The sequence below is a fragment of the Pocillopora damicornis genome, chromosome 10, assembly GCF_964200805.1.
Source record: "Pocillopora damicornis chromosome 10, jaPocDami1.2, whole genome shotgun sequence".
Taxonomy (NCBI): Eukaryota; Metazoa; Cnidaria; class Anthozoa; order Scleractinia; family Pocilloporidae; genus Pocillopora; species Pocillopora damicornis.
This window is the reverse complement of record NC_142679.1, coordinates 549869-617500: the sequence shown is the minus strand read 5'-3', so window position 1 is coordinate 617500 and position 67632 is coordinate 549869. Positions and strand designations below refer to the sequence as shown.

Genomic DNA, 67632 nt, shown 5'->3' with positions numbered 1-67632 from the left:
TGGTTTTGTAAAAGATATAGGCTAAGATCGACGCGATACGAAGCGTGTGACGACTAGAATAAAGATAGGAAAAGAAAACTACGCGAGTGACTAGTGTTGCTATACTGGGATTTCCAACAATATTTTCTCGTTTTGGCCGAACCTAACGTAGATCGAAAGTACTTCACTAATCTTGAATTAATCCTGATGTACAGGTATTTTAGTTATTTAGTGAATGAGTTAAATGTGTTAAATACAGATAAATAATAACAGGTTAGCACTCATTCATGAGTAAATTGACGGTTTCATCGGACATGGATAGTTTTTTTGCCGTTCATGCCTGTTTTGATATAGTCACATAATTTGCTTGTTTGTTTATTTAATCATTGTTATTGTGACATGCTTTTTTTGCACAATGCATTTGTAGACAGAAAGTACCTTTTTCGGCGTTTTTAATGTTATGGCTCGGATTTTTATGTCATTGTCGAGCGTTGCATCTGAACGAAGATCCACGAAGTCTTTAAAGTCCTCATGGAACTCTTGAAAAGTGACATGCTCAGGAGCAATATCACCCGATAACACATCAGAGAAGGCCGGGATGAAATGAGGGCGCAATTTATAAACTTCTCCTCCCTTCGGAAAGGAAATAATCCGCTTGATTTCGTCATAAGTCACATGGATTCTTATCATCTTATCATGTGATTTCTTAGACGTCTCGTGATTTCTGTAGAAGAGAAGAGTTTGAAAAGGGTTTTAAACTCTCAATTTACTCATGTTTTCATCTTTGCTGGATCCTTTGGGTGTGGATAGCATTGTAGTTTTATTTAGTAGCGTTGTTGTTGCACTTACGTTGTACATCTGCTAGCAATGGATTTGGTTCCTGTAACTGTCATATCGAGTTGCTAATACCAATAGATATTAATTAATCAATAGCTATCAGTCGATATCGATTAATTGTCCCTTATCGATATAGGGTAAAATATGGACTAGACAATTGGACTCTTGGACTATTTTTTGGAACATTTTTTGGACCTGTTTTTAGACCAATTTTTGGACCATTTTTAACTCGTGAATTGCGCGCATGCGCAAGAGCGAGTTATAGATACGATGTGGGGAATGGCATTCGCTCGCTCGCTCGATTGGTCGATTCCTGTAAACCTTTTTTAGATTTTAGGCTTTTGAGTGCATTTGATAGTTTTTGGCGAGCAATAAACAGACGAAATGGCGACCTTTGTTGCTAAGAATAGTGGTGGGGTGAAAAAGAAGCCAATGATAATCTTAAAAGAGTTTTTTTTTTCGTTTTAGTTTCAACAAGCGGCGCCACTGAGCGACTGGCAGGCATGCAAGGATTCACACTGAAATAACAGAACAACCTTCGTTTTTCATAAAATTGTAATTTTTAATCCTTGAACTTGAAAAAAATCCGAAGATTCATTGAAAATATCACTTACTGCGGAGCGCTCGGAGTTTACAGATGTTCAAAAGCTTTTTCTGTTATAGCGTGAGATTGAGGACAAAATTGATCATTACGTTTCGTCGCTTGTGTTTTTCCTGTGTGAAGCAACAGAAGATGCCGGCGACTGACGAAATAACAAGTTAACACGAAAATCAAATAACACCTAAACAAACAATTTTAGCTACCGATTTTCAGTGAATTTTTAACCCTACTTCTGCTGGTTAAAAAACGCACAAATTTGTCCACATTCAGTTTTTAATTCATATCTCAACAAATATTTACAGGAATAACACCTACAATATGTCATTTTAAAGTGTATAGAATGGGCTTCTCAGGGAAAAAAAATTCATCATTGAAACCCTGGACTTTCCTAAAAAGTAAAATTTAAAACACAAAATAAGTAAGACATAGTGTAAAACTTGAGGTCAAAGTCACTTTTCCTCATAGGTATAGGTTACTTAAGATTAATTGATAGCAGAAGTTAATTATTAACATCTCAGCAACATTTCCTGAAAATCTGAGAGAAAAAGAATAAATAATGAATTTTTTATGAATTTTTATGTGCACCCATGTCATTCCAAAAAAATTAGCAAAAATTTGTCCACATTCAGTTTTAATTCATATCTCAACAAACATTTACAGGAATAACACCTACAATATGTCATTTTAAAGTGTATAAAATGGGCTTCTCAGGAAAAAAAAGAATTCATCATTGAAACCCTGGACTTTCCTAAAAAGTAAAATTTAAAACACAAAATAAGTAAGACAGTGTAAAACTTGAGGTCAAAGTCACTTTTCCTCACAGGTATAGGTTACTTAAGATTAATTGATAGCAGAAGTTAATTAAAGAACAATTTTCTTTTAAGTTTCAAGACAATTTGAAGATTCAACATACATACAACGTACTAAAATGCGAAAGTTACACACCACAAAATTGATAAATAGGCCTGAAATGAAATTCTATCTTGTTATTGATTATACGTTGCCTAGCACGTGACTTAAATCTACCCAGGCGGAGATCCAAAATGACGGTGGCAGGCTTGGCTTAGTTATATCACTCAAAACTCGTTCCCGTTTGTCTCATTTGACAAAGAGGGAATCGTTAATGTTTTCATTAAGACAGTATTGCCTTGATTTTCTAATATTTACAACGAAAGAAAGTAAATTTCACTTTTCACCCACATTTACTTTCAACCTTTTCTTTTGAACCAGAAACAAAAATGATAGACGTTTAAAACACATGACATCATCCACCTTGTCAAATGTAATAGCATGATCATTTCAATTGTAATGCCTTCTTATCCCAACGTTACTTTGTTTCTTTGCTACATTAGCGAACACTGAACTACTGCTCGTACTCTAGATATGACAATCAATTCCCAAAACCAGATAAACATAGTCTAAAAAATCATGTGTCAATTCACGAGTTTGCTCACAGAGCACTTTGATTTGGAGTGGTTTTTCGACTGACTATTTTTTGTCAGACCTTTTTTCGCTGGGAAGCTGCGTTTCTTAATTTTTTGTCATGCGAATGCGAAACTGGCACCTAAATACTGGACTAAAATTGTTATTGAAAATATCGCCAATTCCCGTTTTGGATCCATAACTGTTGGGTCACACGTGTGCCTTTTAAGTTGACTTGTGCCAGTGCTTCATGACACTCACTGGTTAGCATGAATAATCCACTAGCTGCATCACGTTTGCCTTTGTGAATACAGTACATCATTACTAAATTTATCTACCTTCTTTTTGTCATTGATCTTATCACACCACAGAGGTCACGGAATTTCCGTTCTTTAGCATAGTATTCACAAGCGCTACTGCAAATTTAACGTTTACACCTTTGCCATAGAAACACTGTTGGTAGTTTCGTACAAAGCAATCTTCCCTCTTTTCAGATATACAGTTTTCCCCTATTAGATTCACCAATTAGAAACCCTAGATTCCATCGCATAAAAACTGTATTGTGTTCAACTATTTTTAACACACCTTTTCAAATTACAATCGTGCGATCGTATCAAGCCGCCGTGTTGGTTATGCATGAAGACACTTTTAACACTCGCGCTATGTTCGCACCCAGATCTCGCGCGGTCAAAAAACCCTATCGAGCTTCCTTAGCCTTCAGAATAAGCGTCATTTTCTGCTTTTTTATGCGAGCGGAGAGAAACACGAGAAGAAAGGCGTGTGTCTCACACTTCGTGCGCGTATTGCTCCTCGTGTCTCACCCTTCGTGCGCGTATCGCTCCTCGTGCCCGCCGTTTCATGTTTTCAACGCAAGGGTTGATTATTAATGCGAGAAGGATAGATTCTTCACGCATATACCTCAGAAACCCTCTGTAACAAAACGTTTCTCAAAAAGCTTCAAAGTACAGAATCTGACGGAATTGATTCAGCAGGTTGGATTATCAAACAAGCTGTATGTGTGTGCATTAAACAGACTTTTATAAATTATGCTTGTATTTCCGCATGGTCATCCCTTAAAAAAATCCTCTTGCTTTCTCTCGCTTTGCATTGATATAAGGTAATTCAGATGTTTTCGTTTCATGTCTATGACTAATTCACTCAAGAGATACTCTCTAAGTCATTGAATGTTTGTATAACTTACCTGGGACTCTGGAACTCAAGACTTGTAACCCTCTCAGCGACTGCTTTTAGTCAAAATAACAAAATGTTAATTACTTTAACACAATATCTTAAGACCCCTGTAGTGACTGATGTATCCGGCTCATGCACCACAATCCACTCCACATTACGCCATTAACACAGACAGGCCTAATGTTATGCGTCTACTCCTGTTGAGATTTATTTCATTTCAAAACCATTGGATGGAATATTTATTCCAATGCATCAGTTCACGCAAATTTATCTATTTCTAGGTTTACTACGTTCTTATGTAATCCTATTTCGCACGATGATCATCTCACAGCTAGAGCTTGGTTCGCCTATGGCTGAACATGCTGAAATCGGGACTTGTTGATTATCGCAGAAACCAATTTTGCAAGAGACGTTTAAATGTCACACAGCAAGAAAAATCGATATTTGAGGTTCATTTAAAAAGCGGTTTACGCTAATAGCAGTAAAACTTATTACTGAAAACTAAAATCTCACGAAACACTTTCCGATCGCGAAATAATAATAATAATAAAGACTTTATTTTACGAGGGTAACACATAATAGCATAGCTAATAAACTTGTGGCCCTCACTCAGAAATAATTACAATATAAAAACTAGTATAATACAATATAAAAATAGAAACTAATATAATATAATATAATTACAAGATAAGTAAAGAAACTAAAAAGGAAACTATACACAAAAATGACTTAAAAATTGTTGCTGCGAAAAAATATTAGTCCACATGTTGTGCTTAAAGCACCTTATGCTGTCCGCCATTCGTATGCGTAGTGGTATCTCGTTCCAAATTTTGGTTCCGGTGACGAGAAAAGTGCGCCCACCTTCAGTTTCCCTGTTATATCTGGGGCACAGTACATTAAAGTTTGAATAGCGCGTAGTTCTTGAATGTCTTGAGTTGTTGATCGGAATATGCTCGTTTAAATAGCTAGGTAGTGCACCGTGGATTCGTTTAAACATTATCGACGCTTTGTCAATCTTACACTTCTCGTAAAAAGGAATCCATTTCAGTCTATTAAAGAGTTCTACGGATGGAGCCATCCGCTCTGCGTAAAGGATGACTCTAGCAGCGCGTTTCTGCAGCTTAAAAACTCTATATAACAATTCTTTATCACAATTAGACCAGATGGCGCTGACATAACTCATAACCGGACTAATAATAGAGTTGTAATACTGAATATTATAAAATCTCTTGAGTGAATTAGTCATAGACATGAAAGAAAGGAAACACTCTCTATATCATATTCAACTCACAATTATAACACTAAAATTTAAGTAGAAATTTTCTCATTTTACAATATGCTTCAATACTTGAAAAAATTGATGATACACACAACAGATCTAGAGACAGAAGATAAAAGTATGTAAGGGTTAACAAGGCCAGGGCTCTCCATTAACTAGTGTGAATAACTAATGTGGAACGGATGACTATACAAAACTAGTTTCCACGATAATTGTCTATCCTTGTTCATCTTAGCATTGAAATACATCCCTACACACTCGTTTATACTTTGGCCAATTCTGAGCAGGAATTCGGAAGGAAGATTTTGAACTTCCGGTTATGCTACATTTAATTTGTCCCACAATAATGTATTTTTGTCGGGAATGATGAAAGGAAACCGCTCTTCTGAAGAGAAATATGATGGGGTTACCATGGTTCCTGAGTAGGCTGAATAAAATATTGTAATCTTTTCTACTAGTTATAAAACGAACCATTACAACAAGGCGTGAAAATTTTACGATATTCATACAGTTTTGCTGCATGATGTAAATTTTTGGTGCGATAGTCATGCTGTGAGCGAGGTAAACGAGAGACGCCCCCGCTGAAAATCCAGCCTAAACGAATACTTTCGTGGATGCACCCTCTTAGTTTCAAACAAAGGAGGAGAGAACAAAGGAGGACCGGAGGCTTTAAAGCTTCAATAACAAGATTGACACAGGAAGTTTGTGCAGGTTGTCCATTGTGATATTTGCGTCAATGAAACAAGAGTGTATGAGTAATTCTATCCAGTTATTCTTTATATCTCCATATTCGATGCACAATACTTTTCCTTGAATTTAGGCTTTATGGTGAGAAACTATTTTTTATGGCTATTCCAAAATCTCATTTTACATGCCATAGGAGGTCTCCACCTTTTTTTAGAAGTAACAATAAAATCCGCATAGCTGACCCTGCAAAATGATTAAATTTTCAAATAATAATATTGACAGTTCAAAATTATTTTACACCTCCAAGAGACGAAGTGGATAACATGGGTAACAGTGATAGCAAAGCAAGCTTAAAAACAGCAGAAATCGCCAGAAACTACGACGGATACACAGGGCATGAGTAATTTTTATTGATTTTACGTGTAAAATATTCATATTTCGAAATATTTATCGTTGTAAATCGACCATATTTCGTTCCCCATACTATTCCTTATAACGTGTTCAAATTTTCAACGGTTCCTCCCGTAACTTAACACCGAGTCACACAACGCGTGACGCGTTCATGAATTCAGCGTTGGCTTTTTCTCGAGACGTGAGCTTGGGCTGCCTGTGTTCTCGTTTGTCTCATTTGATAGAGAGGGAAACATTAATGTTTTCATCAAGACAGTATTGCCTTGATTTTCCAATATTTACAATGAAAGACAGTAAATTTCACTTTTTACCCACATTTACTTCCAACCTTTTTAGTTGAACCAGAAACAAAAATGATAGACGTTTAAAACACATGACATCATCCACCCTTGTCAAATGTAATAGCATGATCATTTCAATTGTAATGCCTTCTTATCCCAACGTTACTTTGTTTCTTTGCTACATTAGCGAATACTGAACTACTGCTCGTACTCTAAATATGACAATCAACCACAAAATTCCCTGTACCAGATAACATTAAATATAATCCAAAAATAATGTAAGTCATCTGTCAATTCAGGAGTTTGCTCACAGAGCACTTTGATTTACCTATCAGTTTCCATACCTGTAAGCTAATGGAAAATAAAATCGGTTATAGACGAGAGTTGTGGTCGGTGATTGACTTTAAATCTCAATACATGCTATTCTTAAGTTCAGTTCCCTCACAACAAGTCACAGAGTTTTGTTCTTGGATTTCATCGTCAAGACCTTTCTGTTGCTTTGAGTTTTTAAAAGTTGTGATATCATAAACAATTGACAGGAGACCAACAGTCTGGCTGGAATGGTAAGATAAAAAAATAACTATCAGTATGGGTGGCTTGTGTCGAACTTTCGCTATCTAGAGTCATGCAACTTTTATGATCCATTTTTAGAATCTTTGACAATTCCATTTAGCCAGGCTGGCTAAATGGAATTGTCAATTGAAAACAGGAACTTTAAAGTTAAATGGGGAAGGGCGGAATTGTTATCGCACTAGCGTCCGTCTTAATCATGATGTAGGCTGATAAAACTTAAAATTCAATCGTAAGAGACATATATCACGTTCATCGAATTGTCATGGTTTCTTTAAGGAAGGAAGAGGACAAGGCTGACAATGATTGCAACGAACTTCCGCATTGAACTTCGGTTTTGAACATTTCATTTAGTTATTTAAAGAGCACAAGCTGTGACGCCCCTTCCCTTTAAAACATTTCGCTTTTACGCCAGCCAGTTGGTGCAGCTCGTAAGCCCAATATCATCATAGGCTTAAGGTCTTAATTGTTGTTAAAATTTCATTTCTGGACGTAGGTTAAATTTACATGAGTAAGAAGGCTAATGTTAGGTATTCTCTGCAGATAAGCTAAGCTCGCTGGTTTTTCCTTGTCAAAAACAAATAAACTGGAACTAGAAACCAATTATGGGCTAAACGATAATCGCATTGACTTCATCTCAACCATAAAACGACCGGAAATGACTACCCAAGTTGAAATGTTTTTGTAAGATTGTTTTCGTGACAAAGGATCCTCTTAGTTTTCAGACCTGTGAGAACAAAGGAGGACCGGAGGCCTTAAAGCTTCAATAACAAGATTGACACAGGAAGTTTGTGCAGGTTGTCCATTGTGATATTTACGTCAATAAAACATGAGTGTATGAATAATTCTATCCAGTTGACGTAAATAAAAAAAATATTCTTTATATCTCCATATTCAATGCACAATACTTTTACTTGAATTTATGTTAGATGGTGAGAAATAGTCTAAGTCTAATTTTACATGCTACAGGAAGTCTTGACCTTTTTTTAGAAGCAGTAATGAAATCCGCATAGCTGACCCTGCATAATGATTAAATTTTCAAATAATAATATTGACAGTAACAAAATTAAGTGCATATGCTCAAAGAAAAATTAACAGAGGGTGTTGTTCACAAGCAGTGAGAGGCGCAGGAAGCCAGTAAAACGAGTGAAAGAACTGAAAGGTATTCCACACAAAACTCATCAATTTACACTCCTAACAGCTTTAACAGATAGACAGGGGATGTAACCTAGTAGTTTGTATTTTAGTCCATTTGTGTTTTAGCAATTATAGTGCTGGCATTCACGAACTCGCTTTTTTAATAGTGAACAATAGCCCCAAACAATTTGACGAGAAAGCCTTCACAGACAAGAATATTGGGAATGTATGCAGAAAATTTTGTACTTGGAAATTTATGTCGCTCTCAAGAGCTAAAACATTCCATGTCCAACCAAGGCACAAAACATAAGTTTAATACGAACTTACAGAGAAGTCAAACTCAATCCAAAACCGCATGTACCATGTGGCCAGTTGTGGTCCGCTTAACATTTATCTCTGCGCAGCTGCTTCTCTTCGATAGAAAATGACGTGTTTCCTTCCTTCAAAACCAAAGGAATAGAGAAGCTCTGAGTTTTAGACATGTGAATTAAGAGCACGATACCTCAGGCCATGCCGTGCATGAATCAATAAATGTTATCTTTGAGAATCTCTTGCTAGAAAACAAAAAACTTCTTACGCTCTCCAAGGGGAGATAAAACGCAGCTGAAACCGAAAGGAGGCATTTACCTGGGACCCTAGCGAGCCGTGTATGGGTTACTGACAAGGCTAGGATCAAGTGATTTAATTTTTTTGTGTTTATTTAGCAGTTCACCTGTTTGTTGGATCGTTTGTTGTCCTATTTATTTGTTGTTTTGCGTTCTCCCGGAGAAACAAAAAGAACAAGGGAGCATTGGAGAAACATCATGGCTTTCTTTAGTTTGTCATAGTAAATTTTTAATCCATTATTTAGAAATTTCTGTTCTCGAGGAAGTTATTGAATTGCCCCATCAGGATAAGCATTTTTCGACAGGTGCATCTTTTCATTAACATTTCAATCGTATTTTAACGTATACAGTTCTCACTTTGAATTTGTTCGGTGTTAATAAATATACTTTTTCCGATTCCAGGCAAGTAAAATGAAACAAGGAAGCATAAGTCATCTTTTGCTTATAGGATTTGGCTCACTGCTTCTTTCTTTAAATCTTACACAAGCAAGCTGTGTCTCTATGCAAATGCAGCATCAGTGTAAGTAACTGCTTTTTTTTTTTAACATGATTATAGTAATATTCAGACAGAATTTTGAATATACCTCTAGTGACCAACGACTTCCGATTCTTTCTTGTGGCAGATCCTTACTCCCCATCACTAACGATCGAAACCTCGCAAGCACCAGATGAAGGGATGTTACCGACAGGCTATAATCACTCAATTATTTGCATCAGTAATATTTCCGAAAAATTCTATGGAAACCCATACTATGGTCAGCCATATTGGATGCAGATTTTCTTTAATGATGCCTACGTAAGAAGTTGCGGTGGTAGAAGCAGCGACAGCGAAGACTCAAAAATATGTACGTACCCCATTGTGAATTCCGTAGAGGCTGATTCTGGAAATTATACCTGTGTGGCACGCAACCAGCTGTCGTGCATTATTGGGACATTACCCGTCAAGTTTGAAAGTAAGTCTGCTGTTATTTGTCAATTTTGTCCTTTTAGCCCTTGATTTGCTTTAGTTGTGCACAAGGGGCCGAAAAGTTAAATTAAAACTAGCAAAATGATTTTGAAACTAAGACTTACACAGCGAGTTTTTTTCCCTTTTCACTGCTTAGAGCCGACACTTCCAACCGTAACTTTAAACCCACCTCAGGATTTCAACGTTTCCTATGGAAGTACAGTCAACTTTACATGTGAGGCAAGAGGATCTCCCAAACCTAAAATCACTTGGTATAAAGATGGCAGGCCCCTCTTTGGAAGGAACATCCAGAACGTACAGGGAATTTCGCAACTAACCTTGGAATCCGTTACATCATATGACGGGGGCGAGTACTGGTGTGAGGCAAAGAACTCAGAAGGAGGGAGAACATCCATCAATACGACTATTAAGGGTTAGTTATTTCTAGCTCAGACACCGTTTAATCATCGTGTTTATTTCATTGCTTTCTCAAGCGGTCAGGTGTTGGTTGCATGCTTCATTTACATTTTTCTATCAGCTGAAGTGTTTTCTTGGTATCTTCACTGTAACCCAATGAATATCAACTTTCCTTTCACTGCAGTTCTCTCAATGCCAGTCATACTGGTTCACCCAAGCAACGTCTCCTTAAACCTGGAGGAAACAAATATAAAGGTGATCTTCTTCTGCAAGGTCATTGGTTTCCCTCGTCCTTCTATAACTTGGCTAAAGAACGACTCTTCCTTGACTGGTGGCATGGTGGTTCAGAATGGCAGCAGCTCATTTCTTGTGCTTCAAAGTGTGACAAAAGAGGAAACCTTCGCAAGATATAAATGCATTGCCAAGAACTCTCTCGGAGAAGTGTCATCAAAAGAGGGAGTGCTGGTAGTCCGTGAACAGATTCAACATTCAGGTGCCTGCTTGGGTTGTATTTTATCCTGTTATGTATAAAGATGAACGCTTAACGACTAATATACTGCTGGAATAATTTCGCTGTTATCTTCTTCTGTTATTCCGGTTGCATCAACCCTAACATAGGCTAAGGGTCTTAATTTTTGATACTAGGTATTACAAAGGGACAACGCCCTTTCTATTTCCAGCCAAGAAGCATCAAGGCTATCACAGGAGACCACGTGGTTTTCGTGTGTGCCGTGGAGGGTAGTCCTGTCCCACAAATCGTGTGGTTAAAAGATGGTTCAGCAAATGTGGACGGTAACATTGATTACTACTCAGGAGAGCAAAGTGCCACTTCTGTGCTCAAGATCTACCCCGTGAGTGAGAGCCACGTTGGTCGTTATTCATGCGAAGCAACAAGATTCGCGGGAAATGCAATCTCACAGGAGGCAGTACTCGTCATAACAGGCAAGGATAAAAAGAGGCTGAGTCGTTCAAACTTTTTGTGTACCTGAGGCCATTATAAAATAGGTAATCCTGCATTATAATGACATCGCGCTCTTAACTTTATTATTTTTCATTTTAGATGAAGAATCCTCTCATTCCACATTGTGCATTTCCAAAGCTGTGTGGGTCCCAGTTGCTACAGGAGCTTTTGTACTACTTCTTATTGTCATTTCAATATTTTTGGTTCACGTCAGAAATAAAAATGCCAAATTCAACATCGCGAAAAAGGTAAGATGGTACAAATGTTACTTTCCTGTCGTTGTTGTTTTTTTTTTTGTGAAAAACTTATTGACAGAGACTGATTTATTAGATATACACTATAGTGCAGTCTAAAACGGTGATATCTGTTTATATTGGTCTTCCAGATGAGAGAAGATAACTAATTCCCACATCTTCACACCCAAGACGATATGATAAGTCAACAAATAGGGAACAGCAAAGCCCCGCGATATCAGATGACAAACTTGGCATTTACAAATCTGTGAAATTTTATCCTTTGCACTGTCACATAGTTTGTATCTAACAAAAGTGGAATTGAAGTACTTCGACTCGCCTCCACGATGCCTTCATGTTTTTTTTTTTTTTTTTTACTTATTTAGCAGACAATTGTTCAGGTAAAGGGACAATGCCTATAACATGTAGAAAACTTCTAGGCAGCTCAGAATCATCAAAATGGACTGTCCTTCAAAAATTGCTTATGGTGAAATTTTCCCAATTTAGGAAATTCACGATCACACGAGGCCGGAGAAAACATCATTAAGAAAATTATTTTCTACTAAGAGTAGATTGATGTGTTTACCAGTTTAACGTCTCTAAAGACGCCAAACATTCCATTCAGCTTTAATTGGGATGCGGCCAAGAGTTCTTAATGAATAATAGGTCATCGGCATCCCTTTCTTAGACTGCCCTAAAAATAGGCGATTTCAGGTTTTTATTTAGCATGGAGCTTTCAGGAAATGTAAAGAGGTTTTAAGAACAGGTGTTGAGCTATTGTTTTGTTCATTAAATCCTTTGTTTCGCCACCTCCACCTTACAGTCTGCATTGTGGTTTTCTACAGGCCCCTAATTTCTCTACCTGTACATACATTGTAACAAACAAATGTCTTCGCCACCTTATTAGTTGTTCGCTGTATGATATTATACCCTTTTTTATTACTCGATCGTTTAGCTGTTTTTGTTTTGCCTTTATCCATGTTCTTTCCGCATGTTTTGCATGATGCCCTATTTTGTATCAATCAACTTCCTCACCTGTAAGCAAATGGTAAATAAAATCGGTTATGGAAGAGAGTTGTAGTTGGTGATTGACTTTAAATCTCAATGCATGTTATACTTAGGTTCAATTCCCTTATAACAAGTCACAGAGTTTTGTTCTTGGATTTTATTATCAAGAACTTTCTGATGCTTTGAGTTTTTAAAAGTTGTGATATCCTAAACAATTAACAGGAGACCAACAGTCTGGCTGGAATGGTAAGATAAAAAGATAACTATCAGTAAGGGTGGCTTGTGATGAACTTTCGCTATCTAGAGTCGTGCAACTTTTGTGATCCATTTTTAGCATCTTTGATGTATCCCAGTGGGTTACACAGCCAGGCTGGCTAAATGGAATGGTCCATTGAAAACAGGAACTTAAAAGTTAAACGGGGAAGGGGGGAATTGTAATCGCACTAGCGTCTGTCTTAATTATGATGTAGGCTGTTAAAAATTTGAAATCCAATTTCACGTTCATCGAATTGTCATGGTTTCTTTAAGGGATAAAGAGGACAAGGCTGCCGATGATTGCAACGAACTTCCGCATTGAACTTCGGCTTTGAACATTTTATTGAGTTATTTTGAAGAGCACAAGCTGTGGTGCTCTTCCCTTTAAAACATTTCGCTTTCACGCCAGCCAGTTATATCAGCCCGTAATGGACTCGTAATAAAGCTTGTAAGCCCAATATGAAGTGGTCATTGTTGTTAAAAATTTCATTTATGGACGTAGTTTAAATTTGCAATGAGCAAGAAGGCTAATGTTAGAGATTCTCTGCAGAAAAGCCACGCTCGCTGGTATATATATTTCCTCAGTGCTGAAGTTTGTTATGTCTATCACATATCATCGTTTTCCGCAATCCCAGTCTTTACGTAACGAAACCGGATGTATATAAGCACATGTTTTAAAAGTTAGTTTTTTTCTATTTTTAAATGAAATTATCGGGGTTGGTCTCTTATTCAATTCCAGTTTAATTGGTTTATTCCAGTTCATTTAGCCCGGCTCGCTACAGGTAACTCTAGACTAAACATCACGCAAACCAGTTAGATAATTGGTGGCTGTGTCAGTGGATTGACAGCATCAGTTCATCTAGGTAGCCATTTGCGTCATAAGAAAGATGAAACTCGCGTCAGAAAAATATATATACTGCTTGGTCAATGGAAGAAGAGTGCAAGGTAGGACGTTTCACAACTTCATCGTTTTTTCCACCTTATTGAAGTTTGTTTACAGAAATTTTGACTTCCGCTGTCGCACCCAAAGGTATGAAAGGCATAGATTTCATGACAGTAATTTGCTGTAGATTTCCCGATTACCCTTTTCTATTACTTTAAACCGATTTTTTTTAGATCATGCATTCGAGATTATTAGGTATTTAGAGAAGGGTTTATGAAACATATGCATATCATCTCACCGACGCATCAGCAATCATCGTGGGATGACGTTCAACAAATACATAACCCTGTGTTTTCCGACACGCTGCAACGGGTGATATACCACTTAGTCTATATAATATCGTGAATTTTTCATTGCCTGGAATATTACTTACAATTGTGAATTATATGTATTGCTCCCATGAAAAGCAAAGTGTTGTTTTGATCAATTTCATCGTAAAATTAAATGGATGAGTTAACCAAGGATAATGGCCGACATGCAACTGAACCGGAACTCGTGGGCACGTAGTGAAGCGTGACGCACGTGAACCACTTTCAAAACTTGCACGTCATGTATATTTATAAAAGGTGAGAGTAAGCCGCTAACTCCAATTCTGGAAAGCATAGACGGAACGACTTTTTTTTCTCTAATGGAATGAGATAATTCCAATGATATTTCAAGAATGGTAAATTTCGGTTGGTAAAAAGCCTCACATGTTTACCTCTGCGGTAGTGAAAATCTTCGAGGAAATAAAGAGCAATAATAAGGACAAATATTAGAAAAAATAAAATTTAGTTATTACGGTGTAATATTCCCTTGGACGCTTCGGTACCTCTCCAAGGGCAATATAGTTGCGAGGACCTTTGCGACAATTATGCATTGAATTTGCTTTATATGCTTACTTTGTTTAAGTCGAGAGTGTTGGATAAAAGGTTTGCTGAAAAACAAATAACAGCAACGAGTAGCACAACTACAAGATGATTTGCATGTGTAGTCACGGTGGTTGCAGTGATGCATGGTATTTTGTCTTTGGAAATCTCCAAAGTGATGGGTATATTTTCGCAATTTTTCCAATGTCTAAAAGCACCTTCAAAACTTAAAGGTAATACATAATTTTCTTTATGATCCTTTTTTATTTATTTTTTTCAATTTTTGATGTCTTAATAGGGGCCCCAATAAACTAAAATTATTGGATCCTAGAATCTATTAAACTTGAGACTTGACCGAATCTCAAGGATTCGTAACATTCTACCCAGTAAACTTAATTTTGATCTAAGGGCAAATAATTCAATATATCTATGGAAATATACATCAGTTTAGAATGTCAGCTTATTTTCAAATCCGGCAGCACATTTCTTTTAGAATTTGCCAAAATTAATAACCCACCATTCTCTTTAAGATAACAACGTTATTGTTTTACTTTTCGCTCATTTTAGATTTAAATTAGGTCCTCCAAAATGTTTGTCGCATGTCTTTCGAAACTTTTAATCGTTAATCTGACTCATTGATCATAGAAAAGACAAAATCACAGATTCTGAAAGTGTAAGTTGACCACAAAGGTAGCCTTAGCAGTTATGCGCAAGATACCTTGCCAAAATTGTCACTTCAAAACAAACGGACACACCAAAAAGTTTGATGTGGCTGGCGGGAAAAAAAACTGTCCTGCCCGCGATCAAGAGAATATAAACGCTTTGTATTCTCTTGCTACAGCATTAAGACGCAGATACTTGTGGAAATCTGACGAAAGCATATCAAAGACAACAAAGCTTTAAGATGCCAATGAGCCAAAAGGTAAGTCAAATCGTAGTCATTGCGATGCGGTCAACTGCAGTGGATTAGCAATGAGTGAAGGCTATCGTGGGGACTACATTGATTCGATTCGCTCCTTTTGGTTTACTTTTGCATATTAAACTGACCGCCTTTGCCTTAGCGACGTAAGAAGCTCAGCTTTTAATCTACATGAAACATTAAATTGATGGACCCTATAAGAATTTGTATCTTTCTTACTGTCCTCACTCTCTTTCTCAATCTCTCTCAAACCTGGTTAGATTCCCTCGGTTTTTTTGCAAGAATCTTATCAGTAAGGACTGAGTTCTCCTCTAACCCCCTTACATCAACAACCTTTTGGTGTGACAGGTCAAGATAGAGAAGTATTTCATTTGCTTTTTAGCGAAATGATCTTGACAGGTGTACCCAGGATTTCGCGCCTCAGATACAATTATCAACCTTAAGAATTTATTACTTCGGGGCTTTTCACAAAAAAAATTAGACTGATACTTGACAGCTCATTTCCTATCCACTACTTTTTGCCTCAGTGATGAGTCTGAAATGCGATATGAGTTTCTAAATATAAGTTATGGGTTAAAAATTCACTTCGCTTTTTATAGAGGCGAGGTATCTCGGTTGCAAAGAAGCAAGATATAGAAAATATGCTTAGTAATACCCCAACTTGTACACTACTTTTAACTTGTCGTCGACCACAATCGGTACAACTTTCGTGCTTATGTCTTTAAACAACTAAATACAGAATGAATTGTATGTCATATCCATAGTTTGTGATTTTCAGGATTTGACTAAAATCGGCTGTAAAATGCCATTGGTTATCTGTGTAGTTTTATTCTTACTTGAGAAACGACTTGGGGCTTTGGGAAACAGATGTTCATCAGCTGAAGAAGCGACTAAACGTAAGTTCCTACAGTTTAAAACATACGTCAATTTTTTCAACAGTTCTGAGCTTACTTCAAATATCTTTGAATTCTCCTCGTTTTGATAAAATACAGCTATTACTTGGAAGAGACATGATTTGAAATTTTAATGATTGATGTCTAGGTCAGTACTTTGCCTGGCTAAAACGGTAATAGAAAGAAATCAAAGAAATCTTAGTCCCAGTAATTGCTGACTTTATGGCTGGACATTTACAAAACTGCAGATCATATCAATCTTATTCCATGTTCTTTTATTTCTGATAAGTTTGTCTTGGCATGGAATCTTGACATTCTTGTTTTACCTACTTTTATTTTAGCATTCTCAATGGTGCCGACCGTGGACATGAACAACTTGGAATTCCCGAATGAGCATGTTCTTCCAACTGGCTATAATATAACAGTCGTTTGTACAAGCAATCATCCACCTTTCTCGAATCATAAATATTACTTACCCTACTGGATACAGTATTTTTTCAACGATGACTACAAGAGAGAATTTAGTTGTGGTGGTGGCAATAGTGACTCACATTACGAACGTTCAAAAGTGTGCAAATACTTTATTCAAAACGCCACCGAGGAGAACTCTGGGAATTATACCTGCATTTCAACCAGTCACGCTGGATGCACAATGGGAACGATGGCGTTGATGTTTAAAAGTAATATTTTGTATTATTTGTTTCTAGTTATACAATATAGCAAATGAAGTAGCTCACATTTAGTTTGGTATCTACATGACATTTCATTTCGGGTAAGACTTACATTATATAATTTTTCGTGAAAAGACCACGAAGATGCATCAATTTGAATTGACGGGTAAACAACAATTTCATATCATATTGGTCATAAAGGAAAGTGTGTAATTCGACGTGTTTTCTCTAATTTTAAATTTCGTTTTTCTTGTTTAATCGTAGAGCCATCACCTCCGCTTTTTACTCATCACCAGCCTCGTGAAGTCGACTTTCTAAAATCTAGTAAAGCCAAACTCAGCTGTAATGCATCAGGTGTTCCCCGTCCCTCCATCACCTGGCTCAAAGACGGTAATAGCCTTTCAAGTACTTCTGTGATGGGGTCACAAAGTTATTCGATATTGAATTTTGAATCTGTACACCCTCACGACCAAGGACAGTATTGGTGCGAGGCAAACAGCACAGAGGGGCAGAGCAGATCAGCTCCTGTAAATCTAAGAGGTGTTGAAACATTTCAATTTTTTGAAAGAGCATAATAATGTTCAAATGATGAGATGTGTTTAAAGGTGATGATCATATCCCGTATGCAGGAAACTCACCACACGTGCACGTATGTACATAATTTTGCGTTTTTCGACTTTCTTCATATATTCATAAAATTGACAATTACAATATTCCATCTACCACATCGAGTCCCTGATGGATTCCATGGACCGCCGAATGCTTGAAAACAATTTTTTTTCCTGTTGATTACGGCGGTTGTTAAAAACCATTATAGAATGATAATGCTTCTGAAAGACCACATGCAACAGTTGCTGGAGAGTGTTCATGTTTCAATCTCGAGCTTTAGGGACTGGTCATAAGCCATTGCCTAAAGGGGAGGGGGTGGGGATGGGGTTGAGGGGTCGGAAAATTTTAGTTGTGTTACAATGAAATTTACTCTATTCCCCCATAAGGCTCCGTTTCACAAATTGACCATAATTTTTCCATTTTCCTTTTTTTTTTGTCTATAACCTCAATGATCAAAGAAATGACGTCGATAATGCACAAAATTAAAGTGAAACTACGAGGAACAGCCGAGTGGCTTCACTGCAACCTTTGAACATTTCTATGATCGATAAGGATATCGACGATGAAAAATGGTGGTCGATTTACTTCTTTACAATAACGATGAATTTCCATGCAAGTTGAATTTTTTTTTTGTAAAATTACGTGCACAGGACATGATCGATCGTGGCTTTGTTGTTTGTTTTCATTTGTGTTATTGAATGACTTCTACAGTGAAACACCAGTAAGAGATGGATGGCAATAGACACTGTTACCCTGTATCGTTTTTTATTGCCCACTCAGTTTTGATTTTAGTGCCGTTTGATTCGGCATCGGCAAGTATTTGTACACTGAAAACCGGATTTCTATTTCTGAAGATTTACCTCCACTTTTTCTTCTATCTCGACAAGTTGTTCTTCTGAAAATTTCTCTAAGTATACCGATCTGGAAATTTTTGAAGTGTGTTTCTGTCTATATCTCAAAACTTTGCAATTGTTTTTGGCGATAAATACCTTATCCGACATGGCGAGGATTACCGACCGTTGCGTTACATGATACGTCATTATTATCGTCTATAACTTTATTAATAGCAGTTCTCGACCAATAGCGCACAAGAATTTCCACAGTTATGGTAAAAATATTCTTATGTTCCCCCTCCTCCTCATTGGCAGGTGGCCTTAAGTGAATTCTTTATAGTCACCCCTCTCAAACTCTGTTGGTGGCAACTGATCCCCCTTCGTGTCAACTAAAATAATGTGATCCTCGGGTGTCTGGACTATTCAGTACAATGTTTGTGTAACCGTTGTTGTTACTTTTAGTGGTGTGGAAGCCAGTGTTCTCCATTCATCCCCAAGACACAACTGTGTATGTTGACGATGATGCCACCACTGTGACTGTTAATCTCTCGTGTGCAGCAAATGGCTCCCCACTTCCAGTGATCAGTTGGTTAAAAAACAACTCCAAAGTTGAAGATGCAGTGATTCGAAGTCAAAACATCTCCATCCTCACTGTTGTAATCAACGAGGGGAGAGAAAAGCACTTAAGATATCGTTGCGTTGCTAAAAACTCGTTGGGAAACATATCTTCCCAGGAAGCCACACTGATGATCGCAAAACGCGATGAGGAACGTTCACCTATGAAGGGTAAGCTTACAGCTCTGATTCACAAATAAGATATCGGACCATAGCGGAAAGTTACCGAAAAGATAAAATTTCCTCTGTTTTAGTTACAAAGAATGTTTTCCAAAACTTCTTCGAAGCCTTAGGTTGGAAGATCGGCTAGAATTAAGTTTAAAAATCTTTTTTTGCAAAAGCAATGATGCAAATTAAGAAACATGATTATGTCAAAATCAATGCGATCCAAAGCCTGGAGTTTGGATTTTATTTCTTGGCAGGAGACATCCTTGTTTTCAGTTTTTTCATCCAAGGGCTACTTCAGTGCCTTTGGGCATTTTTTTTTTTTTTTCGAAAGGAAATTCACCACCCTTTTAATTAACCGTGTGCTCTACTGGTGCTTTATCTCTAGCAGAGTATTTTTTATACAATTGAATATTTTTGCTAAATCTCGCAATTTCAGCTGATAACGGAACGATCACCAACGAAAATGGGTCTGAAATCATTTTTTCCACCGTGATAACTGGGACTTCAATTCTTATTATCATCTTTATTCTATCTGTTATCAAGTGGAGAATGGAAAAGAGATCAGTCTACCTACTAGACCAGGAGGTAGGTGCTTAAATCGCTTAATCATCGCCTTTTCCCATTTTCCCAATAATTATCCCGAAACTGTACAGGTTTTTCCTCACTAACTAAGAGCTGGTCCTGCCATTGATTCGCAAATTTTCAATGAAATTCAAAACTGAGTTGACTAATCTGGACTTGTTCAGCTTTATTTTCTCGCATTAAGTTTGCATACATTTATTTTGATCTCTAATAGCCTTCTTTTGATTTACCTTTGTTGTGAACTTTGTTATTAATTTAGTTTCGGTTTTAATGAGGTCAACAGATATGGGCACGATAAAAAAATCCGCCCTTTGGGGTACACATTAAAGGTTTTTTAAAAGCATACTGACGTGATATAATCTTTTTCTTTTGTCAAATCAGATTTTTAGAAGGACTCAAGAGGCTTTTGCGATTAAAATCACAAACACAAACGATACGATAAATCAGTTACGAAACAGCCAGTCTGCATTAAACGATGATGGTCAACACACAGATCCATCTACTACTGGCGAAAACGAAGTTGTTGAAAACGAAATTTATTTACAATTGATGGCAGTTGACAGAAACTGGGAGATTCCCAGAGATAGACTGACTATTTCAGAGGAGAAACTTGGCAAAGGAGAGTTTGGAGAGGTTAAGAAAGGAGTTTACCTAAGAACTGATGGAAATGAACTTCCAGTGGCGGTGAAAATTCTGAAAGGTTGAAAAATCAATACATATTTTTGAGATTAAATGATCAAAGATATATCCTTCAGAGGGTGTTGACGGAAGATAAATCTCACCCGTCCTTGAATTTCCAGACTAGGATTCATATCATCGTTAAGCACGATAGCCTCTACAAGTAATAATTATAATTTAATAATTTATAAACTTACAAAGCGCATGCTATATGAAACTAAAGTAATTTACATTACAGGTCGGAAAATGAATCGCAGCAGATATGTTGACAACAATCAACCTTAAATTGTCAGGCTAGTGATGGCAAAGGACAGGATATCAAACTGGACAGCGAATGACAGAATTGAAACCTTAAAAAAATTGGGGAAATTTTCAAGATTTGTGATTTGCGGCGTGCCAACTTAAACTTACCGTCTAAACCCTGAGTGATAACATCGTCATACATACCTTTTGGTGATAAAAAACTCCTAGAGCAGAAGGGAACCAAGTATTTTTCTGAGGACCCTTCTGTAAACCACTTCATGACGTTGGCATCCTCATTAAAGATTACTATTGTTTTATTATATCATAAAGTTAGTTTTCATACGACGTCTTCTTTGACAGATAACAAAGACAGACAGCAGCGAATGGCGCTAATCAAAGAACTGGAGACACTTATCCAAGTTGGTCGCCATCCGAATATTGTCAGTTTGGTCGGAGCTTGCACCTTTGAAGGTAAGGGAACGGTGATTCAAAAGGTTACGGCGAACGTTGGAGGGCAAGTTGTGTCAATAAAAATTTGTGTAGCGGAGATGGAAATAAGATTTCAGAAAAAACAATCGTACTGTGGGTGCAGAGCCTTCGTCTTATTTCGATGATTTAGGGAAAGTCTTCACCTTCAGCCCAGAGGTTTTAAAAAACTATGCAGTAAGATGAATTTCGATAAACCGATTTCAAATTCACTGAATCCAAATTAAACTTAATTAATTCGTTTTTGATTCACTGGCACGCATACCTTTAAATGTTAAATATTTCCAAGAAACTAGTTTTTCCATGGTAAGCATGTATGTAAAAAATGATGTATCGATTTATTGATTGATTTGTGTCCATTGGTAAAGAGATTATTTTGGGCCGTCAGAACAAATCCAAAGAGGTTTTATATCTCGAGTCAGCAGTGCAGTGTGATGTTTCAGAAGCACTTTAAGTTTTCAACGTTTCTTTTTTTCACCTCTAGAGCCTCTTTGCATCGTCACTGAATTTGTCTGTGGCGGAAGTCTTGATAAACTGCTTCGAAGTAGTCGCGTCCAAAATCACCAAGTTGATCCAACTTATGTTAACATATGGTCAAGACTGACAGAGAGAGAATTATTGAGGATTGCTTCAGACGTCGCTAGTGGCATGAGCCACTTGGAAAGTAAACAGGTCTGTTCATGGATTCATGAGTGAGGTGCATGTTTTTGCTAGATATACTTTGGTAACATTTTTGTTACGTACTGTCCGTAAATGCAAACTGAATAGTTGCGGATTAAAAGCGGCGAAATGCAGATGGTACGCACGTAGAGTAGTGCGAAGCAAAAAAAGTCTCAAGAGAAATGCGAGCGAAAGGGAAACGAAATTAATAAAAGGTATAAACGGAACATTACAAGCGAAAAAAATGAAAAAAAAGTAATACTAAATCCAACTTAGTTAACAGAAATAACAGAAAAAAATGAATGGTTTAGCACAATTGATAACAATTGAGGAGACACGATTCCTGTTGATGATTATAGAGAAAATGACACTTACATAGGTGTGCATACCATGACTAGAACAGCAGTACTTAATTTCCTTTATCTGTGGTTCAGTGCATTCATCGCGACTTGGCGTGCAGAAATGTTCTTGTTGGAAAAGGGTTGGTAGCCAAGGTGGCTGATTTTGGAATGGCACGTGACGTATCCACAGATGGGCAGTACATCAAGACAACAGAGGTATATATTTTACTTATTGCTCAGAACGATCTTAATGACTGGAATTCCGACAGCTGAGTGGAACTCTACACAATTTTTTATCTCACGCATTAACTCACTTTGGGTGGAAAGCTGGTTTGCCAGCATAACTCACAATCCTTAACAAAATATCTATTGGTTCCCACCTTTTAACAACACTCATAACACGACCGACGAACCTCACAGAAAGACTTCACCACATTGATGAATCTTCTCTGAACAGTCAAACGAAGGAAAGTCAAGTGGTTACAGTATTACAACCTTAAATATTACCTTTACGGCGAAACTGAGCTGGGATCAGACTGAGCTGGGACTCTGTTCTCACAAATCAGACTCGCGACAATAAGATTATAATAAACTTTTTATTTGACTCTGTAGCTGAGTTTTACCGGGGGTTGCCAAACCGCTAGTTTGTGCTCGTGACAACACTCCTCGCGATCAATAAAATTGTATGTAATTAACAATTTCTTGTAAGAACTAAGCATTCGAAATTAAGAGATCCTCGCAGCTAAGAACACTACTAAAACGAGTAGTGGAAAATAGGACCTGAAAAAAAATTCAGACCCGTACGGGATTTGAACCCATGACCTCTGCGATATCGGTGCAGCGCTCTACCAACTGAGCTAAAAAGCCAATGTGTTTGGTCCAAATAAACCATCCAGGCGATAAATAATGATTTTAGACACGAGGATCTCTTAATTTCGTTTCTTAATTTAGTTTCTTCACAGTACGGGCCTGAATTTTTTCAGGTCCTCTTTTCAACTACTCGTTTCAGTAGTATTCTTAGCTGCGAGGATCTCTTAATTTCGTTTCTACACTGCAGTGCAAATATATGAATTTCATATATCTATAATCATCAACTAAGCATTCGTTGACTAATATCCGAAACTTTATCATAGGGACGAGTTCCATGGCTTTGGATGTCTATGGAAGCATTAAGGGGAACTTGTACAATAAAGGGAGACGTGTAAGTTATCGATATTCCCAGGCTGAAATTGGATTACTATATAGAGACTTCACAATTTCCAAGCCTTATTTTTATACTACACTCCTCTATAGGTGGTCATTTGGAGTAACCCTGTGGGAGATTGTTACTCTTGGTAAGTAAAAACCCTATTGATAAAATTATGTTTAAAACTGAATGATTGAGATCTTGACCTGGAAGAAAAAAAAGCTAAACACACCCATTCCTCCCACAATCCCAATTTTCTAAACTGGTGTAGCTTGCGAGCAGGCCGTCATCATTTGCGCCGCAGAGCGCGCCTTTCTCCGCCCGCGAGAAGACTTGAGTCAGGGAGAGGTTTACCGGGCATGGCATCAGTGCTAGACACTTTGAAGACCTCTCGCAGACTTGCGTTTCTCAAGGTCTTTAACTTTCCTGACGGCATGGAAACGCTCGTGCTTAAGTGTTGATAATGAAGGTTTGCGTTCAGGCTAAAATAGGTAAGGAATTGGGACCCTAATTTAATGCCATCGATCAATGATGCGAGTGGCAGAGAAAATCGAAATAGAATTATCAAGATACGCTGATAAAATTTTCTAGCATCCAAGTTGCATCAAAAAGGATTGCCTAGTAGATTTACTAAAGGTTGACCATGACGTTTCAAGGCACAAGAGGATCTTCTTCTGATTTTAGCAAATGTTTTCATTGCACATAAATCCTTAGTTGAAGGGTTCTAACTAACACTGATAGACCTTTGTCATCTTATGAGATGGAGGGTATCACCACCGAACTGCATTTGATCCTTCTGTTTCTAGGGGAACTACCGTACACGGGTATCAAAGGCATTTTAGAGCTTTACGAATTACTGGAGGGTGGAGCAAGATTGCCAAAACCACTGCATTGTTCGGATGAGCTGTAAGTCCAAGACATTAAGCCTCGAAGTATATTTGTCAGACGATATCAGTTACTTCTCTCATTCTGCATCTTGTCTTGACGTGATAGGTCATCATGTGCTTTTATTTCAAAGGTTTTCTTTTCACCAATCACCTTTTTTTTCCCTTCAGGTGACTAATCCACGCACAAATTTTATCCTGCATTACTCCTCAGTGTCTTTATCATTCATTTGTGGAAATGAAGATAAAAATCCTTATTTTTGATTATTTTAATGAAGACCATATATATCAAGGTGATGATAAACAATGCTGAAAAATTTGACTGTCGGCAAATGCTTTATTTCAGTCTTTCCATGCAACCACACGATCAGGCGTACTCTACTGAAAACTGCTGTTGCAACTGTAGATTATAAAAGCAAGGTTTTATTTTTTGGGGTCTAAGTTTGGTGCAACAAAAATAAAGAACCGTTTGAGCTTTAAGCCATTAGGTTGATAGTATTTTCTGCGTTACGTTTTAGTTATAACATTATGTTAGGCTGTTGGCAGAGGAACCCTGACGAGCGTCCATCATTTGAACAGCTTTGTCAGATGCTGGAGGAACTTTTACAGCACGAGACTGTGAGTGGGCCCGTAAAGCTTAGTTGATATTGATGTTCTTCTTCTCGTTTTCTGAATTTCATCGCTATTTTGTTTCCATTTCGAATAATAAGAGAGGAAACATACAATAATGAGCAAAATTTTTCTGAGGTTCCTCGAAGGAATGGAGCAAACTAAGAAGGTAGAGAGTTGCTTCTAAATTTTTGGTTAACCTACTGTCGACTTCCCATTTTTGGCAACAGTTAAGCTACAGAATGTGTTTTAACATTCAATTTGGGCAGTAGGAGTTTCCTTTGATATCATGGGAAAGGCATTATCCCCTCATTCCAGGCCTTGTTTATCGAGGATGAGGAAAAAACAAGTCTGATCAGTCGGAAGAATTTTTAAATCATGCATTTCAGAAAGTCTGTGTCATCTTTACTTTTCCAGAGAACATACATTAATGTCACTTACTTCGAAGAGCAAAACAAAAAGGAAGCTATTTGGGTATGAGTTAACTTTACGTTCAACACAAGTGGAAGACGTTGCCATGAAAGTGCAAAATCGAAGATCGAAGATTTTGTCACCTATTAAACGTGGATAGACTTCAGGCGTAAGCCACCTGTTTACCCTGCCATTATGGGGAGAAATAACAAGTTCATTACTTCAGGAATGGATGCGCTGGAGGATGGTGTAGAATACTGGCATTCAATGACAGTTTGGCTATTCGAGTAAACGCTTATATAATAACTTTTCCTTGTGATTTTTTGGTTTAATTCAAATCTACTGAGCTTCCACTCTAAGTTGGTTATAGCTATGCATGTACTTTAAAATGTAGATGTGAGTCAATTTTTTAATTTTTAGAATAGTCAACCAGCACAATTTAACATAGCCTCTGGGCTCCGAATAGATTACATCTGTTTTGTACATTAAAGTACTGTCCCTTAGCGATGATAAACTCATAATTACAACGGTGTATCCTTGTTTTAATTTTAGTTGCTGGTTTATTATTTTTTTCTTAATACATTGTTTTTATACGGGAATCACAAGTGTGACTTATTCACTTCTTATTAATTTACACAGATTATCTTCAAAAAGATGATCCTAGCTCAATCATTGCATAGAAAAAAACATATAGATGCATAGGTGATTTAAAATAATGCCTCCTTTTTACGTTATTATTTTTCATAATATTTTGCTATTTAAGTCTTTGACGCTTCGCTTTCCTAGGAACATTTTTTTCTCGATCAGTTGCAAGTCTAGCCGAAGCCACAGAATTGTTGTATCTCGTTCAGAAATCTGAAAGAGTTTATAAACTTTGTATTTACCGTAGGAATTCAAAGAGGGGTAAGAACTCATAAATCTTGCTCTTTACACGTTGACGTCGCTGATCCTGACGATATGCGAGACTTGCGAGGAACTCAGAGCATCCAATTAGTGAAGTCGCTAGCCTCGAATCTTAAGGGGGGCTGAGACTTTTAATCGACTCCTTGATCGTGGCACGAATTTTACATTTTCACTATTTCAGGACCGAGATAAGATTCGCCACCATGTTATCTTAATCACCACTCAGGACTCTTTCGATATTGCTCGACGATCACAGATCATCGCGGTGTATGCCAGGAGCCACATAAGACAAAATGACTCATAATACTGATATGCGTTCTATCTCGCCAAGCGTTCACTACGGCGCAAAGTATTGCAATATCATTTAACTGGTCTTCGGAACTTGGGGAAGATTATTCCCGTAGATTAAACTAGATACATTCAACGACTTTCATTTTTCGTTTTTTGTTATTATCATTATTATTATTATTTCTGCTTCAATGGGCTTACACTCAGTATCACATAACCGTGAATTTACCTCAGACTGCTTTGCTTCCACAGCTGCCTGGTATTTTATTTCAAGTTTTTCTTTTTTTAATGCGGTTGTTTTCTATTCTCTGTCAATAATATCCGTTAACTTTGATTTCATCTCTTGTTCTTCGAATGGTAATGTCAATAGCCTCTCTTTCATGATACTTTCTACTGATGTCAGCTTGTTCAATAGAGCTGTATGTTCTTGACAGCGGACTGGTTTGCTCTCTGTTTACAAGAAAATAAGTGAGTAAAAATTAATGTTTCAAGGAAAAAACATAGAGGTTTATCTGCCTGCAAAAAAATTAACGTTTGCTTTACAGAGACACAAGGTAGTGAGTAAGAGACACATATAGAGAAAACAAAAATAACTCAAAGGATTTTTTATTAACAAGTTTCAGGGGGAGATTAGAATGTAGAAATGAAAAATTTAATGGCTTTGGTCCGCTACTCTAGGTGGCAAGAGAAAGAAAACACACATCTTGTGAAATCACCAACACCTAGCACCATTATTTACATCCTTTTCTCACCTGTGACTATCGCGATCGCTTTCGGATTCTTTTTAAAAAACCTGAGTATTTCTCTCAATGAGCATTTAATTCCTTTCTCCAGAAATTACACTTATTTCTTAAGATCATCTCTTAACTGATTTGCATTCGAAGAAGTAATGCTAACAGTGGGGTTATTACTGAATTGTACTTTGCCTGATCTAGCCTGTTTCCTGGTATCTCCTTCTTTACGAGATTCAAGCTCGACATTTTACCTTGAACTTCCCTCCAACGCGGCAAGCGTCCCTTTGTAAGCATGTTGCAAGTGCGAATGTCTGATTAAATGCGATGTCAAATCCTGGCCGAAAATAACGGAAAATTACGTTAACGGAGTTAGTATATAGCGGGAGCCGTGGTGATTTCCATTCGCCTAAATGTGTCTCGAAGAACAGTCATAATTCTCACAGCCTCTAGTGACTGTAATTTCTGTCGTTTAGGCTACAAGAATCTGCGTGGATCTATGCTACTTTAACAAAAATGATTACGATGTGACGAAGGCTGTCCTTTAAGCCAAATGTCGGATTGTCTCGGGGTCTCTATTGGCACCATATTTTCCGTAGTCGCCAGACTTCAAATGATGAAACAATGCACTGCTCATCATGAATTGAAATTACGTGTTATTGCGTTGCGTGCATAATTTTACGCGCGCGCGAAGACAAGTTAAGAGTATTGAAGAAAATGAAGGCTTTTTCTATGTTTACACATAGCTTCAGCTACAAAGAAGAGAGTTTGAGAGTTGCTTCTTTTGCAGTTTTGTTCTTTTTTTTGTTTTCGTTTTTTTTTAAGGTGTTGCTGTTGTCATTATTTCCTTTTATGTGAAGAGTTCGTTTGGGCTAATTTACCTTACTGATGGACTTACCTGCACACTTTTGGATTATTCTCCAGAAGTTAACAAACGAAACAAAAAAAAAACATAAAACAAAAAAATCAATCCAACCTTGCTGTTACTAGAAGTATGAGATCGCTGACAGTCACAACTGAATGCTGAATCGCATAAAATTCCTTTAGTTTCAACAAGCGGCGCCAGCGACTGGCAGGCATTCAAGGATTCACACTGAAATAACAGAACAACCTTCGTTTTTCATAAAATTGTAATTTAAAATCCTTGAACTTGAAAACAATCGGAAGATTCATTGAAAATATCACTTACTGCGAAGCGCTCGGAGTTAACAGATGTTCAAAAGCTTTTTCTGTTATGGCGTGAGATTGAGGACAAAATTGATTATTACGTTTCGTCGCGTGTGTTTTTCCTGTGTGAAGCAACAAAAGATGCCGGCGACTGACGAAATTACAAGTTAACACGAAAATCAAATAACACCTAAACAAACAATTTTAGCTACCGATTTTCAGTGAATTTTTAAAGAACAATTTTCTTTTAAGTTTCAAGACAATTTGAAGATTCAACATACATACAACGTACTAAAATGCGAAAGTTACACACCACAAAATTGATAAATAGGCCTGAAATGAAATTCTGTCTTGTTATTGATTATACGTTGCCTAGCACGTGACTTAAATCTACCTAGGCGGAGACCCAAAATGACGGTGGCAGGCTTGGCTTAGTTACATCACTCAAAACTCGTTCCCGTTTGTCTCATTTGATAAAGAGGGAATCTTTAATGTTTTCATTAAGACAATATTATCTTGATTTTCTAATATTTACAATGAAAGACAGTAAATTTTACTTTTCACCCACATTTACTTTCAACCTTTTCTTTTGAACCAGAAACAAAAATGATAGACGTTTAAAACACATGACATCATCCACCCTTGTCAAATGTAATAGCATGATCATTTCAACTGTAATGCCTTCTTATCCCAACGTTACTTTGTTTCTTTGCTACATTAGCGAACACTGAACTACTGCTCGTACTCTAGATATGACAATCAACCACAAAATTCCCTAAACCAGATAACATTAAACATAATCTAAAAAATCATATGTCAATTCACGAGTTTGCTCACAGAGCACTTTGATTTTTTTATAACCTCAAACATGAAATTTTGTCAAGCCAAGACAAGTCTTATTCATATTAGTATATTGTGTTCACTGACGTGAAACAGCAACAAACATATAAGGTAAAACAGCGTTTTGAACAGGGAAGGGTAAGTGGGGACCCTCTCATGACTGCTTTAAGCCAAGCACCGTACCCTCATTCAAATTTCTAACAGCTTTCCCGGCAGAATCAAACCTTTTTTGATATTTTCAGTTTAAACACGCAAGGGAAACTCTCGCTCTATGACCCTCGAGAGTTACGTTTGAAGAGGCTGGAATCCCCTCTCTACCCCCCTCCCCTCTCTCGTCCTGGTGATGTTTTGAAAAGTTTGAAAACGTCACTTATATTTAGGCGCATAAGTCACGAAATGTACTTGCGTTTATGTGATTTGTGTAATAGCACACTAAGAGCAACCTTTTCCTTTTTTACCAAAGTTTTGACTTCTTATGTGAAAGTCAAGGTAAGGTAGGGGATAATTTTGAGTGAAATATCATCAAGACCGGTGTTTTTAATAAAGTTTCCCTTGTTCTTAATCAGTCAGCGTGATCAATGTTTCTTTTTCTCTCCATTAGTAAAATTTAGAGTAGCGAATCATAGCCATTCACCGTGCATCCGGGCAATAAGAATTTGTTTATTCATAAGATTATTTCGATTTTGAATATTTCAGCTCATTACAACCTACAGGGTGGATTACAACACTTTTAGGCGAAGAAAGCTTGCCATAATCTCTGTTTCAAGGTCTCCTTACTAAATCATCAGCATGAATTACTCCATCGCCTTTGTGGGGGCTTTGATTTTGTGCTCTTTGCCAGGAGGTGAGTTCATCCAATGTTATTTACACGTTTACGCTGTATTAGGCCTTTGTGCACTTCAACACTAGACTCCTCCTAAACTCTACAAGAAAAGTATGATTACTTAAGCTGACGATTGAAATAAGGCCTATCTATTTTTCTTTCTTTGAATGGTTATTTGAATTGGTGGCTACGGAGCGAAAAATATCCTGAAAATTGGAAATCGTCTCTGTACTAACGGATACGTTCATAGTCTAATAGATGACGCTGTGGAGTAAACGGGATACGAATTCTGCGAATTCCTCCGTAGAAAGCATAGTTTTTTTTTTCAGGGAGGCTGTTGTTTTCAATCAAAGTAACGAAATGTGTCCTTCGAAAAACATTTATTCGTAAGCTATACAATATTGCGACCCTCGTACAGCTACTGCTTTATATTATACTATACGTCGCATTCTACATTCGCAGAAATTGTTCTTTCTCTTGAAAAAAGCTTTTTTGTCGGGATAAAGACTATCCTATTCCAAGGCGAGTTTCAATTTGATAGTGATAAAAAATTGAAACAATTTTGGTAAAATCGTACAAAAGATCATGTTCATCGCCAAAAAAGGAAATTGTGATAAACTTCAACATCTACGGCACATGTTGTCATGCCACACAAACTCCACCAATCAAAAATCAATAATTTCACGCCACGCTGATCACACCATTTCAGTCATACACTTGCGTGATTATGCACCTGTTAGCGAAACGTAAAGAAACATCATAAATTCAGAAAAAGACACGGTTAAAACTAAATTCAATTATTTTTATCTCCGAAACTACCGCAAGAAAATTATTTATTTATTTATTCGTCGACGGTTCCACAACTTACAAAAATTAACCGATATAGATTGGAGCACCTTCTAAGCTTCTCGAGCGCCCTGAAATTTGATTTGAATTCTCACTGATGATAAACTTGAAGTTCAACCCTTTACTTTCACTTTTATCGTTACTTTCTTAAACGAAATCCTTTGCATCGCATGTGTACAAATATTTTAAATTCCCTAGCTGCCCAACGTTGTTCTCGTGGCGAGATTTGTGATGTTCAACATCTATGTTTTAATAATAAATTAACGCTTGCTAAGAATGAAACACGGTCAAGATTCTCAAAATCAATTCGCATATTTTTCTTTTATCATTCATTTGATATCCACAACTGTATACATGTTGAAAATTTTGGTGCTGTATAAGAAAAACTGTATCATGTTTCTCAAAAAATTATATTGAATCGAAATTTCTCTAAAGCAAGGAAAAATTAGTTATTACTTTGCTAGATATGTGTGAAGCTTCCGAAGCATTCCTATCTTCAGTATTTTGAAACATTTTCTACGAAGGACGAACCTACCTTTTTGGCGACACTTTTCACTTTGTAAAACTGTTCTAATGAGGCCTTAAACTGTTGTTTAAAAAGTAAAATCTAAAATCCAAGCTTTCGCCGATCAACGGCATCATCAGGGATAGGAAAATGTTCCGGGCGCGCTATATATCTGCAAACAAAGTGGAGGGTGAAATGTGTAAAAGATGTGACTTCTGTATGAAAGCTAGAGAAATAAACTGTGAATGGAACACAAGGCTTCAATGATAGACTGTCTCTAGACAAAGGACCTCTAAAAGTGCTAAAAGAATGGTCTTTAAAATAAAATACTACAATAGAAGGTCTGCGAATTCACTACATTCCTCCCGGGAATTGAATGTAAGCTTGCACTTTCTAATGTAAAACGCTTCATAAAGGCGTAGATTAACCGGGTCGTTTTCGCTTATAATAACCTTGACATCAATGCCTTTGTAGTCTTTGTTCTGGCAGGAATAGATGTATTTTTTCATAGACGAGTTTTCATTATTTAGATGTTTTTTTACGCGGTCGTGGATGAAGCGTGTCGTGTCTATATCGTTGATCGCAGCTGCAACACGTGAGCTGATATACTGCATTTCGTCGTGAACACAATCCGGTGTTAGAGATGGGGCATTTGTCTCTAGTGCTTTTGCGCTCCTTTGGGGTGTGGGATAGGGCTTGTTTGAGCGTGCAGGATTTGTGGGCAATGCGTACCGGTATGCATTTCACATTCTTTAGATTTAGACCCTTGCCTTTCCCTTCACTGGAACACCCTGACTATATCCTAACCATCACGGTTTCAACTCCTCTTTCAGTCCGAGGGATAACTTGCAAGTTATGCATACCAGATGAAAAGACTGTTAAAGTCTGCGACAAAGCGTCCGAACAGGTAGAAGTAGACTGTGATGCTCAACCTCCACCAGAGAACCTGACCCAGCTATGGGAAAACCGGACATATGATGCATGCTATACAGCCCAGATTGAAGCACTCGCCTTCGGGCAAAGAATCAAGACCTTTGTTTTTGGCTGTGGTGTTAAGGTAAATCAAAGTGATAATTTGTAATTTGAGGAACCTGTAATCAGATAGCTGTCGCCAAAAAAAACAAAAGAATATAAATTTGACGTTATGGGGTGGTTGTATTTTATGACTGTAAAACTCGAAGTTTCTACCAAAAATTTCATACCAAAAACGAAAGAAAAGAACTCAACACTGACGTCGCAGCGTATTCCGTTTTTCCTTAACGAACCTCTACAAGCAGCCACTTGCCTTTCTCCAGGGGTCGTGTTGCAATAACTACTGTTCTTTTGTTCAGGTGAATTCCTCCAGTGCCTCGGTTGTGAACTGCTCACTTACTCAACAATACGTTTGTGCAGACGCAAAAGCAAGGGCAGGGCAATTAGCGGAGATCAAATCCTGCAGCGTGGAATGCTGTGACACGGAAGTATGTAATACTCACCCCACCGTTGCCCCATCCACAACTAAGGCCACAATTACACCTACAGGCGGCACAGACCAAGCACGATCGTCCCGATTTGGGTTTCTTCTCGTATTTCTTGTCTACCTCATGGAAAGTCTTTTTCAATCAGCCTAACTGCCTCTCCGAACCATCGTTTGATCATTTTAATGTGTAATTGTTGCTGCAGAGTTTCAAAGCGCAATTGGTGCATCACTATTTAGCGCTGAAATTCGTCTGTATTCGAATATATTACAATCTTGCTGACAATGAATTTCTGTAAGGGACAGTTCATTAGAAATTAAAGGTATGACTCACAACTTTGTTATCATATAAACGAATTTTGAGGTCTGGTAAGTTTTCCTCCATGTCTTGCATGTGATGACTACTTAGGGACAATTATGGGTATTTGTTAAGTTCATTTCGATTGCAATTTTTTTTTTGTTTTTCGTTGCATATCCTAAAATTGACTGATTCATTGATTGATCAATTGATTGATTATTTGATTGATTGTTTGATTAATTAATTTATTGATTGATTAATAGATTGATTGGTCTATTAATTTATTGATTGATTAATCGATCGATTGATTAACTCGTTCATTGGATGGTGGATGAATATATTGTTTAACGAAGGCCTCATTGTATCTTTTAAATTTTAAAAACATTAGGATAAAAAAAGAAAACATTTTCATAGCTCTAAATTGCACGAGGAGCAACTGAAAAATGCACTCGCACTTATTACAATTAGATTTGCACCCTGGACGAGTAAATCTGCATTTTTGTGGGTAATTGTCTCGTTGTCAAGATTATTGAGTTACATCTGCAGTATTTTTCTTTTTTCAAGTTTATAACTAATATTTTTTTAATTTTGTTGCAGGTTTTTCTTTTTACGTATAAGATAAAAAAAATTTGAAACATAACTCTGGCCATGATAAATCCTCTAGATAAATATATATACACTTAGTTCAAACGTTAATGCTTACTAGTGGATAAAGAGAAACGGGATTAATTCTTTCGATTCTCGCATTGCTAACAGAAAAAAGAAACTTGAATAAATGTGGCCTAGTACCAAACAGTTTTAAATCTTTTATCGACTCCTGTGTTTAAAATCATGTTGAATGCCAGGAACTAATGCAGGCGCTCTGTCAGCAATAATAGAAAGGAAAAAAAATTTGTCATATGTATTCCCGCCATCTCACACGTGCACATCAAACTACCAACAGATCCTTTTGGGAACAAGGGGCACCATCTTGAGTTCTAAATTGCCTTCCTATAAACGAATCCTATCGATACACCACATGCCAACTTAATTGTATAGACAGGTTATACCATATACCCAGGTTTGCCAAAACGCGTCCATCATCGACCTGCTTGGGCCAAATAAAGCTGTTAGTTAGTCACTTAATCTCCAAAAAAGGCCCACATGTTTGAGCTTGAGTGAGGAGGGGGAATGGGGATTTACATTTACAGCTGCATAATGCCTAACCGCAGGGGTTAACGAGTAGTTTTTAAAAAACACTTTTTGGAAATTATATATAAATTATACTGCCATGTTTTTGCAATGTCCAACCAGCAAATTGTGAGTGGTTAAAGCGCTTCCTATTCTAAACCGTCTCCCAGATAACTCAGCTGTTGAGCAAATTCCCACAAAATCAGAGAATGTTTTAAGGCAATTTTTTCCAAGAGACTCTCAAACAATAACTAAATTAACATTTTGTGGCTTTCCCCTCTTTTTTTTTTCATTTGTTCAACTACTTTTATCTAAGTGTGCAATCAAATGACGCCAAACCATGTCACAACTAGCACAACCTCTGTGAGCATACAGTTCATGCATATTCTGGTAAAGCTAATCTTAACTGATAACAATGTATGTAACTTTATGTGTTAATAGCTTTAGCAGATTATGGCGAAAACAATTTATGAGCCCCACGTGGGCGGTTGGTTTTACGGAATAAATGAGGTGTGTCAACAGCTGTTAATGAGATATTGACCAATACGTTTTGTTTTCAAGGAAGATGGTGCCTTTTAATTTGTAGGTTGTGTTATAATTGTGTCAGTTACCTAGCAACAAGACGGCCTTTTCCCTTTGGCAGTATTTCTCCGAAAACTCCGATGATGCAAATCAAAATCATCCGCCTGAGACAAGTTTCTTCATTAGGATCTTGAGTTTAAACTTACGGAAAAACCACTTTTGAGCTTTTGTTTCAGTGATTTCTATGATGAAGTCGAAATCAGTCTTTGTCTTTCTCCTCGTACCTACTCTAACTTTAGTATTTTACTGGAGTTCTGTGACGATCTTCGATCAAAGAGGTGGACAATTTGGTAAGAAATACCTTAGCTAATCTTAAACAGTCTTCGTGTACTTGAAATCATTACATTATGGCTTCTTTAAAAAAGGTTGGAACCCAATTTTTAGCCGATATCCCAACTCTGTTGACCCAAAGACTCAATAAAGAACGTCTAAGTTCAAGTTTTTCTCTTTTGCTAATCAAGAAAACATATGGTTTACTGTTGTTGGGAAAATGCTAATAACAAGCCTGAGGGTAACTACTGACATCTATATGAAGATACAATCGGGGGTAAGTAGTCGCCACCTCGTGGTAAATCTGAGCGTGTTCTAAAGGAGTGGATCAATTTGAATTTTATTCCTTTCATCTCCTGTTTTTTCTTTTAACACTCCGACCTCTCAAAGCACACATTTCCTTTACAGCAAACGATGCTATACTCTTAAAAGTAGATACAAACTCCCCGCAGTGACCACATAAAAGAGGAACCTCTTTTACTCGGCTTTCAAGAGGTTCTCAATGGGGTGAAGGCTCTTCCTACTAACGGTTAAAATGTTGGCCATTTTTACTCCTTAAGGCTAATTTTTTTTTGCCGTTTTACAGCTAACCGTCAACTTCATTGAGATCTTCTTTCAAAACTCAAAATTAAAAAAGAGAGACAATTACGAACTATGAATAAACTTGTATAAAGGTTACCTTATAAAAACTTGATCCTTATTTGCTGCGGACCAAGTGTCCACTGAGCAATGATGACAATATATTCATAACTGCTGATGTTCAACAATTCACTGTTCGCATCATTCAAAGTATCAATTCTGTCATATATCAATAAATTCCTTTGGGAACTAAACAACTTAAGACGTGTACAACTACTAATGAACAAATTCTCTCTCTTTTTTTATCTCCAGTCATAATACCACGGATAGTATCAGTTTCTAGGGGACTAAAGGTAGGTGGTTCATCTTTAAAATGGATGTGCAAGAACAAAGATTTCGTCTTTGAAACATTTGATGTTCACATCTTAAATTAGTTTTTAGCCATGGGTTGCTCTGGTTAAGTGGGTTGCTCCGGTCAAGAGGAACGAACCCATTTCGTAATATTATAATAAAATATGATACACAAGCAAGCCAAGCAACAAAATTAATGTAGGTTAGTTTATCCCATTGCAGGAAACGTTTGATGGGTGGAAATCAATATCACGAACGCTTCGCGAAACTCAGGAAGCTAGAAAACGATCAATAAAAAATTACTGCCAGAAACATTCATCCAACAGAAGACTAACCGATCAAGAACTTAGATTTGTGATCGTGGAAGATACACATAAAATCATTTTCTGTTCCATTCCGAAAGTGGCTTCCACAACGTGGAAAAGGGTGTTGGCAGATCTTCAGGGACTCAAACAAGGAATATATGTTCACCAAGCAAGGTTATGGCGTCGCCTTGGCGAATACAGTGAGGAAGGACAGTCACATCGACTTAAGAACTATTTCAAGTTTATGTTTGTTCGGGAGCCACTGCATCGGATCCTTTCTGCTTACAAAGACAAGTTCATCGGGAAGAATCGTGACTTTAGTAAAAATATTCGAAAAATGATCGTAAATAGCCTTCGTTCTGAGAATTCTGTCGAGTATGGGCAGGATATGAAGGTGTTTTCGCGGAAGCCATCATTTGATAAAGATAACAATGTGAGTTTTCCTGAGTTCATCCGGTATTACTCCGCAGACATACCGCGCAACCCACACTGGCGGCAATTTAAAGACCTGTGCCATCCTTGTTTCATTGATTACGATGTCATCGGTAATTTAGAGACCTTGGCAGAAGACGCCACCCTTGTGTTAAAAATGGCGGGAATTGACGACTATGTAAATTTCCCGCCGATACACAATGCCACTGGCTCACGTGATATGGAACATTATTATTCTCAAGTTCCCCATGAAGACGTAGTAAGGCTTGCAGAGTTATATCGAGATGACTATAAACTTTTCGGGTATGAATTTCTTGGTCCTGTGAAGCATTTACTAAATCAGTCTTCGAATATCGGTGTTTGAGTGTACCACAAAGTAAATTATACTCAATTCAGCATTGGAAAACTCTACAGGTCGGGTCAAAATTCTATAGATTTCTTCTGTGATAAAAGCTGGTGTGAGACTGAGCTGAACTTCATTTTCTGGCTTTGATTAAGGGACCAATCGCCGATATTTATAGTAGTAATGATAATGATAATAAAAGCTGTGGAAGAGGTCTTTTGGAAATCCAACTTCCTATGCAACATGTTCACATAAACATCTTTTGGCTGTAATTGCAGCGAAACATAATTATAATCCAAAGTAGATGCTGATGCTGCACTTTTTATTGAAAAATAAAAAAGCTGTCGCACTGTGTAACAGAAGAGCTGTCGCTCTTTCTAATAGCAAGTGGTAAACCATGCTGTCATACTTTGTAATAACACCTGTCGCACTTAGTGATAAACTTAAGATAGATGGTCGGGGGTGAGTAGACCCAATGAGCCAGTCTCTCTAAATGCGGTCCGGTGCATCTCGATTCAAAAATCGATTTCTATGATGAATCGAATTTAAAAGAATTTTGATGATGAACGAGTGAGCAGCACTCTGGCGAATTCAACTTCTTCTGAAATTTTTAAAAATAGATTTCTTACCACAATTTTTGCAATCAAAGCAGTCTTAAGTTTTCATTCTTTTCAAAAACAGCCTACCGCATGCAGAGCATTGTTCGGTATGGTGAAGAAGACAAAAAGTCGGCAGCCACAATGGCATATGTAGCATAAGCTGGCACAAGTATTTAAACCAGCCGTTTTTGTTCGGGTATCTCAGTTTACCAGGGCCATTGTGGCGCGACAAGTGTGGCAAAATCAAAAAAAACATTTTTACCATGAAACCAAATGAGATCCATTCGAAACAAAATAGGATCCTTTCCGAAACAAAATAGGATCCTTTCCGAAACAAAATAACATCTTCTAGACATCGAAGTAAACTACTTTTGGACATTTAAAAATATTTTAATAACTTTGAAACAAAATGAGATCCACTGAGAGCAAAATAGGACACCTTCGAAACGAAAAAACTTCCTCTCGAAATACAACTATGGTAAATTACTTTAGGAATTCAGAAATCGAAACGATACTTGATCCCTTTGAAACAAATAGGATTTTTTGAAATTTGATCCTTTAGAAATAGAAGTCTCCATGATTTCCAAAAAAAGATGATCCTTTGCTATGGATATAAATGTTATCCGATAAGAAGTACTTCTTTCCTGGGCATTATCGCTAAATACATCGACTTCCTGGTTGTTTAAGTTCATTTTATTTTTCGGGATATTTATTCGGCCGACCATTCATTAAGTTCGCTTGTAACCGGTGGAAATTTATGATTTCGTTAAATAAAAGTACTCTTTACAACACGCATACAACTAAAAAATTTTACATTGAAAATAAAGTAGTGACTGTATCTATTAACAGCTCATTGAATCGAAAGCCAGTTTGAAAACCCTTGCCATCAGAAAAAATACCACAGGCACTATTATAATCACTGGCATTATCATCATCATTATTGTCATCTCATTATAATTATTGTATTTATATATTCTAAATAACTAATATTTTCATAATTATAATTATTATTGAGTATTTGGTGTGTTTTTTCCAAATTAATGCAGAATCGAAGTGTTACTATGGTAATCATTAGTATTAAAATGTCAAATAAATATTGATATCTATCCATATTATTATTAATATTATTATCATTATTGCTGTCTCTATTACTATTACCATCAGAATTTAAAAAAGTTGTAATTATCAACATCTATATCATTAATATTATTCATTACTTAGGAATTATCATAGGCTTATACCATAAATGGTTGATGTATTCAGATCACAAACAAAGATGACTAAAAACATACATACATAACATAGTTCAGGTGTATTTTTCGGCTTTTTTCGGCAGAACCAAAGAATGATTAAAAAGGAAATATTATTATTATGTTCATGCATGCAAATACACAGATTTAGATTTTGGTTATATGTTCATTATTTCTTTTGTTTAATTGTTATTAATATAGAGCTATGATCTGATGACTGAGCTCTTAATTTTGTGAAAATTTTAACTAAAAAAAACACTCTAAATTTATCCAAGAGTAATGCAAGAATTTAACATTATTCAATTATTATATTATCTTAACATTAATGACAATTTTAGAAACAGCGACTAAGCTATGTACCAAGTGAATAAACAATTTGGCATTTATTTGGTAGGTCAGTGTTGTGCACATTTTGTAGCATGAGAAAGCATTGATATCAACGATATTGTTTCGGCGCTTCATTTCAATGTGACATTGAATAATTTATTTGCTCTTCTGCATCGAGTTGCCAATGCCAGGTAAGGGTACTGAATGCTTCTTGTTAATCTCCAAAAAATGCTGGCTTTTCATTTGGATTTAATTACTTCGGAAATTGCCGTTTGATAGCTTTTAAACAACAGAAAAATTAGTGCTTCGGTTCGGCCGACATCGGCTGAGGCTCTTCGAATTCCATGCCTCAATATTAATTTTAAGGGCATACGAATTTAGAAGAAATATTGAATAAAATTGTTTCTTAAAATACAAGCATATATTGGAACTCAAGCTGTCACAGGTGTTTAATCGAATGAATTAGAAAATGAAAACAAAAAAAATATCATTAGTTGATCTCTTTAATAAATATACACCTTGCCTGCGTACCATTATATGTACCTGTGACAGTCTTCTACTGCAAAAGTTGGTCCGATGCGAAACCGAATTCCAGTTTGTGACCATCATTTTGCTTCTTCGCCATTGAAGCGCTACGGTTGTATCAGTCAGGGGAAGGAGCATACTCAGAGTAACACATCCACAAATCCGCAACCCGCGTGGGGATGAATAAGGAACAAATGTGTTCAAGTAAATTAGGTCGATCATTTTATTATTATTTCAGAACTCAACATTCGTGCCAACGCAAGACTAAAGCATTTCACGACTCTGAAAGACTGAACAATCTTTTGGAAGTTTTTATTGGACAGCATCTAACAAAGATAACAATATAAAATACACAAAATCTTGATCTGGAAATTGTTGATGTTAACTTCCACGTGCTCTTTATCTAGTTTGTTCCCTCGCCCAGGTTTATAAAAGGTTTTGGCGATAGAATTAAGAAGTTAACGTTTTTTTTGAATAACTTCAGGAGTAAATAGACACGCAGTTAATTAACTGAACGACTGTGAATATTTGAAAATCATATATTTGTTACTACGAAGATCACTCTCACCTTCACACGGTAAACTCGTTTTCGACAAGTACCTCTCCAGCTCGATGATATGATGGTTCGAAGTCGCCCCTTGAGCAAGCACCCTAGGTTCGAGCGAGAGGGGTTTGGATCCAAAAATTTCAAAACACGCGGATTTCACTCGGCCGGAACTTTTTTTAAAATTACCATAATTGTTCTGTTAAACAATATTCAATAGATTATAATCTCTTGCAGTATAGTATTACATTTCGCGTGTATGAACTTTGCACACTCTTTTCTTCGCGTGTATCAAATTCCACAAAGTTTTGAAATCACAAAAATTGTGTAAATTAGTACTCGCAAATATCGTTAAGAAATAAGCAATATGTGATAATATTATTAAGCTCTGCTATTTGAATTATGGGTCACTCTCAAGCATATCAGAACTGTGAGCTTTGAAGCGCACGTCACCGCAGTTCGATGTGAAATAGTTAGAAGGCAGGATTACCTGAAGACACTCCGAAGACACATAACATTTTGGGAAACATTTCTGGAGAGTGAGGTGCTGTAAAAGAACCAACACGCACTCGACTCCAAATATAGAAGGCATGGAATAGTTATGTAATTTTCATTCACTTGCCCAAGTCCAAAGTTCACCTGCTATGCACGTGGTAAACTTTAAGAAGCTGATAGATTGTTAGTCAGTGGCATATTTCTCGTCAAAAATAACTCTTGACAGTCCGTACCACAAACTTATATTACGAGCAGCACCGTTGTAACCACATTGCAGTTAAAGTAATATTCATTCCTGGTTTTTCTTTTTTTTTTCTTGGTTACCGTCATCTATAAGAATAACTTTGAAACAAAGGCAAAAAAATTTGGAACACGGAAAGCATCAAGATGCAAAATAACAACAAGCTTTCACTCGGGCCATCGTTATTGCATCACCCACGTTTCTTTTTTTTGTTCATATCAATCTACTTCCGTTTATACGGATCGCTTAGGCTGGATAATCACGTTTGCTCACGTATGATACCTTCACTAAGTGTGTACAATTCATTATAGGGGCTTTTGTGTTAATAAAATCAAATGTGACTCGTATGTTTTGGAATATGCAGGCAAAGTCCATTTTCTTCGATGTAAAATTCTTTTGAACTGAAACGTTGTAGGTGGAGCATAGTGCCCAGAGGCTATTTTCTTAAAAAAAGATATGATTTAGAATACCGGTAATTTCTTGCACGAGGGAGCTCCAATAGCTTCTACCGATGCGTTTCAGTTGAGGTTCTCTCACTCATTGTTGTGTAAATGTACTCCTTAAGTAACACAAGTGAGCTGAAACTGAAAAATTCAACCACATGGAATGAATCATCGGGGGAGCATTGTTCTTTCCGTGAACAGTATTTTCATAACCTCTCGTCAAGATGTGTTAGCAAACACATTTACGCTGGTTATAAATTTCGAGGATTTTTATCTCAAATTCTCTGAATCTTATTTGCCGTTTCAATCAACGAGCGTGCTTGAACTTGAATAATTATGCAACCAATATAAATGGTTTGCTATTAACTGTCAGTTATATATCACATTTTCATTGAGACCAATAGATAATTTCTCCTTGCAATGTGAACACGCTGTAAAACTTGCAGGCGAAAAGAAGAAGGTGATGTATAAAGTTAAAAACTACTAGTTGATTTAGCATCGAATTCTTAGCTGAAATTATGAGAAACTTTTAACAGACAGTACGGCTCTAATTGCAGGCAGGAATATTTTAATACTGAGATCTGAAGAATTAAGAAAGTGAAGTGCCGTTGAGTTAATTATCTTTTTGTTAGAACATCAACTTTATATGAGCTGGTTAAAGTAAAAGCTTACTCTTCAATTTAATCTTGGTGTACGTAGTATTGAAGCCGAAGTTAGCAAAAGAAGAACTTAACGGTATCAGAGAGAATCCATAGAGCTTCCATATTCAAACGTAACGACAAGAAATTAGCTTTGCCTCTCTTTTTTATGCCACTGCTTCAACATTTTGAAAATATTTGCACTCGTTGCGAATATGAGATCTAATCCATGTTGAATCAAGGATTAGAACGAATTAGTGAATTCACAGGGCTTTATTTAAGCCTTGGCGTTTTCAAACAAACTGATCATTAATCTCTCTTTAACAACTGGACCCTCCATTTAGAACGAATTCGAAAGTGAAAGCGCAAATAAATTTTACTATTTGTATTTTCAATGTAGAGTGGTACCCATTCTTTGTATTAACAACATTTCAGCCTGTATGAATAAACACGACATATTTTGGCTTCCGTGGCTACGGGCGTTAGAATGCTCAACGTTTTATTGGACCCGATTAGTGGTTAGCAGAGTACCCCCTTCACTTTACTTGCTGATATTTTGCACTTTTAATTTCACCTAACAGTCATCTTCACATAAGGGGTTCAAAGTTCTCTATACAGATGCTGATATGCAGAGACTGTTTATATTTGCATTCGATAGAGTTGTGTTGTAACCCAAACTCTAAAAATTCACCTGTTTTCATTTACACAGTGAACTTCGCAGATTCATTCGAACTTTCTTTGAATGTGAACTAAATGATCTTCCCTAACTTGAGATATTTGCTATCCACAAACGAACTCTCCGTTATCTTGCACTGTTTTACGTTCCCATGGTAATTTAAGTTGACGGGGTTCAACTGTAATTGAAACGATTACCATGAAATATTCATCATTGGAAATGAAACTGCCTTCTTCACATGGGAGTCTTGCTGCGAAGAAGCAGCGGATAACGATGCAAGAATTATAACAATCACCGACCTGTCCTCAGTCGTTTAAAATGGGCACAACCATATCGATACCGAGGTATTATTGACAAACAATTAAGATGCATCCATAGTATTTAATTTAATGCGAAGGACAGCTAGCGTGCAGTTATATGCAAAATATGGCCTTTGGGCCTAGCTAACATTACGAAAGCGACAAAACCTTTTATGATAAAACACTGAATATTCAATCGAGCACACGGCTATTTTTCTATTCAGGTAGCAATTGTCATGCAGAGAAGGTTCCAGCTGCTGTCAATTATTTGCAGAGCTTCAATTATATTCGCTCTCCCTCCGAAACCTGCTGCGGGCTAATGCCTTATTTAGAAAAAAAAAGGCGTAGCTCACTCATGAATATAACACAAGTATATTAGCATAAGCTGGCGCTACCGTCAACTAAAATCAGTCCCTCAACTAGGCGCTGCCTCGAGTCAGTTTGAACCATTAACTCAAGATCTCAACCATGATGAACAAGATCATATTTGTCGGTGCTACCCTCGCCATTTTCGCGTTGCCTGGTGGTAAGTAATCTCAAGGTTTTACATTTTAGTTCATTTTTACTTTCACCTTTTAAACATTGAGCATTTTTGATGAAAAAGCCCGAGCGGTTCCTTAAGCGCAAAATTGCAAAATAGAGGCGCAATTTGGAATGTTAGATCAGTTCAAAGTTTACTTTCCTTCTTTGTGTCTTTCCGATTGAAATACCTCCATATTTTCTTATTTTTCCTTCTCTAGTCCTTTTACTCAAGAATTTCTGACGATTCCTTAACACAAAACGAAAGTTTAGCCGTTTGAATCTCAGTCATGTATAGAGGCTGCGTCACACTTGAAACTTCTGCTCGGCTTGGTTTTATGATAACCTTGCTTCCACGGCAAAGAAGGCATTGATATTTAGTTCTCTTACTTTACTCAGAACTTTTCGTCTGGGGAACTTTGAAATTCGGCGTTGAATTGCAATCACTGAGTAGTGGACATCACCAAATTCATGGCTAGAAGTCTGTCGTTTGAACGAATGATTTCGTGCGAATGAACCGATCGGAATCGGTTATCTCCAGCTCTCGTTCGTTAACTACTAATGCACACCTTGACATAGATTCATTTCCTACTCTCTGCAAAACAGAGCATTTGGCACAGACCATGCGGGTGTGTTTCGCTTGTATGAATAACTCTCTTAATTAAAGAAATTTATTCCATGAGTCTGCGGCGTTTTTACATAACATAACAGCATAACATGCTGACATGAATATACACAAACCTATAGTGGGAAACAGTCGCAAGCTAGTTTTCAGGTATCACACAGAAGATGATAATTTCGGTGTAATATACTTAGCCGTAAGTCTATGTGTTGGTCTTCGGCAGCTTTAAGATTTCAGTTCCTCTCAGGTTGTATTTATTATTTCTGAGTTCGAACAGATCTTTGATGCATTTAGACGTGTGTTATACAGAAATTTCTCGTCTGTTTCCGTCGGCTATTTTCTCGTTACCCTTCGATGATCAGTTTAAAACCGCTCGTGGGCACAAGTAGTTACTCGCACCTTTCTGTGGGCAAGCCTGGTTGGTTCCACTCACGCGATATTTTTAATGGATGAAAGTCTTAACAAACCTGAAAACTCTGAGCTAGCGATCGTTTTCAGAGAGTTGTGGTACAATGAACTTATACCAAGATTGTCTTCGGTCTATTTTTAATTAAGAAATATCATTTCTCACGGTAACTTACCGTCGTGATATTGGCGTGGATTTTTCAATAGGCATTCGAATGCTGTGTTTAATGACAGCTTTATCCTTTTGTTCCTTGGTTCTGGTCTGTTTCCCTCATTTACACCCACTGACATAGCTCTCAAAATTCGCGTGCGCTCGTTGGTCGAGAACCATCGTCCTTAGGGCTATCGACGATAAATATGACGCAACGCCAAGCAACCCTCGCCATGTCGGAGGAAAATTTTTTTCGTTGAAAAGACTGCAAGTTTCTGAAATGTAGACGGTGACAAATTATCGAAATTTAAAATCGATATACTCGATGCCAACCTGATTTACTCATAAATTGTTCACACCTGTTTTCTAGGATAATTTATCAAAATTGAGAGAAGAGGCGACAGGTCTTATAATTTATAGGGATTAAAGAGTTTCAGTGAGACTGTGAAATGCTTATTAATTTATCTTATTTTGCGCACGAGAAGACCTTGAAGAAACGACCTTACTTTGAAAAGAAAGGAATTTAAGGGCTTAGAAAATATATTCTAACCAGTTTTGCGATTAACTGGTAGTCCTCAACTGAATTATAACTTATAATTTTTTCCTTCTTTTAGCATTTGGGTTAATGTGTTACAACTGCACAGCCATGGCGCCCTATGACAATTCAAAGGAACGATGCATGATGAATAATTCTTACACGCCAGAAAACTGCACTGGAGCACCAGACTGTACCACAGTTATGATCAGGATGGACAATGAATTAAAGGCTTATTCCGCTGGATGTGTTGTAAGTACAAAGTAATGTGTCATGAATTGTTGTGCTACTTTTAAATCGATCTTTTCAGCTCCTTCCATTCATTAACCTATTTCCACCCGTTAGCTTCTACTCGTGAATATTGTTGCTTTTACATAACGGAATAACTTTAAGTCTAAACAGCCTCTGAATAGAAGTTTTACCGGTAAAAACGGATGATTGATCTCCAAATGTGTTAAAGGTACGTCGTAAATATCTCACAAGAAAAATTATTATTTAAACAAGAAACAAAAATATACATGCGAGGCGTCATCGCTAAAAAAAATTACACAATTGTAAATGTTGAAAGACAGAGCAGATCAAAGGGCTTTTTACTTATTGGATCTTGTGTGTTAAAACACTTCATTTCGTTTCTCTCCTCAGCCTGCTGATTCAAACTGTACCTCCTACAGTGAGACCGTATGCAATGCGATTGTAGAGGGAGGCAAGCCACACAATTTGAATATTACCTGTAAGGTAGAATGCTGTCAGGAAGACCATTGTAATATGCCCAAGGATTTTCCCACGACAACACCGCCAACCACGACCAAACCAAGTGGAAATGAAAGCTCGACAGAAGCTCCCTCCTCTGGAGTTGAGTTCCTTGCACCTAAGGTCATCGCTTTTTTGGCTGCCTACCTTTCAGCCCTATACTTTGGAAAGCAATAAAGTCTTGAGGTCACCTTAGGCAACAACTTTCCGAGAAACAGTAGCTTCACTAACAGCTTCTAAAAGTTTAAAGCACATTTTTCATTTCTTTTAGCCGCGCATGAAGTTTCTTTGAATCTGTTGGTGATGTGCATATTTTTACTGCTTATATTAGACGATGGTAATGAATGTAGTTAGATGAGTGTGAACGTCTCTTTTGAATTTAATATTAATATCAATACTTTCGGATATCATTGGCACATTGTATAATCAATGGAAATTTTTAACTTTAGACTTCATAGCTTAGCACCTAATAAGTGTTTTTAATTTTTTTATTCTTAAACTATTGTTTTCGGATGGAAATATAAAACAAAGGGTTGTAAACATTTCCTTCAAGACAATAAAGCACGTTGTTTCGTTGCATTCATTTTGGAGTGGCAGTTTTTTTCGGTGATATACGGGAGCCTCATTGTTAAGAAAACAGTTCATGGTAACTGAAAATTTATATTTCTATCTATGACCGATTTGAACCTCTCGTTTGGTAACTTCTCAAAATTCATGGCTTACGCTGAACCTAATATTGCTCTTAGTATCATCACTCATCCCTTATACTAGATCCAAGGCTTCCAAACTGGGGGTGGGAAGGGGTAAGAGAGGGGGAGTGTGCGGAGAATTGTATCATAACTTACCGTAAGTTGAAATGCCTTTAATCATCTTCTTTTGAATCGATATCTTCATTTTATTGACTAACACACGCTGGATGTGTCTTTTTGATGGAAAATCAATTACATTTCAAGTGGAAACTAACATGAGCATTCATATGCATTTATATTTGTGCTGTAGTGCCACCTACCCCCAAGAACGCATTTCCATCAGTGTCGTAAAACGAAACTAATCACAACAGGCAATCAGAGGAAGGAAAAATATTACATGGAGCCAATAAGAAATCATTGTTCTGAAACAGGCAAACTACATAAAGGGAGAGGGAACACCCGTGGTTAGGTTTTTTTCATTGGCCCGAGTTTAGCGGGCCAATCACATCGAAGTAAAGCTATAATGAAAGCAATCCCAGATCACGCTTTCGACTCTCAATTGAAATTTACCTTATTGAAAAACCACTGCTACCTTTAAGGGTTTTTTGTAGAGGCGGAGGGGTGAGGAGATGAGCTCAGAGAGGGAGACTTGTTGGGGTGTTTTAAGTCCTTGGTGGAATGAAAGTCGACAAGTGAATTATGAGTCTGCCTTTGAACTACGACCAATCACCTCATGACCTCTGAGACAGATCTCATCACGTAGATTTGATCAGTTTAAACATTACAGGGCTGTCACAAAGGCCGGCTAGGGAACTTTTAATTGGCCAATATTTCGACTTGTATCATTGGTCTTCCTTGAGGCTGGTGTTTTTTTTTTTTTTTTATCAAAATGGTACTTCTGGTACTTCTGATGGTAAGTCTGGTCACGAGATGAACAGGGGATAGAAGACTTTTTTTCATGCCATGTAGAGCACTTTAAGAATTCAGGCGGCATCGCTGGACGATAGAGCGTATTTCAATTGCGTCGTAAACCAAAGCAGAGTAACCACAGCGGCCAATCATAACAAAGGGACACACCACAAGAGGCCAATCATAGTAAGGGGGAAACCACAAGAGGAAAATAGAAACTCATAGTATAAACATACAACCTCTTTTAAGCGCGGGAATGCGCTAGTGGCAAAGTGGTGATTGGTTTAGTTTTGCATCCGATCGGTCGAAAGGGTGGCATACGTTTTCAGGACCAATCACAGACGGCATCAAAGCATGATCAATGTGATCCAAGATCACTTTTTACACTCAATTTAAAATGGCTCTGATAAGTACTTCCTTTCAAATCTTTCTCAACTTGGTCACAACAAAGAAAATTTACTTCCTCTCGGCGCCTAACGCCACAAAAATAGTTTTATTGTGCTCAAGAAGTGGCCATTGGCAAAAAGGGAAGCCAGTCCCAATCCAATGGAATTATTTACACCATTTGCTTTCTCAGTAATACTATTAAATGACATTCCACTATTAAATATATCTACAATCATGTTTTCTGTTGTAAATGTAATAAAGAAAACGTAGGTAAACTTCAGTGAGTTAACTCAATTTAACGGATTTAAACTGTTCTAATGTAAAATTTTTTGAATCAGCTGCTTGACAAATATCCTCACTGCTTCTCCTCAATATAAAATATTCAGTGAACATTAAAACACCTCGGGTAAAAAATCGTATATCAATGCTCAAGCTCTGTAATGGGTGTTTTTCTAGAGGCCCCTTGGGACAATCTAAAAAGTTCGTCTTTTATTGATTTAATTAAAGGTTGTGGAGACTGTCCGAGTGTAGATCCCCGCTGGTTAAAAGTACCGTTCGCGGACATGTTGAGTACAGTGTCGTGAGGTGGCATGCCCTGGAGATGAGATAGGAAACTTGTGTCCTTAGGAGGACTGGTACCTAGCGCGCCTGGATAACTTGCCTAAAGCATCAAAAGAGAAGAATAACTGATTAATAAAAAAGATCACGAAATAATTACTCTGACTCTTTGAATTTACTGTGGTTTAATAACACTTTTCTACTGATCAACCGATCAATTTCAGTATGTGGGAAATTACACGCCCACCCCTCCCCTAACCCAGCAACAGTTAAAAAATAACAAGAAGTTGCGCAGTTGCCCAGATACTGGCAGTGTTCCTTTAAACTCTAACTTACTTGAGCCAAATCAGGATAAAGAGCATCCATTGAGTCTTCAGCGGCGTAAGGACTCCATACAAGACCACCCTGATGTAAACAGAAAAAAAAAACGTCATTCACAAATTAAACATAAAGAAAGCTTCGATAGGGAAACATAAATGACATTGCTGCACAGTATTGGTTCAGTTCCAAGCCCTGTGGTCATTCTATTTGCCATAGTTAGTCAGCAGTTTCCAATTTTCTAGTAAACTTGCCGACCACTGACTCAGAGGAAACTTTCATACTTGAGACGTCTCAGCCAAAGCTAACAATGGTTGTTAAGTCTCCGTAAGAGGATTTTTCTATACTGATACAAGCCAAGCTAGCTTTCAAATGTTGCACGGAACGAATTCACATGCGCATCAAATTTGTTCTGTTCATGCTGAGTAATTGTAGAATCCTATGGAATCTTTTCTGTCAGAAATTGCCAAACGGCTATGGCGTCTGTGTTCCACCAGTTTCAATTTAAGCAAATTTATTTTCTTGTTTGTTCCTTACCATATCACTTCGCTGCTGTTGCACTGGTGTTATGTAGACATTTTGTCCACTAGGGTCTGTGTACGCATACGTCGGAGGCGGAGCCCGCTGGTTCAAAATTCTGCAGATTAGAAAGATCACCAAGCACTCAAAATGACTATGACTTTATTGCGATCACACCCCCTTTCGATTTAAAAATTAGGAACGCATGATAGTAATTCAAATAAACAAAATAGCTCACCGTTGTCTATCTGCAGGGTCCCAGACTACTATTGGATCACGTGTCACAATTGGTCGTATAGGAGGGCGGCCTGGGTAACCCGGCATGCCAAGAGGGGTCTGAGGCATACCTACTGGGTAACCAGGCATTGTTGGCTGAACGCGCTTCCGCTGTCCAGGTGTCGGTTCTGTGGCTCGACCGTGGGCTGGGGGTGGCTCTGGCAAAGCAGGCTGCCCTCCGGTGTATCTATACATGAAGGTTTAAATTTAACATCGTTAACAAGTTCAATCTAATAAGTAATCTATGATCTTTGGCCGATTTCGAGGGAGCTATGTCACCATACTTGGATTCATATTCAAAGATGTGTGCAATAACTCTCTTCTACATTAAAAAGGCTCCAAAATGTCAGACCGGTATCATGGCATAATGAAAAAGAAAATTGAAAAACTTCAGCGGAACAAGCATGATAATAGTGAGAAAGATTAAAACGGGTTGGAAATTCCAAACTTGAAAAATCTGCGCTCGTTTTTCCAAATTAGCAGACTGTGTGGCAACTCCATTTAAGGATGAAAAGATATAAGATCCTACAATTTTTGTACAACGGCAGCACATATTAAGTTCTCAGACAAAGAGGCTGAGTAAAAATCAAAACGAGACAGCTGACTTTCCATTAAAACAACTCACCTTGGAATAACAGCTGGACGAGCTGGGGTCGAGGAATATACCTGTGTGGGATGGGGGGCGGGATGCGAAGGATGTCCCTCGGGTATTTTTTCAGGTTTCTTCGTGGACTGTGGTCCTAATAGGGAGAAAGCGTCATCAAGCATAGCGTGCATACGTCTACGTGTTTCATTCATGTCAATCTCGGATTCCTCTTCGCTTGACGGATTCGAGGCCGAGTCCACAGAATTCCCGCGCTTCTTGTCACGGTCCTGAAATAATAAATTACAGGGTAGTCCTTAAAAGCTGTAATGGGTCAAATCTAGCCATCCATATCTTGCCATAATTAAGCGTGAAATTCAAAATTAACGCTTGGAACCGTGAAGTAGAGAGACAGATAAAATGATTCAAACGGGTTTCAATTTCAAGTTTTCTTAAACAGTTCTGCCTGGCAGTTTTTCAAAGTTTATCTTTGTCGTACGAAATATTTCATTTCTCGCTCCAGATCATGTTAGAGCTAATAGTCGGCGAAACAGCTTCTTTGAGAAATAACTGACATTAATTTTGAAAGATGCGATAACGTAACACCTTTTGAGCAGCCTGGGAAAGCTACAAATAATAATGATAACGACGGCTTATAACTAGCTTTCTGACACGCTTTTGGCTTTCACAGGGCTAAAACAATCTTTATTCTGACAGCCAAATCAGAATTCTATGGGGCGCCGGCTATGAAGTTAATGATCAATAAGAAAACGAAGAACACAAATCATACCCGTGTACTCGTAGAGGATGCTGTTTTCGGACTTTTCAGTTTGCGGTAACTCTTCAGATGCGGCACTCCTTCTTCATCCGTAGCCACTGAACTGCTTGGGGGACGTTTTCTTCGTGGTTTTCGCTTCTTTCCACTGCAAATGAAAATCTTTTGTTTAAAGACCCAAATAAACCACAAACATCTAGAACAATGAGAATAGAACGGAAGGAAGGAATGAACGTGAAGACTTCCCACAACAAAAAATACCTTAGACTCCGATCATATATTCTTAAGCGACCGTTAAAGCATACTTCCAATCTTTCCCTTAACATACATTCTACAAGATACTAATTGAAAATCAAAGAACTGAATATCAAAATTCGCCGGAAAATTTTGCAGTTTTATCTTGTGACTTTTCAACAAGGAAAATGCCTGCAGTGGCTGAGGGCAAAAGCAATATTCTTGGTCATACAAACGAGCCTTAGTGAAGACAATTTCACAAATATGAAGCCATCATTTCTTCAAAACGTCCTTCATTCCCATGATCAACTTTAACTCCCAAATGCCACTTCTCAGAAGGAATGCATGGTTTATGTCAAGAGGAAATCATATTCAGTTCAAATGTCTGACAGGCTCCTACGAAGAAGTTTCGATCATTATCGCAGATACCAACAATCACAGGGGTATCATAGCAGATATAGTCCATGGTAAACCAATATTCTGTACACAAATACTCACGTGATCACTCGCTCCGCATCATCGTCTCCGAGAGCATCGTCGATGTCATGCTGAGCTCTATCCCAGGCTCTCCTCTCGCTAACAACTGCACTTCCTGGGCTTCGAGAATCATTACGCTTCCTTTCTCGCAGTCTTTGCTTGTTCTTTTGCCGTTCCCAGGCCGCTCTCTGTTCCAACTCTTTTCTCTTCCCTTTGACTTTTCGGCGGCCTCTTAAAGAGTCATCTTCGGATGGCGGCTAAGATACAAAATCACGCGTTGGCTCAAGGGCACTGCCTTACTAACTACAGTAGCTATTCGGCAGAGAGTTTAAAGCGATTACAATTAAATTGAGTTAGTAATCTCGACATTGAGAACTGACGATCAATAGAGGGAAGCCTAAAACTAAAAGAGTAAACATACACCACAGAGAACGATTATGCTTGCTGATAGAGACAGATTCAAATTACAGATAAAGAACTTAAACATATCAGGTGATTGTTTAGATACAAAAAATTGTAACTGTTACTGAACACGGCTTTTTGAAAATGGAAATGACAACGGTCAGGAAACTTCCTCGGTTAGTTATCGAGGGCCAAAAGTTTTATTTCTTCTTTCACATTTACCTCTACTTTAACTCCAACCAAAGATTTCTGCTTCGGATCTAATGGGGGAAGGCTTGGGGCGGGATGCACTGAGGAACGGAACCGCACAGGGGGGTAACGTGGGGGACCGCTAGCCTCACTCATTACGGCAACAGTTGGTATTTGGCCCGGTGAATGGCTTGGCTGGAAATGAAGATAAAAAACACTAATCTGTTACAAAAAAATGTTTTTAAAAATAATTTTCCTGAAAAATTAATTATTGAACTTCGAAAGAGGCCCTCGGGAAGGCTGGTTTCGTATGTAAAAATCGATTGTTTATCGTTACCTTTTCGGGTGGCACTACACTTTCGGGTTCAGACTCGGACTCTTCTTCGGAGAGCTGACTATCTTCTTCGCTGTCCAGTTCAGATCGTTCCACAGGCCTCTGAGGTTGGGCCGGAGGGTGCTCTCTGGAGACCGGTGGTGGTTTTGCTGACGTTTTTCCTTTTGTTAACGCCTCAGTACTTCCAGTAGGTGTGACAGATACAGGGCTTTCTTCGCCTTCTTCTTCTTCCTCTTCCTCAAAGGCGTGGTTTTTCCTGGCAAGAGGGGGCAGAAACCAAAGTTGTTTGTATAAAATTACAGTCACAATGCACACTTCAAAAACGGCCATCGCCTCAGTTATGGCGAAAATGATAATACTCATTACTACTCATAGGAGTCAAGAATGCCATCTCTGTGGCTCGTTAGCATCAATAACTGTCAGGGGTGAAGATAATAATAATTCATTTATTGTCATGTGATGAAGTCTACAACTTCTTGGAGGGGTGGATCAACAGACGAGACTATAAGATACTTTGGTACCGCGATTGAGTCTTAGTGAATGAGTATTTATAGGACTGGTCCGAAGAACAAGAAACTGAACAGAGAATCTTTCATCCGCCACTTACTGCCTTTGTTCCCTAGCCGGTAGTTTCTGTATTGGTCGCTTGGGAACCTTTCTCCGCAAAGAAGTTTCTCGTCTTGTGGATTTTGCCTCAGCTTCCTCATCATCAGTACCAGAGGTCGGGGAAGGCGCCATAAAAGCCGTTGTCTTCGTACCTGTAGATACTCCTGGTTCGGTGTAACGAGCTACGTCAAACCCATGGACAGGCTGAGGGTTGAAGAAAAACAATCAAATGAGAATTGGTATAGCATTCCAAGAATGATTTGGAAGAAATTATATGTGCGGTACAATTCTGTGGTTTGGTAACTGTAAGAGATTTCAAGGAGCTATGGCCGAGTTTGGACGTCTTGGTAAATTCGTCATTCTCAATCCGTTTGAATCTCTTCCAACCTTACAATTCCATCTTCCTCGGTCCATTACAGGACATATTATACTTTGGGTCTAGAAACATTGAACGAGGGATTCAACATAAACAAATAATGTGTGTATGTATTCGTTTCGCTTAACAGTCTCGTGTTTACCATCAATGAAAACAGAATTTCAACACCAGGAATCCTTCCAGAGAAGGAACAACTCAAGCTAAAAGAGGTCTTGAAACGAAGCCCTGCAGACCTCTTCTTCGGGTTCATTTGGCTATAAGCTGTCACTTGGCTATAAGCAAAAAATTCTTACCCTTCTCTTGTCTTTTTCCAACATTTCAACCCTATGTGGATCGACCTTGGATGTCGGTGCTCCTTTCTTCCATCGGCACCAGATTAACCCCACTATAATAATAAACAATAAAACTGGGCAGATGACCGCAGGAATAATCCACCATTTGATTGGTAATGAAGCCACGGTAGGCGGTATTTCAGTGGTCGGCACTACTGCTTGTCTGGGAGCAGTTAGGATCTAAATCAGTAAAAGAATGTCACAATTCACGACTTCAAAAACACATATTCGGGTAAACCAAGACAAAGGCTCACGGGAAATCTCCATGTGGGACGCGGAATGGGCCCAATTTCAAATGAAGCGCTTCAGCAGTCCCATTTGTTTGTTTCTGAGCAAGGACACGCTACTTACAAAGGGGAATGCGCTGTCAGCCAGAAGAAGATGTTACTGCCTGGTGTATAGCGATATACGTAGGGAACAACCGCGTACGTAAGTACACATTTAACTGGTCTGTGCTATGTAAGTAAATCTTACCGCATATGGTCTGGTTAATGAGGTCATCTGGCTGGTACTCAGTCGATTCATGACAGACACCACATAACTGGAGTTCACAACTTTACCAGAGTCAAACATGAAAAACGTAACATCTGCTTCAGAGGCCTGGGAATCAGTTTTTCTGACAGCGTCTTTAATCTGATAAAAAAAATTCAGACGCTTTGTTAGCCTGCCACTTAACCCTTTGCGTACCAAGTGGCCATATATGGCCACTTAAATACAGACCCCATTCGGGCGGCCTGAAAAGAGCACTTTGAGGGGCTGGAAACTAATACTACATTTCAATGTAAATTACATAAAGTCGTTAATTAGTTTTTTCGAGGATTTCTTCCATCGAGCTTGTTTTTGGGCGAATTTTGAGGCTTTTTGTGATTTGGACGTTTTGAACGGGGAGATTTAAATACCACCCCCCTTGGTATACAAAGGGTTAATACTCACACATACTCACCCTCTACAACTGGATGAATTTTAATGAGAATTATCATTGAAGAGCAGTACTTGTAACAAGTCTTATTTTGGAAGACCTTTGCCGTGGAGTAAACCAGAATCGAATATCTACCCTATCAGCACCTTAATGATAAAAATACCCGACAGGTTCACGAAAGCTATGGTCCTAGCTCCTCTTCTGTAAGAGACGAAAAAGGCCCAAAATACTTCTTAGAGGTGAGCCAATTAACTCACAACACCTGACCCATCTCCGAGTTCCAAACCATGAAGCGACCAGAAGTGTTTCTATATTCCCGGGTGGGATGCTAGTCAGTCGTAAATAACCACCCCCCCCCCCTCCCCTGACGACCACCTTAGCATGTCTTCAGGTTTCTCAACAGTTCATTCAGCTCTATGAGACTCAAATGTCCTGCCGAATCACACAACACAATGGCCGGGCTACAGCTAGACCCCAAACCTCCAGATCCGGAGTACAGTGGGCTACTGTTTCAGGCTACAGTTCAGGTCACCGCGTAGCTCTTCAACTATTCGATTGTAATGGTAACTTTTGAAACTTACAGTTGCGCTTGTGCTTCCGCTGCGTTTCTTTCTCCGCGAACTGATCTTGCCCTTAGCGTTCTGATACACCGTAGCAAGTTTGCTCGCTAGGTCACTTCTGAACGAGGTGCTGGTTAAATCCACACTTTCCGATACACTAACACCTATGATGACGTGATCCGCTTCAGTAGCGGTGAGCGAGTCAGGAATGTAAACCTGGACCAAGACCTGTGAACAAAACAACAATTTAGTTGAAATCTAGTCACGCACTACTAACAATCCCTATTCTCCTGATTACAAAAACTAGCGACTCGAAATGGAGAATAGAGAAGAGCAAAATACTATAATTTTGTTTTTAAACTATGGAAAGCGGAACTGCTTCACCTTTTCCGGAGTCAAACTTATCAAAAGAGGTAGAGGAAGCGAGAAAGTCGACCCCAAGGCAATAATTTGTACATGATCGTTAGATACCTCAACTTCAAGATCTGTGTTGAGCAAGTTGACATGAGGAACTTTAAAGGTTTCGACCACATCAGTTGCATTAACAGGAGTGCCATCAACAGAGATGTAAAATTCCAGGTACACAATGTTATTTGGTTCATGGATGATAGTCTTGATCTGAAAACAGAAATAATCATCTACTTAACAAAAATACAAATCAAGGTTAAACCTCCAGGCCAAAGACACTGAACCCTTCTTGTGCTTGTAGAAAATCACGCAGATGTTTACTTTAATCCTTGTTTTTTAAATCCCAGAGAAGTGACTTACTGTAGCGGTAACAGGGGTTGCTAACTGCTTCTGCTTTCCGTAATAGGCAGCCAGGTTATCTTCCAGCTTCTTTTTATTCGCTGGAGCGGAGATGTTCTCACTCGCAGACGATGCAATGATTAAGGATACAAGGATATACGATGGAGGTGATGTAGTTGGTAGTACTACCAAGGCCTCAGGCATGTTAACAACCTAAAAGAGATTATATCATGTAGCACGGTTAGTATTCAACAGGATTCCTTGAGAAAACTTCTCTCAGTTACTTCAAATTCAAATTCATACCTACCCTTCTCCCTCCTACCTTCCTCCCTCTTTCCCTTAACAGACCTACATGGCATTGCTGCTTCAATACTAGTATGGCAAATATTTAAGAAAACATTCACATAACTGTTGACGCCCGCTCTGAGTCTGTGCCATAAGTCGGCAAAGATTGACGACATGTCAATGTTTTTCCGGGTCACATGGCAATTTGCTAGGACTCAGCTATACCTTTGTGTGGCGTAAAGCAAGCACTTTGAGTGAACCGTTCAGACGAAAAATGCAACGCAACAGATCAGTTGCGAACCTCAGCTAACCGCGACTTGGTTATTAGCTCACCAGCTTTTCATGATATATTCTCATATATATTTCATGATATATTCTCTTTTATTGTGACTGGCCGTTGTAGCTCATTCAAGACACTCAGTTGAAATACACTTAAACTGAAAAAAGAGAGTTTTCTAACTTACTTCGAAGTTGATGAAGTTTCCTAACTCGGCCTTTGATAACCTCTGATAGGCTTGAACAGCCTCGGATGCAGGAACCTTCCTATCGTCTTGAGAGACGAAAAAGGTTACATTGACGACCTCTCCATTGTTCACACGCTCCATGTTGTCGATCTGTTGGAAAAAGTAAGGAAAAATGATCCTCAAAGGTGAGCAATAATGAACACAATTACAGATTGCAGAGCCTGAACAACGAAATCAGCGTTCCAAGGGGCTTAAGCCAATGTCTCCCAGGTATCGGTTATATGCTACTGTGCACTAGAGCCGTAATAAAAAAAAAGAGTTGTAGTCATCATAAAACAGAACAATCATGTAGTCTGATGGGAGTCTGAAATGATCCACAAGATCTGTTGCGTCACTTGCATTTAGGTTGTTAAGAAGCTCAACATGAATGTCTTCGTGTACATCTAACCATACATACATGTACGCGTAAATTACGCGAGATAAGGTTAAGTATTCCCTCGCTCAATGAGCCAAACAAAGTTACAGATAACACCCCAGGTGCCTTCCCCTATTTGTCTTGGAACTAACATTGTGAACGCCGATACGATACACGCAGCTGGTTCCCAATGAAACAGCAGAAATTAACCAGTTGCTGAAATATCACAAGATTACAAGAAGCCCTCTTTCAATTGCCACTTTCAAACACACATATAGGTTCAGTCCGTTACAAGTAAAACATCTACTATAGGGGGGATTTGGCACGAAACAATAATTTCACATTGATATACATTTGCCGAAATCTCGGAGTGATGACCAGATAAAGAAAACCAATCAAACATAGAGTTATAATTTAGTTTTAACAACTGAGTTGATTATGTAAATTAGCCAGCGTAAAGAATTTCCAAAGCTAACGTTTCGAGCGTTACCGTTTTCCAGAGTGAAGCATTAGTCCTGCGTAAGGACAAAAGTAACGAAACCCACAGTACTTACAGTTACATTGATTTCGGGTGTTGCCCTTCTTTGCCTTCTGGTCGTCACTAAAGCGAAGGAATATGCCTTTGCGAGATTAACTTCCAGCTCCGATTTGAATTCTGGTGACTGAATATCTCTGTCGTTAGGCACTTTCACGATCGTTTCTACCAACAGAGATGGATCTAAAGGCTGAGGCGTGGGTACAGCCACAGAGCTTGACACCACTTGGGAAGCTGCTGCTGTGGGCGAAAGGTGTTGAGTTGTTGGTGGTGGGGTGGAAGATGATAATCCCGGGGAGGATAGGACGTCTGTGCCGACCATAGATGGACTCTTTGATTGAAATGAAGAAGTAGGAATGGCTGTTTTCTCAACGCTGATGACATGAATGGTCCCTTTGGATACTGACTGAGAGACGTTGAGCGTTTCAGACACAGAGCTTGATTTGATGACAGTGGAGACAGCACGTGACGTAGTTGTCTTGATGGAAAGTACGCTGGAGTTGCCAGAAACAACGGTAGAACTACTGCTGGGTTTTAAAGTAAAATTCGAAAACATTGTGGTAGAAAGATCCATTCGGGAAAATTCGGTGCTTGTGAAATTAACCTGGAGGGTTGGGCGGACAACTACTGAGGTGCTGACATTAAGTGATACGGGTGTTGACAAGTGACTAGCAGTCGCATTTGCCAAAAATCCCGATGTAAAGTTCGCATTCACTGTAGCTGTAGATGACACAGTGAATGATTGTGTTGTTACCAAAGTTGGCTGTACTATCCTCGTGGTATACACAACGTAGCACATCCCAAGACTCGAAATAGTAACTAAAGGTGGTTTATAAACACGTGAATTTGTGGTTATAGTCATAGAGGGGCTAACTACAGCACTGATTTTCATTACTGACGTTGGTGCTGGAGACATGACAGAACTTGAAATAACTCCAACAGTTTCACTTGGAAAGGGAATGGATGATGGAGACTGGGACGAGAAGGATGAGACGGTGACGTTCTTGGTTACATTTGACACCGATGAAGCGACTGTTACTGAAGAACTTCCGACCATTGATGTCGAAGAAAATATTACACTTGCGTTTGATGGCTGCTGTGTCGGGCTCCTTCTCAAGGAGGCAAGTGAAGATGGTTGACTAACACCCGCAGCAGCAGATGAAGTCCTTATATCCGAGGTGTAAGTGGAGGAAAAAGTTTTATCAACATCAAATGTTGAGATGAGAGATGAAGTTCTTTCAACAATCGATGCAGTTGAAGATGACTTGAAATCTGAGGAAAGTGTTTGAGAGCTCCTAACAAAATCAGTAACCATTAACGAGATAGCCACACTTGCTGAGACATTTTGTACGATTGACGACACACTTGTGAATGAGTGACCTTCCATGGATGAGGTGTTAACCAATATGGCAGAAGACGATATTTTCAAATCCAAGGATGATGTTGGAGGCAGAGTTCCATTATACACAAACGTGGATGAGATCAACGTACCCATCGTAGGCTCAGTTGTCACTGAACGAGGTAAAGAGGACTCCACTGCTCCTGGTGATGATTTTGAGGGTAACTCAGGAACTGAGGAAAGGCTTCGTGTAGCCATGACAGAGTGGCTGCCTATATTATTACCAGGTTCTGACGGTGACAGATAAAAGCTGTTCGTTGCGCTACTTGGTGAGATCAAAACAGAGGTCGGAACACTCGTGCCATTGACGGCGGATTCTTGATATGAGGAATGACTAGAGCTGGGTGAAGCCGCAAGGGTGGGAACGGTAGAAGTCGAGTTTTCTGGAGGTAATGAGTGAGATGCACCCACTAGATTGGAGCTGTTGCCCAGTGAGACTGACTGTGGCTGTACGGATGACCTCGTCACCGACATAGGAACAGGGACGTCTACCACCGAAACCGATGTTCGAGCAGCAACTTGAGTGCTGCTATTAGATGCAAGAGTCACTCCACCTAACTGAGACGATGTCGTAGTTGGAAATTTTATTATAGCTGATTTTATTCCGACAACACTGCCAATACCAACAAACGACTGTGGAGCAACGACACTAGAGCTGGTAAGAGACGGTAAATGCACTTCCGAAGAGGATGAAATCGTAATTCCATCTTCAGCTGACTGTGACGAACTGTTGGCTTTCAGAAGCGTTTGACTGGTCATAGGCGAAGACAGTACAATTGAATCTGCTTGACCAGAATGTAAAGTTGTGGAAGCCACAGTCGCCGTTACTGAGTGATTTAGTGTGAGGGAGGACAAGGATTGATTACCTGATGCTGCAAAACCAAACTCTCCAGCAGCTCGTTTTTTTCTACGTTTTTCACCAGGAAGTATTGATGCCGAAGCCTCCAAAATAGCTGATGATGACGACAAAAATTGTTCTCCAGCCGAAGATATGCCCTCTATCAGCGAAACCGGCAATGAGGCAGGAACTTGAGTGATGCTACCAGACGCAAGAGTCACTCCACCTTGTTGAAGTGATGTCGTAGCATGAAATATTATCAATCCTGATTTTACCCCGACGATACTGCCGCCAATTCCAACAAAAGACTGCGGAGCTTCAAGATTAGTACTGGTATGAGACGGCACAGGCATTTCCGAGGCGGATGGGATATTCTCTACGACAGTAGAAACGGTTTTATTGTCTTTAACAGCCGACAAACTTGAGGCTGCTACTGGTGGGATGCTGCTCAAAAGAGAACTAGTAACATTCACCTGAGTTTCAGTTGATAATACTTTCCCCATTGCATGTGAGGCACTAGTAGTAACACTCAAATTTAGATCTAGGTGTTTCGTCAAGAGAGTCTCAGTTTGACTACTTGAGATGGCTAGTGAACCAATGAACACAGGTGTTGAATTAAGGTTGGTGGATAACGTTTTGTTCGAAGCAACAGACTGAAGATTTCCACTTGTCGTTGGTGATGGCAATGGCGTTAATGCTGTCGCATTTTTCTTCAAAACATCTGAAGATCCAGTAATATTTATTATCTTAGACGGACTTGACGCAACTTTTCTATGACTTGAACTTCCCATATACGTGCTTGACGATCCAGATTTTGATAAAAGCAGGATTGCATGCTGACTTGTGTTGATGCTTATTCCTTCTGTCCCGGATTTTGATGGAGAAACAAAGATATTAAATGACTGAGCAGTTGATGGTGAACTGTCACCAGATATGTCGGAATTAATTGATGATGTCCGTGAACTTGTTGCACGAGTTTTGTTTGAAGACACTCTAATTACAGTCGTAGAAGACATGTTCCTCGGAACTGAAATACGTGCACTGGTAACAACTGGTGTGATGCTAACAGATGATGTGACTTCAGTGGCTAGAGTCTCGTTTGCAGTGGGTGTAACATGCAAGTCACTTACCGAGGCAGTTGATGTACCAGGTTTAGATGGTTTAGATTGAGAGTAAGTTGAAAAGATTTCTGTTTCAGGAGTGCTTGCCACCATAGCAGTCCCTATATCCTTCAAGGTACTATTAGGCTTTACCACAGTCACCACAGATGGCAATGTCAAGCTGACTGTGTTTACAATTTTTCCAGCAGTAGAAGTGGGTATGGAACCTATGTCTGAAGGAGAGGCGTCACTTGGCAACTTCGTTGAAGTTCTCTCGGTGCTTTTTGTTGTTACTCCCACTAACCATGTTGAAGATATTACCCTATCAGTAGAAACAGATGCCTGGGTCTGTACTTGAGTTGTCATAGCAGGAGAATGTGTCAATGTCACTGTTGGCAATCCTGACTGCATCTTGGATGGACTTCTTATCTCCATTGTAATTCTTGGCGTTGTTGGCGTTGATGGAGCTGCAGTGTTATTACTTGTTGCAACAGGCAGGACAGTCTTTTCCACCACGTAATATATATAACAAGGGGTGGCATAGGAGGTGACCACAAACTCGTCCTTCGGAGATGACTTCTTTAGAGATACAGATGCTGAGGGAAACACTGCTGATTGCTTTTTTGATTGACTTGTATCATTCTGTGAGAATGCTAAACTCGAGGAAGCCTCAAGAGTCACTGAAGGAACACTTTTTGAGGTAAATGAAGTAAATGAACTTGATAATCCATCAGTTGTAACAACACTCACTGAACTTTGACGGAAAGTTACAGTTGAAGTGTTATGCAGAACAATCACTGAAGACTGGCCTGTGGTATCTTTTGAGGCCACTGAACTTGATGTAAATCCACCTGTACTAGACAGTAAAATTGATGATGAGTGGCTTCTGACAGTTTTGGGCAAAGCAGAGTTTGATCTTTTATCTTGAACTGTTGACAATGATAGGTTGCCTTCTAGGACCACAGAACTTGGCAGCAGAGGTACAGTTTGTACAGTAAAACTTTTAGATGACATCAGTACTGAGGTTTGATTAACACCCCTTGAGGGTGACATAGCCAATGTATCAGAAACCGACTGGTTGAGAGCATGTAATTTTGAGCTTGATACAGCTGCAGTTTGCTGAGTTGACTTTACAACAATACTTTGAGTTTGGATGGTTGCAGTTATTGCTGCATTTGAAGCTGGAAAGGTTGTTGCAAGTGTAGCATTTACTGCATGAACACTGGATTTAACTGATTCCGTGACAGTGGTGCCATGTCCCATGGTAGTTGCAGATTGCTGTGTGGCATTGAATACCATGCTTTTGCTTAAGGTGGTTGGAGATATTGTTGCCATCAGATTTGAAACAGTTGTTGATTCTCTAATTGATTGACTAGGCAGTCCTGTTGAAGAATTATTAGTAATTATGGTATGAGACAACTGGCTTTCACTAGGTATTACTTTTGCTATAGGTGATGACATCTGCGGCAACAATGATGTCCTAGTAGAAGAAATATCATTTGATAGGTTTGCCACAGAAGAGGCAGCAATGGTACTGTATGACTTATTTGACAGTGTGGATGTTTGTTGCAGATAGGATGAAGATGTTATTTTTGTTTCACTTATATCAGAAACCATTCTCCCACTTGAGCCATTTAAAGATGGAGTCCCTAAATAATGATTTGAACTCAGTGTTGTCATAACAGCTCCAATACCAGTGTAATTGAGACTGCTACTTTTAGAACTCTGTAAAGTGTGAGTTTCTGTCCTCAAAATACTGCTGGATAGTGTAGTTGATGTTGCACTGCTGGGCAGTTCACCATGTGTTGTCACATTATATGCTGTAAAAAAAAATTTTTAAAAAGTCATGAATAATAAATTCAAGTATAGATTGCCTCTAATTTTCAAATAAACATATCAACTATAGCTGCTGCTCTTGGTATTAGCTTAAACTACACAATGCCCTTTATTAAAATGCAAACAAATAATTAAGACCCTGCAATTACACAATCAGTCACATTTTTAAAGGAAACATAACTTCCTGTCAATTAATAGTAAAAGACAACAGGATGGACCCTTATTTACAAAATTTCTATGATTAATTCTTAAGAATTTCAAGTTTAAGTTAATGATCTGGAAGATTTCTTCAGGCTTATTGCAAGCATTTTGTTGTACTTTAAATTAAATCCCAGAAGCTGATAGGGATATAAATAACTACAATATTGATTTAAAAAATGGCTAAATTAAGATGACCTTAAAAACAACTGTTACTAAACATTGTTAGTATACTAAGAAATATTTTTAATTTTGCAAACGCCATGTTCATAAACATATACACAATGAGTTTAAACTTAACTGGGTAATTTTAAGTTATCAACTGAGTGGAAAATGTAAATTGGCCACTGTAAAGAGTTTAAAGGCCAATGTTTCGAGTGTTAGCCCTTTGTCAGAGCGGTTGCATAAACACTGGATTCAGAGCACTTTGCTCTAACGAAGGGCTAACGCTAGAAAAATAAACCTTTAAACTCTTTACAGTGGCCAATTTACGTTTTCAACTCAGTTAATAACAGTAAATTACCTTGTTATAATCTCCCACCAACACAGCACCACAGTTTCTTTAGAAACTTACCCCTTTCATTTCTTAGTTTGAACTTTTCTGTGCTGCTCGTGCAATAAGTGCAAATTTTATAAACTCAAAATTTCAATAATACTAGAGATACCATGTAAAAACCTTGATCAAAATTTACCATAGATCTGCATCACAAATCTCAAATTTGAGGGACTCTATGTGTCAATAAAGTCACGAAAAAAGTATTTGCTTACGAATATAATAAACAGTTGTAAGGAAATGTGTACAAGTATATAGTTATTCACTTACTTTCAATAACACGATTAAAAACCTAAGTGAAAAATAAATAAATAAAAAAAGCTGTCTTTGGAAATTCATTCATTAAGAAAATCCTTCAAGACAATGACGGTATTAAAGAGGAAAATTTAAATAATTTGTTAGATTGTTTCAGTTACACAAGATTGCCTCATTAACTATTGAGCATTAAATGTGCGTATGAAAGCTAGATGACTGATATGTGGTTGGAGAGTATCTCGAACGAAGAATACTAATTACTAGGCAGACTCGTCGGATAGACACACGTATTTGAAGTGGTAAATAAACTGTTACACGACATCTACACTTAGACAGCTTTGATCGCAAAGTTCTTACAGCTTGATTTAGGCTGAGAGACTATGATATCGGGAATGAGGTATCACAAATTTTAAGTAACAAAATTATGAGTGAAATTTTGTATTTTTAAGACCGAAATTTGACAGGCCTTCGGCACTTTAAAGAACTCATTTCCAAGGGTTCAATTAGTTAATAAAGAAGTGCTATCTGTAACTGTCTCTTTCAGCTGAATATTTCAAGTCGAGATTACAATCTGTAGCAGCCTTGCCTCACACATCGCAATTATAAATATTCGCTCGACAAGAAAGAGGAAACATTGACCATTTTCTGAATACAGAATTCGACAATACCTCCAATTTACGCGCAAGATGAACTATAGATACGAGTGCAAGTAGTCTGAGAAATCACCGGTATTATTATTCAGACTATTCCCGTGAGAAATTATCTAAAAAAATCAACGATTGAGGCATATGAACAGGCAAACTTAAAGTTATATTCACACGCATAAGAGTTGAAAGGAGGGCACGGTTAGATACCGTGTTATAAATAAACCACATACAAACAATATAAATCGCTAACTTACCCGAATTCGACGATTTTATTGTGGTAGTAAATCCACCAATTTTACCCGATGTAATGTTTTGGATGCTTTGGTACAGAATACTCGTAGATGTGCTTGGCAACACGCTTGTGACGAAGCCAGAGTTCGAACTAGCGGCATATGATTTCGACGTTACGAAAACGATAACCAAGACAAAATTCATCCATAATGACTCCATACGCATCCTGATATTATTCACAGACGGCAAAATTACGATTGACTTCTTATTCCCTTCGTCTGGATTGGTGTTACAACCATTCGTTCACTTATAAAATTCGGTTTTTTTGCTCATGGCTGTTATGAGACTTCATTACCATAAAACCATGACAACAAGCTTATGTTGATCGATTTCAACGACGCGATTGTGTGAATAATTAAAAGTCATGTGATAATTCCGAGGTGATCATTCCAAAGTTATCTTTCTGAAAATATTCTTCACTGAAAATGTCAGTCCTACTACCTGGAGTGACAAAACAGTGTTCACGGATCTTAGAAATTTAATTAATGAAGATTTGTGGACAGAAAAGGCTCGAGAATATTCAACTGACTTGTCACACAATACAGCTTTCGAACACTATTGCGTGACAAAGTGATAAATCATTTAGAGGTCTGGGAATGAACAAATGAATTCAATATTTTCTAAATTTACAGATTGAAAAAATTTATAATTTTAATCATAACTTACCAAATAGATTTACGGAAATAAATGTCACCTCTCTAAGTCCTCCCTTCCTTAATAAACAAAAAATATAAAACTGAGAAATTTTAGAGTTCTTATTGTTTCGTGCCAGACATACAATTTTTTTCTAGTTGGTTCCATTAACTGCACGAGTACTCAGAAACACCAGACAGGCACTTGAGGATTCAACGAACACCTAATCACGCAGAACTAACTCCACAATAACAGGCACAATATAAATACACTTTCAAAAATGTTAATCTCCTTCATGGAGCAGTATGATAATACTTTTGTTTCACACCATCTGACGCGTCGGTCACGCCACGTATTTGGAATATTTTTCACAGAACCACATCACGATCATTCTCCAGCGAAAGAGCTAAAGTGAACAGGTGGCGTGACTTAACTCCATGTATGAGCTGATTTACACCTGCCTCATCCAACATAAATGTTTACACAGATTTCTTACGGCACAAGTGCTTTCTGATCAGCATGGACACGATAATCAGCATTCAAACGAAACCATGATATCAATTTCCTACAACAACATGCCCTCGGTTCGCTTAAATCGAAAGGTTGTGAGTAGGCATCGACCGTTCAGCCGGCGAGCTGTGTCAACATAATAATGGAGATCTTCAAGGACATTAGGATTCCTCTTCCAGAAAGTTTCGAATCGCCGAGTCTAACTCGAGTGGGAAAGTTTCAACGTGGCCTTCTAACGTGCGTGTTCTGTATATTGCCAGTGTTGCAGGGAGTCGCATGGAAGCGAAACGAAAAGAGTGTATATTCTGGATTTCGATGTGATATAGGAGATGGAGATCTCGACGAAGACGAACAGAAATACCTTGTGTCTCGCTTTGTCGAGGATTACAGAAATAAATACAGCGGTGTTTCACAGGGTATGTTTATAATCTTCATTCTACTGAGTCTTTCAATCATCCATTTATACATGTCCTACGTGTCAGAAAGATTTAATTCTTGGTTCAAGCTAAAGACTCGTAAACAGCGCGGAAAAATCGTAACCGAACTGAAAACATCGACAGCCGTGTTTAGGGCTCATGTCATACAACTGGCAACAAAGCTTGTGTCTTCCGCGATCTTCATTATGTATAACTGTCTCGCGCACTCTATTGTTTTGCCTTCGCGAAAGGAGTACCAAAGAGACTGGACTCCCTCATCTCTCCTGAAGCGTGGCTCGATTTCTACTACAGCTCTTTGTTACGCCGATCAAGCCCTCGAATTATCAATCTTTAATATCGGTTTGTTGAGCTTTGTAACGTTTTGCGGTATACTGAATTTAACAGAACTTGTCTATACCTGGCAAGAGACACGAGCCTTAGAGCAAACTTCCGATTATTATTTTTGCATGTTTCTGTTACGACACAATAGCGTGACCGAAGCTACAAATATGCAGATAGAGAAAGAATTATTTTTAGAAGAACAGAGGAATAAGATACTCTTGGCGAAGAGACCTGTAAATCAACACCCTTTCATCAAATCTTGGAGTTCATTAGTACATAGAATTCCTCGCAAGATCTTCATTTCACAGAGGAAATTAAAATTTAAAGGAATCAAGAAACAGAAACACAAGCAAGAATTGTTCAGGACCTACAGCAGAACCAAAAAAATTCCCGTAACTTCTCTGCAGGATTTTTTAAA

The 67632-nt window shown here is 38.2% G+C and overlaps 9 protein-coding genes across 18 annotated transcripts in view; 6 read left to right on the top strand and 3 right to left on the bottom strand.

Annotated features, from left to right (window-relative positions):
* LOC113685939 (uncharacterized) overlaps nt 1-703 on the bottom strand; it is a 12314-nt gene extending 11611 nt beyond the window's left edge. The window contains exon 1 of the mRNA XM_089184719.1: nt 418-703. Within this exon, the coding sequence (XP_089040845.1) occupies nt 418-669 (252 nt within the window). The 5' untranslated portion in view covers nt 670-703. The remainder of the gene's footprint in view (nt 1-417) is intronic.
* A 7369-nt stretch (nt 704-8072) lies between these two features.
* Nucleotides 8073-12631, top strand: LOC149038360 (myosin light chain kinase, smooth muscle-like). 3 transcript variants are annotated; one of them, XM_089184690.1, is made up of 9 exons: nt 8173-8420; nt 8563-8621; nt 9403-9520; nt 9624-9953; nt 10104-10379; nt 10548-10856; nt 11009-11305; nt 11424-11572; nt 11710-12631. In XM_089184690.1, the coding sequence occupies exons 3-9, from the start codon at nt 9412-9414 to the stop codon at nt 11725-11727; spliced, it is 1488 nt and encodes a 495-aa protein (XP_089040816.1). In that variant the 5' UTR covers nt 8173-8420; nt 8563-8621; nt 9403-9411; the 3' UTR covers nt 11728-12631. The 3 variants fall into 3 exon arrangements, with proteins under 3 accessions (XP_089040814.1, XP_089040815.1, XP_089040816.1); XM_089184688.1 differs by lacking the exons at nt 8173-8420; nt 8563-8621 and adding an exon at nt 8073-8093; XM_089184689.1 differs by lacking the exon at nt 8563-8621 and having other exon boundaries at nt 8114-8420.
* A 940-nt stretch (nt 12632-13571) lies between these two features.
* On the top strand, nt 13572-26727 carry LOC149038359 (fibroblast growth factor receptor 4-like). Of its 2 annotated transcripts, none has more exons than XM_089184682.1 (16): nt 13572-13765; nt 15453-15533; nt 16309-16426; nt 16765-17103; nt 17359-17634; nt 18999-19322; nt 19756-19904; nt 20283-20601; nt 21183-21293; nt 21793-21980; nt 22403-22525; nt 23443-23510; nt 23603-23643; nt 24302-24401; nt 24898-24997; nt 25406-26727. In XM_089184682.1, exons 2-16 carry the CDS (start codon nt 15516-15518, stop codon nt 25466-25468), a joined length of 2337 nt encoding a protein of 778 aa, XP_089040808.1. In that variant the 5' UTR covers nt 13572-13765; nt 15453-15515; the 3' UTR covers nt 25469-26727. The 2 variants fall into 2 exon arrangements, 1 of the variants encoding a protein (XP_089040808.1); XR_016180371.1 differs by having other exon boundaries at nt 13605-13765; nt 24915-24997; nt 25406-25547.
* A 32-nt stretch (nt 26728-26759) lies between these two features.
* On the bottom strand, nt 26760-41277 carry LOC113666300 (uncharacterized). Of its 4 annotated transcripts, none has more exons than XM_089184714.1 (4): nt 28511-28589; nt 28298-28414; nt 27576-27658; nt 26760-27040 (listed from the first exon to the last, which is right to left on the bottom strand). In XM_089184714.1, exons 3-4 carry the CDS (start codon nt 27616-27618, stop codon nt 26892-26894), a joined length of 192 nt encoding a protein of 63 aa, XP_089040840.1. In that variant the 5' UTR covers nt 27619-27658; nt 28298-28414; nt 28511-28589; the 3' UTR covers nt 26760-26891. The 4 variants fall into 4 exon arrangements, 3 of the variants coding, with proteins under 3 accessions (XP_089040840.1, XP_027037867.2, XP_089040839.1); XR_016180376.1 differs by lacking the exons at nt 26760-27040; nt 27576-27658; nt 28298-28414; nt 28511-28589 and adding exons at nt 30524-30884; nt 31533-31674; nt 40558-40732; nt 41024-41277; XM_027182066.2 differs by lacking the exons at nt 27576-27658; nt 28298-28414; nt 28511-28589 and adding exons at nt 40558-40732; nt 41024-41277.
* Nucleotides 29711-34049, top strand: LOC113666298 (uncharacterized). Its single transcript, XM_027182065.2, has 4 exons — nt 29711-29817; nt 30025-30172; nt 32336-32559; nt 32834-34049. The coding sequence occupies exons 2-4, from the start codon at nt 30118-30120 to the stop codon at nt 33110-33112; spliced, it is 558 nt and encodes a 185-aa protein (XP_027037866.2). The 5' UTR covers nt 29711-29817; nt 30025-30117; the 3' UTR covers nt 33113-34049.
* LOC113666297 (carbohydrate sulfotransferase 11) lies at nt 35082-38727 on the top strand. Its single transcript, XM_027182064.2, has 3 exons — nt 35082-35298; nt 36170-36210; nt 36431-38727. Exons 1-3 carry the CDS (start codon nt 35193-35195, stop codon nt 37307-37309), a joined length of 1026 nt encoding a protein of 341 aa, XP_027037865.2. The 5' UTR covers nt 35082-35192; the 3' UTR covers nt 37310-38727.
* A 2435-nt stretch (nt 41278-43712) lies between the features above and the next one.
* On the top strand, nt 43713-46890 carry LOC113666310 (uncharacterized). Its single transcript, XM_027182083.2, has 3 exons — nt 43713-43851; nt 45637-45809; nt 46200-46890. The coding sequence occupies exons 1-3, from the start codon at nt 43794-43796 to the stop codon at nt 46482-46484; spliced, it is 516 nt and encodes a 171-aa protein (XP_027037884.2). The 5' UTR covers nt 43713-43793; the 3' UTR covers nt 46485-46890.
* A 1481-nt stretch (nt 46891-48371) lies between these two features.
* The window catches only part of LOC113666308 (uncharacterized), a 25829-nt gene continuing 6568 nt past the window's right edge, over nt 48372-67632 (bottom strand). For 2 of the 4 annotated variants that reach the window (XM_089184655.1, XM_089184656.1), the window contains exons 5-21: nt 58216-62915; nt 57247-57396; nt 56519-56710; nt 56222-56368; nt 55772-55978; nt 54746-54904; nt 54233-54451; nt 53565-53767; nt 52961-53213; nt 52657-52818; nt 52054-52289; nt 51337-51469; nt 50589-50836; nt 49926-50150; nt 49706-49805; nt 49187-49255; nt 48372-48953 (exon numbers count right to left, since the gene is read on the bottom strand). In XM_089184655.1, the coding sequence (XP_089040781.1) occupies nt 48714-48953; nt 49187-49255; nt 49706-49805; nt 49926-50150; nt 50589-50836; nt 51337-51469; nt 52054-52289; nt 52657-52818; nt 52961-53213; nt 53565-53767; nt 54233-54451; nt 54746-54904; nt 55772-55978; nt 56222-56368; nt 56519-56710; nt 57247-57396; nt 58216-62915 (7643 nt within the window). In that variant the 3' untranslated portion in view covers nt 48372-48713. Of the gene's footprint in view, nt 48954-49186; nt 49256-49705; nt 49806-49925; nt 50151-50588; nt 50837-51336; nt 51470-52053; nt 52290-52656; nt 52819-52960; nt 53214-53564; nt 53768-54232; nt 54452-54745; nt 54905-55771; nt 55979-56221; nt 56369-56518; nt 56711-57246; nt 57397-58215; nt 63354-65276; nt 65634-67632 lie in introns of those variants that run through there. The other 2 variants (XM_089184657.1, XM_027182081.2) reach the window with 2 other exon arrangements.
* Nucleotides 65945-67632, top strand: part of LOC113666309 (uncharacterized) — a 4338-nt gene continuing 2650 nt past the window's right edge. Inside the window, exon 1 of the mRNA XM_027182082.2 lies at nt 65945-67632. This exon is cut by the window's right edge and continues 2650 nt beyond it. Coding sequence (XP_027037883.2) covers nt 66599-67632 — 1034 coding nt within the window. The 5' untranslated portion in view covers nt 65945-66598.

Excerpts from the sequence above, each read along its gene's own strand:
- LOC149038360 (XM_089184688.1), top strand. Across the intron at positions 10,857-11,008 it reads TGAACAGATTCAACATTCAG|GTATTACAAAGGGACAACGC; the intron begins GTGCCTGCTTGG and ends TTTTGATACTAG. Across the intron at positions 11,306-11,423 it reads GGCAGTACTCGTCATAACAG|ATGAAGAATCCTCTCATTCC; the intron begins GCAAGGATAAAA and ends TTTTCATTTTAG.
- LOC149038359 (XM_089184682.1), top strand. Across the intron at positions 21,294-21,792 it reads CGGAGCTTGCACCTTTGAAG|AGCCTCTTTGCATCGTCACT; the intron begins GTAAGGGAACGG and ends TTTCACCTCTAG. Across the intron at positions 22,526-23,442 it reads AGTACATCAAGACAACAGAG|GGACGAGTTCCATGGCTTTG; the intron begins GTATATATTTTA and ends ACTTTATCATAG.
- LOC113666298 (XM_027182065.2), top strand. The coding sequence starts at position 30,118 with ATGAATTACTCCATCGCCTTTGTGGGGGCTTTGATTTTGTGCTCTTTG. Across the intron at positions 30,173-32,335 it reads TTTGTGCTCTTTGCCAGGAG|TCCGAGGGATAACTTGCAAG; the intron begins GTGAGTTCATCC and ends CTCCTCTTTCAG. Across the intron at positions 32,560-32,833 it reads TTTTTGGCTGTGGTGTTAAG|GTGAATTCCTCCAGTGCCTC; the intron begins GTAAATCAAAGT and ends TCTTTTGTTCAG.
- LOC113666297 (XM_027182064.2), top strand. The coding sequence starts at position 35,193 with ATGATGAAGTCGAAATCAGTCTTTGTCTTTCTCCTCGTACCTACTCTA. Across the intron at positions 35,299-36,169 it reads TCAAAGAGGTGGACAATTTG|TCATAATACCACGGATAGTA; the intron begins GTAAGAAATACC and ends TTTTATCTCCAG. Across the intron at positions 36,211-36,430 it reads CAGTTTCTAGGGGACTAAAG|GAAACGTTTGATGGGTGGAA; the intron begins GTAGGTGGTTCA and ends ATCCCATTGCAG.
- LOC113666300 (XM_027182066.2), bottom strand. The coding sequence starts at position 41,125 with ATGCCTTCTATATTTGGAGTCGAGTGCGTGTTGGTTCTTTTACAGCAC. Across the intron at positions 40,733-41,023 it reads TGTCTTCGGAGTGTCTTCAG|AACAATTATGGTAATTTTAA; the intron begins GTAATCCTGCCT and ends ATTGTTTAACAG. Across the intron at positions 27,041-40,557 it reads AACGAGTTTACCGTGTGAAG|AGAGCAAACCAGTCCGCTGT; the intron begins GTGAGAGTGATC and ends TCTTGTAAACAG.
- LOC113666310 (XM_027182083.2), top strand. The coding sequence starts at position 43,794 with ATGATGAACAAGATCATATTTGTCGGTGCTACCCTCGCCATTTTCGCG. Across the intron at positions 43,852-45,636 it reads CATTTTCGCGTTGCCTGGTG|CATTTGGGTTAATGTGTTAC; the intron begins GTAAGTAATCTC and ends TCCTTCTTTTAG. Across the intron at positions 45,810-46,199 it reads CTTATTCCGCTGGATGTGTT|CCTGCTGATTCAAACTGTAC; the intron begins GTAAGTACAAAG and ends TTCTCTCCTCAG.